This window comes from Delphinus delphis, chromosome 11, assembly GCF_949987515.2.
Source record: "Delphinus delphis chromosome 11, mDelDel1.2, whole genome shotgun sequence".
Lineage (NCBI taxonomy): Eukaryota > Metazoa > Chordata > Mammalia > Artiodactyla > Delphinidae > Delphinus > Delphinus delphis.
In genome coordinates this window covers 8,591,344-8,663,432 of record NC_082693.1, presented here as the reverse complement: position 1 = coordinate 8,663,432, position 72,089 = coordinate 8,591,344, and the positions used below count along the sequence as shown (strand labels likewise).

Here is a 72,089-nt window from a genome sequence, read left to right as displayed (position 1 = left end):
ATCCTGGTAATTTTGAGTCTTTATTTGGTTTTAGATACATAAATAGCCACCGATGCATTGGATATTATTACATAGTAATTACATATATTTGCACATTTATGTACTATACATACTACATGCATAATTGACTATGAACTATCTGATGGTTCTTATGGAGGTGAAACCCAGATTTAGACAAATAATTAAACCAAGTTCTTACCATAATTTTGTACAACTTAAGGTCGTTTTTAAAGTCTTAGCAAGCTTTCAGTTATATGCTTTGTTTCCTAATTTCCCTGATTTCATGCCTTCTGTCTCCTAAGAAGCATAATTTAATTTTTAAAAATATCTGTCTGTATACACTAATATCTATTCGTGAATTTTATGATACTTTCATATATAAAATAATTCACTTGAAGAGGATATTGGCACCGAGCTGGGTGGTCGTTGTTAGAATTTATTTGGATTTGTTTGAAGTTAGATTTCATGGTGGAAATCTTACCTTTCCCTCCTTCTTCTATTTGTGTGTGCATGCGTGTTTATATGTGAGCATGTTTGTGGGTATGTAAGTGGTAAGAGAGGTGAGAAATCTTTGACCAAAGAGATTAAGTGCAAAGATGGAAGTAATATTATAATTTGGCTGTAACACTTAAAGGATATTTGCTATTCACTACATGTGAATATTATGTTTACAGTGTTCCAACAGGCACTAGGGGTAGAATGATACGAATATATATTACATCTTATTTTAAGATCTATGTCTACTGAAAAGGTTAGAAAATTATAGCACATTTTGTCAACAACATCAGAGAGGTGTGTATAAGAATTTAGGTACTATAAGTCTGCTACGTGACATAAAGTAGAAAATATAACATGTCTTGGTTGAGAAAAACTTTGTTATATTAAGGAATTTGATTGTATCCTGTTCCCTTAAGATAGTGGAGAATTTTTACATCATATATATGAAGTTCTGTAATTTACTTGTTTAATATGATTTTTTCCTGGTTATAGATTCCTTCAAGGGTTGAAAACTAGAAAAATAAAAGGAATAGAAATGGCCTGTACTCTGTTTACAGGCATACCTCCTATAATTTCACTTTGCTTTATTGCACTTCGCAGATACTGTGGGGTTTTTTGTTTTTTTGTTTTTTTTACAAATTTAAGGTTTGTAACCAGCTTCAACATTCCCTTAAATCAAACCCTAGTCCAGAGTAAGGCCCTAACTCTCTCCAGTTCTACGAAGGCTGAGAGAGGGAGGAAGCTGCAGAAGAAAATTTGAAGCTAGTGGAGATTAATTTATGAGGCTTAAGGAAAGAAGCTGTCGCTATAACATACAAGTGCCAAGTGAAGCAACAAGTGCTGATGTAGACGCTGAGGCAAGTTATCCAGAAGATCTAGCTTAGGTAATTAATAAGGTGGCTACACTCAACAACAGACTTTCAATGTAGATGAAACAGCCTTATATTGGAAAAAGATGCCATCTAGGACTTTCATAGCTGGAGAGACGTCAGTGCCTGGCTTCAAAACTTCAAAGGACAGGCTGACTCTCTTGTTAGGGGCTAATGCAGCTGGTGACTTGAAGTTGAAGCCAGTGCTCATTTATCATTCTGAAAATTCTAGGGCCCTTCAGAATTATGCTAAATCTGCTCTGCCTGTGCTCTATAAATGGGACCAAAAAAGCCTGGATGACAGCACATCTGTTTACAACATGGTTTACTGAATATTTTAAGCCCACTGTTGAGACAACTGCTCAGAAAAAAAGGTTCCTTTCAAAATATTCCTGATCACTGACAATTCACCTGTCACCCAAGAGCGCTGAAGAAGATGCACAACGAGATTAACGTCGTTTTCATGCCTGAAAATGTAACACAACACAACATCCATTCTGCAGCCCAGGGTTCAAGGAGTAATTTTGACTTTCAAGTCTTATTGTTTAAGAAATATATTTCACGAGGCCTTGGCTGCCATAGACAGTGACTCCTCTGATGGAACTGAGCAAAGTAAATTAAAAACCTTCTGGAAAGGATTCACCATTCTAAATGGCATTAAGAACATTCATGACTAATGAGAAGAAATGAAAATATCAACATTAATAGGAGCTTGGAATAAAACGGTTTCCACCCTCGTGGATGATTTGGAGGTTCAAGACTTCAGTGGAGGAAGTAATGGCAGATGTGGTGGAAACAGCAAAAGAACTAGAATTAGAAATGGAGCCTGAAGATGTGACTGAATTGCTGCAATCTCCTGTTAAAACTTGAATGGATAAGGAGTTGCTTCTTATGGATGAGCAAAGAAAGTGGTTTCTTGAGATGAAATCTACTCCTGGTGAAGATGCGGTGAAGATTGTTGAGATGACAACAAAGGATTTAGAATATTATAAAAACTTAGTTTATAAACCAGCTGCAGGTTTTGAGAAGACTGACTCCAATTTTGAAAGAAGTTCTACTGTGGGTAAAGTGCTATCAAGTAGCATTGCATGCTGCAGAGAAATTGTTTGTAAAAGGAAGAATCAATTGATGTGGCAAACTTCACTGCTGTCTTATTTTAAGAAACTGCCACGGTGACCCCAGCCTTCAGCAACCACGACTCTGATCAGTCAGCAACTGTCAACATCGAGGCAAGACCCTCCAGCAGCTGAAAGATTATGACTCACTGGAAGCTCAGATGATGGTTAGCAATTTTTAGCAATAAAGTATTTTTTAATTAAGGTATATTCATTGTTGCTTTAGACATAATGCTATTGCACACTCAATAGACTACAGTATAGTGTCAACATAACTTTCATATGCACTGGAAAACCAAAAAATTCATGTGAATCACTTTATTTTGATATTTGCTTTATTGAGGTGGTCAGGACCTGCACTATCTCTGAGGTATGCCTCTACTTTCTCCCAGGTCCTTTAAGTGTAGTTAATTCTCTTTCTGTTCCCAGTAATTAACATGAGAAGAAAGTGAATGTTGGGTGTTGCTATTCCACTATGGAAAACTATGAGAAATTGATGAAAATGTGGAGGCATCCAAGAAAAGTATCACATCCTTGCTCTTTACTTGGTCCTGCCTTTAAAATAATGGCTAAATGTTTTGAAACTACCATTACTTAATCTGAGTGATTTTCACACTTCCTCTTCAACACTCTAGAGAGAACAGGATCATATTTTCTCTTGTATAAAAATCATAAGATTTTTATGGATACAGAGTAGGAACAGCTTTCATGAAAAAGTGAAACTGATATCTGAATGGGTTAAAAATTAACGTTGTAAAAATAAATCGCTATTTTAAAGATATTCTATTCTTAAATGATTAAGAGTTTACCCAACTATTACATTAACAGGCATCAACATTTGCTTTGAAAATCTTTCAAGCCAAAAGTGGTTTCTTGATTTAAGAAATGATTGCTGAATGCCTACTAATTGCCAAACACAAAAACAAAACAAAAATCTTTGCAAGGTAGTATTTTAATTCTATCACAGGAGTCTAACAATAAGACCACTCACGTGTAGAAGAGTTTGTCAGATGGAGCAATATAAAACAAAGAAGGAGGATTTGAAAAGCTGTACAAGTATGAAGTATGATAAAATTTTGATTCAGACAGTGAAGCAAAGCCACACAGTGAAAGAGACAACAGACTTGAAAAACAGTGAATAAGCAAGTCATGTAGCTTGGCATCCACAGTTGAGGTGCTAACATTCATCTGGCTCCTTTACTAAAATAGACCTCAGAATGTTACTAGGAAATGTATAATCCAAGCCTGGAAGTGCTTCCTTATTCTAAATCTAGCTGTCCCGGAAAGAATGGCCAAACTTCAGTCAAGAGTCCTGAATTATTTTGTTTTCCTTAGAGAATGTCAAGTTAATTTTTAGTTTGTTTCTAAAGCAGATGAATCCACTTTTAATCAGAAATATCCAACATCTGTACTCCAACTTTTTGACAGAAAATATAATCAACAACTTTCTGATGCTTTACTAGTAACAAAATGTCAGTTACAAAGAAAAAATAAAAAGAAATGATTGTGGAGGGGAATGTGGGCAACAATTAATATGTTTCTAAAATTTTGCCAATTTTTACTTTACATTAAGCTTAGCAGACAGACAAATATCCTTACAAGGCACAAAAATTAGTAGCCAGAGGATGGCAAGGTTTTACTTCGGAGTACTGCCTACAAGAGTAATAAAGGACTGATTAGGTCAGCCTAACCGAACCTGAAATACAAAAAAGGGAAAAGTTACTCACATGTTAACACCTACCTGCTTCCAGGGTTATATGCACATACTTCCAGCAGAGATCTGTCATGCCCCTCTGGAAATGTCAGACTATTTGTCCTTTGCCCTGATTGAAGAGCTCAGCAAGCACCTAGGATTCACTATTCTAGCACCAAAGAAAATTCCAGGAAATATAGGCGAGTGGCTGCGCATGAATAAGAAGTGGACCAGGGTCCCATAATTTCAGAGCTGGAATACAGTGCAAACATAGACAAGCATGAGCAAAAGTATGGTTAAGAATGGCCCTATTGGTGTGTATGAACACTAGATGCCGTCTTGGAAATACGAACGTGTTTCCAAATTAATGTCTATACAATTGTGTACAGCAGTCATCCATCTCGGTGAGCTGTGCTTGGGAAATTTGCAGTGAGATGCAAGCAGTGTCTTTAGTGGCTGCCACTATTAAATTTATCTACATGCTGGCAGTGACAACAATGCAGTTAGTTCAGGTTACAACGACCAGCATAAGTGGAGTTACAGTGGCTCCTTTCTTATTAAAGACATAGGAGTCTTCAGTCAGGCACCAAGTAAAGTTCTGAAATAACCTTTCAGTGTCCTCTTGCTCTGTTTCCTTCCTGGAGGCATAACATGGTTTGAAAGGGACTAATCTGTCTTCTCGTAGACATGGTATTTGTTGGTTCTTCTGTTTCAATAGTTGAGATTTTAAGCAAATTTACTGTGTTGGATTTCTATATTTCAGTAGATCCTCTACTCCATGATTCTGTAGTCCCAAGATATAATTTCCATGATTATCCTGTCATTGACCATCCTGTTCCACTGAATGCTGATCATTGTTCTCCCAAAATAAGATGCTTCCCACTTCCAAAGTGGATGCAAAAAATACTTGTTCCACTTCCAAAAGACTAGTTTCTGTCCCATGTTGGGCACTAATGGTCCAGTGATGAAATAAGACAAACACCACAAATGGCACATGATACAACTCAAAGGAACTCAGGGATCGTAGGATGCATGTGGCGCCCCAGACTCTGGTTATACAGTACAGAGACTTTGCTAGGCTCAACTGAAGCCACGGTAGCTAGTGCTACAGGAAAGGGATCCTAGTTTCATGTAGATTCATGGGAAAAATGCTAATGCGGAATCAGAAGACAAGACCTCCAAACACATTTAAATAACTAACCAGTATGTGATCCAAAAAAGGTCAATTTTCCAGGTTTTAGTTGCAGCAGTTCTAGAGTGAAAGGATTAGATTTAAGTCAGTGATTTTCATAATTTTATCTTTTAGAGCAGAACTTTTATATAAATAAAATTTTAAGTAGAGATGTAAACAAATGAACTGCACAGACTCCAGAAGTATTATTACTGAGCCTAGGGGTACTTTCCCGTTTAACTTCCTCCACGCTTGCCTTTGAAGATCTAAGGCTGATTTTTTAAAAAAATAGAAAGAGTTTATTTATATGATGAAACATCCATTCTAACATTCAAAATTTATGATTTTCAGTACTCACAATTTAGTAGATATGTTTGAGCTATCTTCTCATTTCCAGATTTTGTTTTTTTCCTGAACCAAACCAACCTCGTGAAAAAGTCCTTTTTGGTTGAATTAAATCCTACAGAGAATCAGAATTCATAACACTATGGATATCAGGTTTGGAGTATGTTTTACTATCTTTGCATCTCCTGCACCTAACATTGAAGGGCAACAGCAGATGTTCAACTTCAGTTTTCACACTTACTGACACATGACTAAGTTGATAACTGATTAATGTATGTGGCAGGTTGTTACAATATGAACTTCCCCCAAAGAATATCATCTTATTGTATTCATGCCCTTGTGTTGTCCCCTTCCACTTTGAATCTGAACTGACCTGTTACTTGCTTTAAACAATAGAATGTGGTAGATATGATGTTTCTCAAGTACCCTAACCAAGTTAAGAGGCCTTGAGGCTCTTTCTGTCTTGTGAAGAACTAAGCCACCATGTAAAGCAGTCTGCACTATCATGCTAGAGAGGTCACATGGTAAGAGGGGCCATGGAAGGTGAATGACCATGAAGGGAAAAAAGTCTTTGAGAATAAAGACCAAAGAGAGGCAAGCCTCAGGCTTGCAGCCATCCCAGCTGGTGGGCAGACATATGACTGGTGACATCATGGATACGTCTGTCCAAATAGCAACCCCATGGATGACCCAGCCAACATCATATGGAACAGACATGAGAGCTATCTTGGCTGAGCCCTGCCCAAACAACCCACAGAAACATGGAAATAATAAAATCATTATTGCAGTAAGCCATTAAATTCTGAGACTATATGAGATAAGCATGTATGTTAAAAGGCTCTGGTCGGGCTTCCCTGGTGGCGCAGTGGTTGAGAGTCCGCCTGCCGATGCAGGGGACGTGGGTTCGTGCCCCGGTCCGGGAAGATCCCACATGCCGCAGAGCGGCTGGGCCCGTGGGCCATGGCCGCTGAGGCTGCGCGTCCGGAGCCTGTGCTCCGCAACGGGAGAGGCCACAACAGTGAGAGGCCCGCGTACCGCAAAAAAAAAAAAAAAAGTAAAAAAAAGGCTCTGGTCAAAGCAAAAAGCACTTATCTACTTGAAGTCTTTGCACTGTCTTGCTCCACTGTTTTCTCTAAGTGTTGAATATTGTTTCATTGCTTCATATACATAATTTTTACTCATGTTATCTAAAGCATTTTGAGAAATCTAACAAATTTTATCTAGTCAGAAAAGTTTCGTTTTATGTCAACTTTAATTAAAATTTTAGTACATTCTTCAGTTCTGGTCAAATCAAAAATGAAAATATATTCAAAAAGTACCATTACTAACATATATTTAAACCTAATCAAATGTTAAATTTAAAGCAGGAGAAGTCATTATTTGGAATCACTAACAGATCTAATCCATTAATCACATATTTTCTTTAACTTCTCTTCTTACCTAACTGTCTTCTTGATTGTTAATCTCCATCTTTTTTAGTCCTGCCTTTATGATTTCCCTTATGCTGTGTGATATTTCATCCTAATATGACCACTGTTGCATGCATATTTTCTTTTTTTTGTTTGCAATTTTACTTCATTCTATTTTCCTTTATTTTATTTTGTACAGATATAAATATTAAAGATATTTTAAAAATACAATCTAATAAATTTACTCTGAATTCTAATAGTAACTTCACACTTGTTTTAAATTATATTAAAACATTAACAATACATTAACATTAACAATAATGAAAAAGCATATATTAAGATTGCAGTTATGTTTAAAATATTAGCAACTTTCCAACAGTAAAATTTGACATCTAATTTTTTGAAATGGGAAAAATGCAAGGTGCATTTCTATTATTTTAGATTATAATTTTTAGATTGTAATCCTCTCCCTCCATTGTTTTCAGATTTTACTGAAATTAAAAAGTAATTGAAAGGCACAGATAATCAATCAGGACGGCTTGCATGGTCAATATGTATATGTTTTTTATACAAGGAAAGAAATATCTTTTATGATAACATGTTAGTTCTGACTGGACCAACTATAGTTTCAGATAAATGATTTTCCTTCCCATTTGACCTGTTGTGTCAGTTATAATTAGTGACTCCAAGCTATTTCTGTTTTCATTTTTCTCCTTAAATACATTAAATGTGCATTAATATTTGATGTTACTGACATTTCCTCTAAATGGATTTTAACTTTATTAAAACAAATGTTTATTTATAAAACCATAATATTCCTTATAAAAGTATAGATAATGCTTAAAAATATTAAAAAACCGAAACAAACTAGAACCAAAGCCATTCTGATAATCTCCTGAAATAACACCTCAAATGGGGAATCATACTGTGTTTATTGTTGAGAATAGCTAGAGTTTGACAATATCCTATCAGTTTTCCATAACTTACAGAGTTGTAAAATAACTTGAAGACAGTGAAAGGCATATACGTATTTTTAAAATAAATACATTATGTTAACAAATGTGTTTATTTTTGTCACTTTAAGATGTCAGATGCATATGTATGACAGTAGAAAGTTGAGTGATGTGTGCTCGTGAGTTCCTCTGGTCTTATAAAATGCTTTGTATAATAGACATTTGCTAATTATCTACCTAGTAGTTTTCTCTGGGTAATAGAAATTAGTTACTCTGGCTAAAAGTTATAATTAATATGCATGGTTAAAACTCTACGAGAAACAGTGATGAGGAAATGTAACAGTGATGGGGAAAATTTTTAATTTTCCAAAGATGAAGAACAGGTTTTTCCTAAATCAGTGATGTTCAAATATATTAAGTCTCTGAACCTCAATACACTCGTAAATTATCTCCTGTGGTGGTTACTTAAAGGAGTATTTCTAATCACTTCTGATATCAAAAGTTCATTGCCAATTTCTGTCTAAGGCATCACTATTAATGGTGATAAAAATTCACAGATGCTGGAAATCACACACTTCTGTAGAAAAGATGTTTCCCATTAGTGCAGAAAAATACCAATATGGACTCTATTTGCTAAAAGAACTATTGGAATGAATGTTTCTGAGATTTTGTGTGCTTATTGTACCATGTAACGGGAAGGGAAAAATGCTCTATTATTTGCATAATATTTTTTGCAAACTTTCCCTGAGAAGTATGTGTTGAGCCTAATTTTCTCAGTAATTTGCATTCATGCATGTATGTATTTATGTAACAAACTCCAACAAATACTTACTATGAGCCATGCCTCCTCTAAGTATTTTATAAATAATAATGTTTAATAACTGTACTGATCTCAGACATACCCTTCCAGTCCCCCAGTGCCTCTTTCATCTAATTTCAAAACTGCAGCCTATACTGCATATACATCTTGGTCTCTCCCAGGTTTTTAATCATTTAAAAAAACCATTGAAGTTCATTATATGAATAAAACTGAGCATAAACAGTTATGGCAGTCCCAGGACCTAAAAAACAACAAACACACAAAATGACAAAGTATGTTCAAATTAAGAAATTGCTGTAACCTCCTCTGTGTGACAAATTGAATTTCTATTAATCTAGTTCCAAGAGTGCAGAAAAAGTGGATAAAGGAGGAAAATTCATGTGCATATTATTGAACTCTGACTCTAAAATAGTGTCTGTCTTGTCTTTATCTGTGTCAGGACTGCCAGAAAAAGTAGCATGAGAACAAAGGTTTTACCTGTCTTGTTTACTTCTGTATCTACAGCTCTTAGAACAACACCTTGTCTGATTTGTAAAATAATTACTTGTTTCATGAATGAATGTCTGAATATATAAATGGAATCAGGCAATAAGTAGATTTATAAAAAATTGAATGTCTCTTAACAACTAACTGAGGTGAGAATCAACACACCTGCCTCAGTAGCATGAAAATTGTGGCATCAGTGGGATAATCTAATGAGAATAAGGCACACGGAAAATCTAGAAAAATAGCAGCACAGAGCTAAATGAGATGACAGTACAAATATAGACTGTTTTGCATTGAAAACCAATTTCTAATTGATCCTCATCAGATGATTCTCCTCTGCCCTTTTTCAACCTGCTAAATACGAGACGTCAAAAGTCAGTGGCTTCCAGTGTCTGATTCTGTTTCTTGTTAGATTTGAAAACTTGAGTAGGTTACAGAACCCCTTTAATATTCATTTCCATCATCTGAAAAGGTAAAACGCAATTAAATAATTTATTAGAAATGACGTGTCGATTCTGAAATGGCCCTGCCCCCTTGGTCAGACCTCAGTCATCAGCTCAATGCGCTCTATGTGTATAGAGGTGTACTGTACAGTACAGAATATTTCCAACCGCAGATTTGCTGATTCTCAAAATAACACAACACCTACACTAGCCTCGATATGACCATACAATCTTTGGGATGAGGTGAGTGGATTTTGGGCAGAGGAGATAGCATGTCTGTTAAAAAAAACAAACAAAGACAAGAAGCTACTACCAAAAAAATAATGGGAATTGAAGCAGTTCACCTGGTCAAGGAACAGAAGATAAAGCTTAAGGAGGAGAAGGAACCAAAAGTGAGGTTTACAAGCGTGGATGTGGTGATCGTAATCACTTTAACTGCATGGTTATCATTCAGACAAACATGATCACAGGAAATGGCACTAAATTCAGAATCATAACCGCATCTACCCACTGTGAGAGGAGGAGGGAAGAGGAAAGAGGCAAACACAAAGAAAAATAACTAACACAAGGGTCATAAAGCATCGATGAGACTGTAAATACTAGAGTTGTAGTTTACATGATGTCTTTTTTTTAACCTGAAGTTTCTTCTGATAGAGTGCTTAGAGGTGGATATTTTGTAGATGGAAATAATGAGTAAGTGAGGACACAAAAGACAACCCCTAAGCTGCGATGGAGAAAGGTGTTAAAAAATACCATACAAACATTATTGGGGGTCCTGCTTATATACAGTCTTGCAAAAGGAACTGTTTCTTCCTAAGTTCCTCCCTGAACCAGTGCCATGACAGAACAGTGATTGGAACAGAAAGTCTTCAAGACAGCCAATTCACATGAGAGGAAGAGAAAGCAGGAATGTGGCAAAAATAGTTCCAGAAAAAAAGGGGAATCAGACAGCCATGATTTTAGTGAGTGTTTTAAAAGAAGCAAGCTATTCTTAGCAATCAGTAACAAGACTGTACTGTACTTAAATGTCAATTTTAGCAGGAACACGATCTAAAGTAAAAACAACTTATTTTACAAATAATAGAAGGTGTTTTTAAAAATAAGGCAATGCTCTTCTAATGCAGGTGAACATGAGAGATTGCTAGTACGGTTAAGCAGGTGACACCAATGGAGCCAAGAGAGAGAGGGAGAGGGAGAGTGAGAGAGAGAGGAGAGAGGAATCGAGAAATCAAGAAATCAAGCAGAATACATCAGAGATTGTTCTTTTATAAAGTGTTTTCTCGCCATTTCTTTAAAGAGTTAGAACAGAAAATTAAATGGTGTGTAAGACACAAATATAGTCCCTAATTTTGTATCCAAAATCCTTGGGAAAAATGTATTTTACGAGTCACAATTTTGTACTTTAAAATATAATATGTGCATATACATATGTAAATTAACAGTACCAATGGAATTTGGTGGTTCACCCTATAACCAAGCACATCAATATTTCCTCAGCAAAATGCATAAAACAAAAACCATAATTAGCTTCATTCAAGTTTTGGAACCAAACTTCCAAAAATATTTTGCTTTATAGATACTTTGGTTTTCAGCATTGTGGATAAGTGGATAACTGATTAGCGACGTGTATCTCCCATGTCAGTATAGGGATTAAATTATATTCAGTTCTTTCTTCAAAAACCTTTTTTCTAAACTCCCTTCCCTTCTTACTGAACCTTTCTACACATGGTTCCATATTGATAATTTATTGGACTGATCCTACCCACATGTTACAGTAAAGAAGCTGACATATAGATTAGACAAGATAGGTTCAATGAATCTCTTCACAAAATACTGTGTTAGCAAGTCATACTTGCAGTCGGGTATGAGAGGTATCTCTCCCAAAATACTGTGCTTCTGTGTCCTTGGGGGACCTGGTTTCTTCCACCCTGTGTCCGTCACTATCCTTTTCGTCCTCCTCGACCTTCCCCTGCTCTGCTCCTGTCTCAGGTGCTGATTCCTGCAAAATACATGTCACAGTTTCCAGGACCAACCAGTTTCCAGTCAGGTTCAGTCAATGGGAGCAACTGGCTTGACATTTGGAAAGTGAAAAGTGGGGAGAAGGCTGGTGTTTTTGCTTTTCTCTACTTGCTTCAGGCTGCATCTCCTGCCGTGGCTACACAAGCCATGTGGGTTTAACTTTTGCCAATCAGCAACAGCTGCCCCTTCCCAGCTCCCAGCACACACCATCCACTGTGGTCCCCGTTCTTCCAAGTGGTTTTGGGGAACCCACCTGCTCCCTCAGCTCCCCCAGCCCTAGGAATGGTCCCAGCTTTCTGTTTTTCTCATCTCTGGGCTGTCTCCTTTCTCCTGTTTGTCTTTTCAGCTCTACAACTGCTTTGTAAATATTTCTCTGTATTAAATTCCCTCCATTTAATGACCTGGCATGGGCTTTGTTTATCTGCCTGGACCCTCACCAGTGTTGCAAGGCATGCAACGTGTTCCCAGTGACACTTTCAGTACTCTGTCACCAGAGGCTATGATTCTAACATCTTTCTTCATAACACCCCTTTCACATCCATTTCCATGCTGCTTTGCTGCATTCTGTGCCCCTGGAATTAGGTGGTGGACATTGGGGGCACTCTGGACTTGGGGTTTGCTTTCTGCATTTGATTTGTTTTCGGTTTTATGTTTATCTTAGTTTAGTTTTCAGTGATTGTTTTCATTTGTGGGTTTGTTTATTGGTTTGGTTGCTCTCTTCCTTTTTTTTTTCTCTTTTTGTGAGTGTGTGTTTCTTTGTGTGATTTTGTCTGTTTAATTTTGCTTTTACCATCTGTTTTGGGGTTCTGTCTGATCCTTCTTTTTTTTTTCTTCCTTTTCTTGCAAGCCATGATGTAGGCAGGGTCTTGGTGCTCCAGACGGGTGGCAGGCCTGAGCCTCCGAGGTAGGAAAGCTGAGTCCAGGACGATGGACCACCAGAGAGCTCCTGGCCCCATGTAATATTAAATGGTGAGAGCTCTCCAGAGATCTCCAACTCAACACTAAGACCCAGCTCCACCTAATGGCCAGCAACCTCCAGTGCTAGACACCCCATGCCAGACAACTAGCAAGACAGGAACACAACCTCACCCATTATCAGAGAGGCTGCCTAAAGTCATACTAAGTTCACAGACACCCTAAAACACACCACCAGACGTGGCCTGCCCACAAGAGGGACAAGATCCAGCCCCACACACCAGAACACAGGCACTAGTCCCCTCCACCAAGAAGCCTACACAAGCCACTGAACCAACCTCACCCACTGGGGGCAAACACCAAAAACAACAGGAACTACAAACCTGCAGACTGCAAAAAGGAGACCCAAGACACAGTAAGTTATACAAAATGAGAAGACAGAGAAATACGCAGCAGATAAAGGAGCAAGGTAAAAACCCACCAGACCAAACAAATGAAGAGGAAATAGGCAGTCTACTGGAAAAAGAATTCAGAGTAATGATAGTAAACATGATCCAAAATCTTGGAAACAGAATGGAGAAAATACAAGAAATGTTTAACAAGGATCTAGAAGAACTATAGAGCGAACAAACAATGATGAACAGCACAGTAAATGAAATTAAAAATTCTTTAGAAGGAATCAATAGCAGAATAACTGAGGCAGAAGAATGGATAAGTGACCTGGAAGATAAAATAGTGGAAAAAACTACTGCAAAAAAAAATAAAGAGAAAAGAATGAAAAGAACTGAGGACAGTCTCAGAGACCTCTGAGAAAACATTAAATGCACCAGCATTCGAATTATAGGGGTCCCAGAAGAAGAAGAGAGAAAGAAACGGTCTGAGAAAATATTTGAAGAGATTATAGTCAAAAACTTCCCTAACATGGGAAAGGAAACAGTCAGTTAAGTCCAGGTAGCACAGAGAGTCCCATACAAGGAGAAACATGCCAAGACACATATTAATCAAACTATAAAAATTAAACACAAAAGAAAAAATATTAAAAGCAGCAAGGGAAAAGCAACAAATGACATACGAGGGAATCCCCATAAGGTTAACAGCTGATCTTTCAGCAGAAACTCTGCAAGCCAGAAGGGACTGGCAGGACATATTTAACGTGATGAAAGGGAAAAACCAAGAACCAAGATTACTCTACCCAGCAAGGATCTCATTCAGATTTGACAGAGAAATTAAAACCTTTACAGACAAGCAAAAGTTAAGAGAATTCAGCATCACCGAACCAGCTTTACAACAAATGCTGAAGGAACTTCTCTAGGCAGGAAACACCAGAGAAGAAAAGGACCTAAAAATACAAACACAAAACAATCAAGAAAATGGTAACAGGAACATACATATCGATAATTACCTTAAATGAAAATGGATTAAATGCTCAAAGCAAAAGACACAGACTGGCTGAATGGATATGAAAACTAGACCCTTATATATACTGTCTACAACAGATGCACTTCAGACCCAGGGACACATACAGACTGAAAGTGAGGGGATGGAAAAAATATTCCATGCAAATGGAAATCAAAAGAAAGCTGGAGTAGCAATACTCATACCAGACAGAATAGACTTTAAAATAAAGACTATTACAAGAGACATAGAAGGACACTATGTAATGATCAAAGGATCAATGCAAGAAGAAGATATAACAATTGTAAATATTTATGCACCCAACATAGCAGCACCTCAATACATAAGGCAAACGCTAACAGCCATAAAAGGGGAAATCGACAGTAACACAATCATAGTAGGGGACTTTAGCACCCCACTTTTACCAATGGACAGATCATCCAAAATGAAAATAAATAAGGAAACACAAGCTTTAAATGACACATTAGACCAGAAGGACTTAGTTGATATTTTTAGGACATTCTATCCAAATACGACAGAATACAGTTTCTTCTCAAGTGCACATGGAACATTCTCCAGGATAGATCATATCCTGGGTCACAAATGAAACCTTGGTAAATTTAAGAAAACTGAAATCATATCAAGTATCTTTTCCGACCACAAGGCTATGAGACTAGATATCAGTTACAGGAAAAAATCTGTAAAAAATACAAACACATGGAGGCTAAACAATATGCTACTACATAACCAAGAGATCACTGAAGAAATCAAAGAGGAAATCAAAATATACCTAGAAACAAATGACAATGAAAACACGACGACCCAAAACCTATGGGATGCAGCAAAAGCAGTTCTAAGAGGGAAGTTTATACCAATACAATCCTACCTCAAGAAACAAGAAACATCTCAAATAAACAACCTAACCTTACACCTAAAGCAATTAGAGAAAGAAGAACAAAAGAAATCCCAAAGTTAGCAGAAAGAAAGAAATCATAAAGACCAGATCAGAAATAAATGAAAAAGAAATGAAGGAAACAATAGCAAAGATCAATAAAGCAAAAAGCTGTTTCTTTGAGATGATAAACAAAATTGATAAACCATTAGCCAGACTCATCAAGAAAAGAAAGAAGACTTAAATCATCAGAATTAGAAAGGAAAAAGGAGAAGTAACAACTGACAGTACAGAAATACAAAGGATCATGAGAGATTACTACAAGCAACTATATGACAATAAAATGGGTCACCTGGAAGAAATGGACTAATTTTTAGAAAAGTAAAATGGGTCACCTGGAAGAAATGGACTAATTCTTAGAAAAGCACAACCTTCCGAGACTGAACCAGGAGGAAACAGAAAATATAAAGAGACTAATCACAAGCACTGAAATTGAAACTGTGATTAAAAATCTTCCAACAAACAAAAGCCCAAGACCAGATGCTTCACAGGCGAATTCTATCAAACATTTAGAGAAGAGCTAACACCTATCCTTCTCAAACTTCTAAAATATAGCAGAGGGAGAAACACTCCCAAACTCATTCTACGAGGCCACCATCACCCTGATACAAACACCAGACAAACATGTCACATAAAAAGAAAACTACAGGCCAATACCAATGATGAAAATAGATGCAGAAAACCTCAACAAAATACTAGCAGACAGAATCCAACAGCACGTTAAAAGGATCATACAACATGATCAAGTGGGGTTTATCCCAGGAATGCAAGGATTCTTCAATATCTTTCTTCAAAGCTTTCAACAAAATTCATTACCCATTTATGATAAAAACTCTCCAGAAAGTGGGCATAGAGGGAACCTACTTCAACATAATAAAGGCCATATATGACAAACCCACAGCCAACATCGTTCTCAATGGTGAAAAACTGAAACCTCTAAGATCAGGGACAGGACAAGGGTGCCCACTGTAACCACTATTATTCAACATAATTTTGGAAGTTTTAGCCAGAGTAATCAGAGAAGAAAAAGAAAGAAAAAGAATCCAAATCAGAAAAGAAGAAGTAAAACTGTCACTGTTTGCAGATTACATGATACTATACACAGAGAATCCCAAAGATGCTACCAGAAAACTACTAGAGCTAATCAGTGAATTTGGTAAAGTAGCAGGATACAAAGTTAATGCACAGAAATCTCTTGCATTCTTATTCACTAACAATGAAAAATCTGAAAGAGAAGTTAAGGAAGCACTCCCATTTATTATTGCAACAAAAAGAATAAAATACCTAGGAATAAACCTACCTATGGAGAAAAAAAGACCTCTATGCAGAAAACTATAAGACACTGATGAAAGAAATCAAAGAATATACAAACAGATGGGGAGATATACCACGTTCTTGGAGTCGAAGAATCAACATTATGAAAATGACTATACCACCCAAAGCAATCACAGATTGAATGCAATTCCTATCAAACTACCAATGGCATTTTTCACAGAACTAGAAAAAATTTTTTACAATTTTTATGGAAACACAATAGACCCTGAATAGCCAAAGCAATCTTGAGAAAGAAAAATGGAGCTGGAGGAATCAGGCTCCCTGACTTCTAACTATACTACAAAACTACAGTAATCAAGACAGTATGGTACTGGCACAAAAACAGAAATATAGATCAATGGTACAGGATAGAAAGCCCAGAGGTAAACCCATGCACATATGGTCACCTAATTTACAACAAAGGAGGCAAGAACATAGAATGGAGAAAAGACAGCCTCTTCAATAAGTGGAGCTGGGAAATCTGGACAGCTACATGTAAAAGAATGAAATTAGAATACTCCCTAACCCCATACACAAAAATAAACTCAAAATGGATTAAAGACCTAAATGTAAGGCCAGACACTATAAAACTCTTAGAGGAAAACATAGGCAGAATACTCTATGATATAAATCACAGCTATATCCTTTTTGACCCACCTCCTAGAGTAATGGAAATAAAAACAAAGATAAACAAATGGGACCTAATGAAACTTAAAGGCTTTGCACAGCAAAGGAAATGATAAATAAGACAAAAAGACAACCCTCAGAATGAGAGAAAATATTTGCATACAAAGCAACCTACAAAGGATTAATCTCTAAAATATACAACCAACACATGCAACTCAGTATCAAAAAAACAAACAGCCCAATCCAAAAATGGACAGAAGACCTAAATAGACATTTCTCCAAAGAAGATATACAGAGTGCCAGCAAACACATGAATGAATGCTCAACATCACTAATTATTAGAAAAATGCAAATCAAAACTACAATGAGGTATCAACACACACCAGTCAGAATGGCCATCATCAAAAAATCTACAAACCAAAAATGCTGGAGAGTGTGTGGAAAAATGGACCCTCTTGCACTGTTAGTGTGAATGTAAATTGATACAGCCACTATGGATAACAGTATGGAGGTTCCTTAAAAAACCAAAAATAGAACTACCATACAACCAGCAATCCCACTACTGTGCATATCCCCTGAGAAAACCATAATTCAAAAGGGACCTGCACCACAATGTTCATTGCAGCTCTATTTACAATAGCCAGGACATGAAAGCAACCTAAGTGTCCTTCAGCAGATGAATGGATAAAGGAGATGTGGCACATATACACAGTGGAATATTACTCAGCCATAAAAGGAAATGAAATTGAGTTATTTGTACTGAGGTGGATGGACCTAGAGTCTGTCATACAGAGTAAAGTAAGTCAGAAGGAGAAAAACAAATACCATATGCTAACACATATATATGGAATTTTCAAAAAGGTTCTGATGAACCTAGGGACAGGACAGGAATAATGACACAGACGTAGAGAATGCACTTGAGGACACGGAGGGGTGTTAGGGTAAGCTGGGATGAAGTGAGAGAGTAGCATTGACATGTATACACTACCAAATATAAAAGAGATAGCTAGTGGGAAGCAGCGTAGCACAAGGAGATCAGCTCGGTGCTTTGTGACCACCTAGAGGGGTGGGATAGGGAGGGTGGGAGAGAGACGCAAGAGGGAGGGGTATGGGGATGTATGTATACATATAGCTTATTCACTTTATTATACAGCAGAAACTAACACAACATTGTTAAGCAATTATTCTCCAATAAAGATGTAAAAAATAAAAAAATAAAAGTGACTATATTAATTAGGAAGTCAAATAATGACATCTGTTTATTTTTTTCTTTTTCCCTTCCGCCCTCCATTCCTTAACTCAATGAACATATTTTAGAGTTCTCAATGTGCCATACAAGTTTGAGAATCAGTAGTGGAAACCCAGAAAAATGTATCTCAGTCTCAAGGGGTCCATTAATTTGAGACAGAAGATCAGAAGCAAATCCATCTTTGGAACATTAAATATCTTAAAAATATTTATGAGGATAACGTTTATCCTTTCTATTAACTTTCTTCATTCCACTGAATTTCTTTTTGAATGTCATTAAGGCACTAATCTCTTAACTTTTATTTTCTCCTTATTCATCACCACTGACATGACTTAGTCACATAAACTTAGACCTTATAGTGAGTCTCATGTATGATTGCATTGTCACCTAGCTGCTCATTTTCCAGTGTGTATACCTAATTAACTTGCACTCAGCTGAATTAAATTCCATCTTCTCTCTTTCTGCGTTCAGGTTGCATATATCTGATGTAGGGATTCAAAGTGCCCGGTGCTAATTTGCATCAGGATCTCAAATCTCACTACGATTCTTAGTGGCCTTTAACAAATTTATTTTACTTATTCTTTGTATTTTTTAAAGTATAATTGATTTACAACGTTATATTAGTTTTAGATGTATAGCATAGTGATTCAGTGTTTTTACCGATTATACTCCTTTGAAAGTTATTATAAGATAATGACTATACAATACATCCTTATGCTATACAATGTATCCTTGTTGTTTATCTATTTTATACAGAGTAGTTTGTGTCTCTTAATCCCATACATCTAATTTGCCCTTCTTCCTTGCCTCTTCCCTTTGGTAACCACTAGTTTGTTTTTTATATCTGTGAGTCTGTTTCTGTATTGCATATATGTTCATTTGTATTATTTTTTAGATTACACATATAAGTAATATAATAAAGTATATTACTCTGACTTACTTCTCTAAGCATATTCTCTATGTCCATCCACATTGCTGTAAATGACAGAATTTCATTCTTTTATACAACTCAATATCAAAAAAAAAACCCAGTCAGAAAATAAGCAGAAGACCTAAATAGACACTTCTCCAAAAAAGACATACAGATGTCTAACAGGCCAATGAAAAGGTGCTCAACATCACTAATTATTAGAGAAATGAAAATTAAAACAACAGTGAGATACCACCTCACATCTGTCAGAATGGCCATCATCAACAAGTCTACAAATAACAAATGTTGGAGAGGATGTGGAAGAAAGAGAACCCTTGTACACTGTTGGTGGGAAAGTAAATTGGTGCAACCACTGTGGAAAACAATATGGAGGTTCCTCAGAAAACTAAAAATAGAGCTACTATATGATGCAGCAATTCCACTCCTGGGTATATATGTGGAAAAAAACAAAAACACTAATTTGGAAAGATACATGCACCCCAATGTTCATAGCAGCACTGTTTACAACAGCCAAGACATGGAAGCAACCTACGTGTCCATCAACAGATGAGTGGATAAAGAAGTGTATATATATATATCAAACTCTAGATCAAGAATTATAATTATGTCTAGTATGTGGGAAAATATTCATGCTCCTAACTGGTTTCTCAGTAGCTACAATTATTTTGGTTGTTTTTTATTTTTTTTGGCTGCATGGTGTGGCATGTGGAATTCCCTGATGAGGGATCGAACCTGTGCCCTCTGCATTGGGAGCGCAGAGTCATAACCACTGGACCACCAGGGAAGTCATTCAGTCTGCTACATTTAATGCAAACATGTTTTAAAAACTAATTGTTACATCAATGATAGCTCTGACATTTTTGGTAAAGCCATGATTGACATTACATTGAAGTTTTTAAAATATTATTATATCAAAATATATTATTTTCATTTAAAAAACCACTCTTCTCTGCTTTGTGTCACATGTATCTGATCTATTTATTGTCTGCTATTGATATGTGGGTTAACTAACTCACTAAAACTCTTGCTGGTTGTAAGGAAAATTGATATTTTAATATATAATGGCTTTTAGAAGTGAGTTGAGATAGTGAATTTGTAGAGAATCTTTATTTTTTCAAAGTATGTTTATTTTCTAAATCTGGCAACCCTCACTACATTCTTAGGATAAGGGTAAACTTAAACAAAATCAGCTTCCCCTAAATTACTAAAAGGAAAATTTCCTTCTTGAAATAGCACTCCTGAAGCCAGGCTTCTTGTGGATTTCCAGGCAGTATTAACACCACCTCTTTGGTTAGAAAGATCACCAAACCAAGATTTTATTTTTTGTGTTTTTTCCAGCTTATTTGATATAACTGATATATAATATTGTGTAAGCTTAAGGTGTACAACATAATCACTTGATATATGTATATATTGCAAATTGATTAACATAATAAACTTTAACATCAATTACCTTACATAGTTACCATTTTCCCCTGTGATTAGAACTTTTAAGATCTACTCTCTTAGTAACTTTCAAATATACAATACAGTACTGTTAACTATAGTTATTATACTGTACATTACCTCCCCATAATTTATCTTATAACTGGAAGTTTGTACCCTTTGACCTCCTTTATGTACTTCCCCCATTCACCTCACCCAGCCTCTGGCAACCACAAATCTTGTCTCTATTTCTGTGAGGTTTTTTTGTTTTGTTTTGTTTTAGACTCACATATAAGGGAGATCATACAGCGTTTGTCTTACTCTGTCTGATTTATTTAACTTAGCATAACACCCTCAAATTTCATCCTTTTTACCACAATTGACAGGATTTCCTTCTTTTTATGGCTGAATAGTATTTCATTGTGTGTGTGTGTATATATACGTATGTGATATCTGTATCACATTTTCTTTATCCATTTATTTGTCAGTGGACATTTAGGTTGTTTCATGTCTTGGCTGTTATAAATAGTGCTGCAAAGAACATGGAGGTGCAGATATCTCTTTAGGATAGTAATTTTGGTAGTTTAATTTTTGATTTTTAGGAACTCTACTGTTTTCCATAGTGTTTATGCCAACTTACATTTCCAACAGCAGTGCACAAGTGTTCCTTTTCTCCACATTCTTGCCATTTGTTATCTTTTGTCTTTTTGATTATAGCCATTTTAACAGGTGTGAGGTGATATCTCTGCGATTTTGATTTACATTTCCCGAATAATTAGTGGTATTGAGCAAATTTTCATGTACCTGTTGACCATTTGAATATATTCTTTGAGAAAATATCTATTCAGGTCCTTTGGCATTATTTAATTGAATTATTTGTGGGGTTTGGAGTGGTTTTTTGTTTGTTTTGTTTTGCTATTGAGTTGTATGAATTCCTTATCTATTTTAATAGCAACCCCTTGTTAGATGTGTTTTGTAAATATTTTCTCTCCATTCAGTAGATTGGCTTTTCATTTTGTTGATCATTTCTTTTGGTGTGCAGAAGCTTTTGGCTTGATGCAATCCCACTTTGCTTTTGTTGCTTGTGCTTTTGTTGTTATGTCCAAAAAACTTTGCCGAGACACATGTAAAGAAGACTTTTCCCTATGTTTACTTCCAGGAGTTTTGATTTAAGGTCTCATATTTAAGTTTTTAATTCATTTTGAGTTAATATTTGTGAGTAGTTAAGATAAAGGTCTACCTTCATCCTTTTGCATGTGAATATCCAATTTTCCAAGCACTGCTTATTGAAGAGACTGTCATTTCTCCATTGAGTGTTTTTGTCTCCCTTGTCAAATATTAATTGGCCACATATGCAAAGGTGTATCTCTGGGCTGTCCATTCTGTTCCATTGGTCTATGTGTCTGCTTTTATGCCAGTACCATGCTGTTTTGATTACTATAGCTTTCTGATATAGTTTCAAATCAGGAAGTATGGCTTTGGGTAGCATGGGCATTTTAACAATATTAATTCTTCCAATCCATGAACATGAGATATATTTCTATTTATTTGCATATTTTTCAGTTTCTTTCATCTTATAGTTTTCAGAATAGAGAGCTTTCACCTTGATTAAATTTATTTCTAAGTATTTTATTGTTTTTGATGCTATTGTAAATAGGATTGTTGTCTTTATTTTTCAGATCATTTGTTGTTAGTGTATAGAAATGCTACTGATTTTATGTTAATTTTGTATACTGCAACTTTACTAAATTCATTAATTAGATCTAACACGTTTTTGATTGAGTCTTTGGCATTTTCTTTATGTAAAATCATGTCATCTGCAAACAGAGAAAATTTTACTTCTGCTTTCCAATTCTGATGCCTTTTATATCTTTTTCTTGCCTGATTGCTTTAGCTAGGACTTTCAGTACTATGTCGAATAGGAGTAGTAAGAGTGAGCACCCTTGTTTTGTTCCTCAGGTGAGAAGAAAAGTTTTCAATGTTTCACCACTGAGTATGATGTGGGCTTGTCATATAAAGCCTTGATTATATTGAGGTATGTTCCTTCTATACATAAATTGTTAAAGAGTTTTTATCATGAATGGATGCTGAATTTTGTCAAATGCCTTTTCTGCATCTATTGAGATTATCATAAGATTGTTTTTTCATTCTCTTAATGGGATTTATCACATCTATTGTGGTCAGAATGTAGCCATTCCTTTTACCCTTCAAATGTGGTCCTTCTTGGTCTCTGTAGGGGAGCTTCACCCTCACTCTCACGTTCTAGGATTTTCACAACAGTGTCTTGTCTATGGATAGTTGCTAGATGTCTTCTTTGAGGGTGACTGGAATCAGAAATGACCTATGTTTCCATCTTGGTGACATCACTCCTCCAAGGTTTTATTTTAAATGTGTTCAAAATTACTAATGTTTCTTGGTCACCTAGCAAAAGAAAATGTAAATATTCTCTAGGGCAACTCTTTTGTTCCAGGTTTAATAAGCTCTTATAAATAAATTAGTGAGAAAGATGAAAATCTGAGTCAGAAACAAACAAACTAAAAAACTAAGCACACAAGTAAACAAGAAACCTTAGAAAGAACCAGCAGGAATAAAAATGACAGCAGAAGATATTCACAAAATTATTACTGCAATAATCAGATATACATAAATTAGCTACATTTACTGTGTTGAAAGTAATATAAGACAAATTGTGCAATGTGTTTAGAGAACAAGAAACTTTAAAAATGACCAAGCAGATTTGAAAAAGCACTAAATAGAATTACTAATAAAATAAAATAAAATAAATATTGGATAGGTTTACCATCTACTTTGACACAGATGAAGAGAAAGTTAATGAATTGGAAGATATTTCTGAAGCACTGTTTAAAATATAGCACACAGAGACAAAAAGATAGAAATTATGAAAAATAAATTAAACATAAAGCAACTTAAATAAACGTGTTTAGAAAGCAGCATTTCAGAAAGAGTGAAGAGGAAAAGTGTCTTCTGTAAAATTAACAGCAAAGGCTTTTTCAAAGCAGTGATAATGAGACAACAACCTACAGATTTATGAAGTCTAATTAACATTAACAGGATAAAAGAGAGAAAAATAGTTCACAAAAATCACATTATAATAAAAAACTGAAGAAGACCAAGAACAATGATACATTTCCAAAAGCAGCACTAGGAAAAAGGCTTTGAATGTGTTTTGTTTGTTGCCCCTTCTGTATATACATATTATTTATCCTTGCTACATTTTGAAGTTATATTAAAAAGTTATATTAAAATTATGATTACTGTTGAATTGAAACTTTCATTATTATCAAGAAACCCACCTTAAATACTACATTTTGCATTAAAGTGTATTTTGTCAGATATCAAGAGCTATAACTGCTTTAATTTGATTAGTGTTTGCATTGTATATATTTTTATCTTTTATTTTCAACCATTGTGCACCCTTATCTACTAGATATGACTTTTGTAAATAACGCAAAACATTAAAAATTTTTTAAAATCCTGTGATAATTTTTATCTTTTTACCAGAGCATTTACAGCACCCACATCTACTGTTGATACATTTTATTTTTTATCAATATCATAATTTTGTGCTTTCTGCTTGTCCTGTCTACTCTAGGCTTTTTCCCCCTCTCCTTTCTAGCTTCTTTGGGTTTATTAATTTTTCTCAGTTTATGTTTTCCTCTATAATTTTTGAAGATATACTTTCTTTCCATCTTTTTAGCATTTACTTGAATTTAAAGCACATGTGCTTAAATTATTAATGTCTGTAAATGATCATTGTCTTTACCCTCTTCCAAAACAATGCAAGACCCAAGAATACTTATGGTCTCCCAGTCAAATTATATTCTTTTGCTATGAAGTTTATTTCTATTGATCAAAGGTGAGGGCAGAGGCCCCTGTGGTCATTGTGGTATGTATATCTGAGAGCACACATTAGGCTGAGGATGAAATTTATGTGCACACTTTAATGCACATAAATTTCATCCTTTCAATGATAAAAAACATATGTTCATTAAAAACAGCAACACAAAAATGGAAAACTACATACGTAAAATAAAAATTTACCAAGTTAGTCACTTAAATATTATTATATTGCAATCTTAAATTACCAGGTTAAACACATATTATTATACTGTAAGCACACGGATAACAACAGATATTTTTCTACCAAGTATAGTATAAAATCATATTTTGCAATAATTTGAATATTATCCCACTTAATATATCACGGAACATTATTCACATCAATACTTGCAGAACTGTCTCATCTATACTTAATGACTGTGAAAGTTTTTTTGTAGACATACATTATAAATTATCTCATTATTTAATTTATTGATAGTTAAATTGTTCCTTTTACTTTTTTAAACAAAACAGCCATTGGTCACTTGAGAAACTAAGAAAAGTTATGAATAATTATTTCAACAGACGTATTGCAGGAACAGAGTTGTATGTCATTTTCATTTTCTCTAGTATACCTTCTAATAATGGGCATGAATATTTATAACCACAAAAAAAGATATTTCTAAAAATCAGTATTTGTTACATTTTATTTAAGTACAATACATCATTTATTTACATAACAGTGTTTTAGTCTTCATTGTTCATTCACTGTTTCTGAAAAATAACAAGGCAGAGAAGAAATCATTATGGAGAATGTAATTTTAAACTTTATCTTTGGAAATAAAAAAGCGCTTCATTATACATGGAAGAATAACAAATTTAATCTATAGGGGCTGAATTACATTGCCTTTTATTTTCTTAAATGTAAAAAATACTTTACATATTAAATTTAGAGTAAACATCCTGTCTGATGTTGCAGTATGAAGAGATCTGTTTCCTTGATCCTGTTTCATTCTAACCCTCTGCTCATCATCTGATCCATGCAGCCTAAGTTCAGCTATGGGACCAGAGACACCAGCACCATCCAGACCCTGTACTGATCAACCTTCGCCAGAGGAATTGCATGAAATAAATAGAGGTACTGCTGCTATTGCTAAGAAATCCCTTTATTTAATGAGAAAATAATATAAATAACAAAGTCCATAGCTAGGTACTTTTAGAGGAAGAGTTAAAAATCTTTTGCCTTTATTTGAATTTAAAATTTTCCGGTTTAAGGGGATTTAAATTTGAATCATTGTTTGTTAAGTGAACATTTACAATGGAGTTAGAGTTAATATTACTTGGAAAAATGTTATTGACTTTGTGGCTGTGAATTCTGCTTCATTTGCACTGAAGAAGTACATGCAATATGTTGCTAAGAAAATTTATCTACCTAGCAAGAATTAGATGATTTTTTTTCTCATGCTTCTTTCATTAAGATTAAATTCAACTATAAGAAGGAACAATTGTAGACATTTACATTACAGGTATTTAAATTAATTTTTAAATTTCTACTCTTGCTTCTGCAACCAGTTTTACTCCTGACGATATTTTCCATTCTATTCTTACAATTACTATTCTACACTACTACTATGACCACTTTTACAATAATAACACTTATTGCATGTTTATTGCTCCAAGTGCTATGCTGTTGACTTTATATAGATTAACCTAATCTCCACAATATATCTATAAATAAATACTATTGTTATTCCTATTTATAGATAAGAAACTAAGGATTAAAGAAGAAAAAAGCGTCACATTTCACAAAGCAACTACCTAACTGAGCCAATTTTAAAACTTTCTTATAAGCCTGAAATGGGGGCAATTTTTGTTTATGATTTCTAACATGCTTTTAATTGTATGTCTATATATCATAAAAGAATGTATATATATATACATGTGTATATATAAATTATAATTATTTACCACATGCATTTTTCTAATATATTTTCTAGACTCTTGTGATGAAAGTATAACATACTCAGAACTCAAAATTCATTGTTCTTCAAATATTCGGAAGAGAAAAATAACTAGGATTTTAAAAACAAAAGGTAAAAACACTTAGAACGCTAGATTCCCTTTTTTGCCTTAATATTTTAATGAACTAGTCATGAGAACAAATATTTGCGGACTAATCTCTGAATTGGATTTCTCTCTCATACAAAGTCTTTTAAACTGGTCATAGTGACCTAAAATGCTGTGTTAAGAGCAAATGAGAATGAACAATGAACTACTGATCATTTTGTTTGAACAATCAACAATGGCTTAAAATGATGTACCATAGCCATAGAATCAAGAATGTTTCATAGATACTTTTTGGGTTTGATATTTTAGCTTTGCAAAAGGTAAGTGCTCCTTTAATCCTGCAGTTTTTCTAAAAACAAAATGGAGCTTGTGAGGTATGTCATAATAACTAGACTTTTATCAAAACAGTCACAGAGTGTCTGTCAGGGCCAACAGCTAACATAGGAGTTTTATCCTCTTTTTTTTGTTGTTATTTTTTATTTATTTTTGGCTGCGTTGGGTCTTCGTTGCTGCGCCCGCGCTTTCTCTAGTTGCTGCGAGCGGGGGGCTACTCTTCGTTGCAGTGCTCTGGCTTCTCATTGCAGTGGCTTCTCTTGTTGCAGAGCACAGGCTCTAGGTGCGCGGGTTTCAGTAGTTGCAGCATGCGGGCTCATAGTTGTGGCTCGCGGGCTCTAGAGTGCAGGCTCAGTAATTGTGGTGCACGAGCTTAGTTGCTCCGTGGCATGTGGGATCTTCCCAGACCAGGGCTCAAACCCGTGTCCCCTGTGTTGGCAGGCGGATTCTTAACCACTGCGCCACCAGGGAAGCCCAGAAGTTTTATTCTTAACCTAGTTCTGCTACAAAGATGGAAGAAATATTTTTTAATTAAAGGAGGGTGATGAATTAAATCCCTAGTAGGATTTCTGAAGTGCTCTTTTTAATTATAAAATTTGTTTAACAGAGCAACTTGTTAGTTCAACAACATTCCTACATAAAAATATTCATATTTTCCCTGGCTATATCCAAATTTTCAAGTAATTTTTAGAGTTTTCCTAACAGACTGGGGAATATCAACAATGCAGTACTCCCATGGGTTTAGATTTCATTCCAATTTAACGGGTTGAATATTCCTAACCAAAATTCCTTCTAATCCCAACTCCTCAGTCTTGTTTCCGTTGATCATCATAGTGAATCACCTTTCTCTCTTTGGGCAGAGTCTCCATGGTGCCTTGCTGCAGTGATATTTGCCTTGCTTTATTTAATTGTTCTGGTACTAGCTGCATTTATGATAGCTAAGGGTAAGTATTTTTCAGTTTTTCATTAACTTGTTTAAAATTACTAGAATAGGATTTTTAAAGCATTTAAAATTAATTCTAAGGATTTCCTAAAGTTATTTTTCTCATTTGTTATTTTAATTATATAAAAGTTATTTTAGCAATTCAATTTTTGAATTATCAACAATAGCATAGGCCCAGGTGATCTTATCAAAGATGTCAGTGGGTAGCTAAGAGTTTTGATAAAAATGAAAAATAATAGCAGCATTCTATATGTTACCATATTGTTACTGACCTTAGATTTACCAGCTGTGAGATGTAATAATACTTGAAAATATTTATAGAATTTATTGGTTGGGCAGTTCAAAATTAAGGACATCAAGCAAAGGTCATTTGAAAGAAAGAATCTAATAGAAGAGATAAATGATGGTGGACAGAGATTCATCAAAAAATGAAAAAAATTATCAGGATATTGGACTAAGCCTATACACTGCTTGAATTCAGTTATGTCTTTTTTTTTTTTTTGGTACGCGGGCCTCTCCCTGCTGCGGCCTCTCCCATTGCGGAGCACAGGCTCCGGACGCGCAGGCTCAGCGGCCATGGCTCACGGGCCCAGCCGCTCCGCGGTATGTGGGATCTTCCCGGACCGGGGCACGAACCTGTGTCCCCTGCATCGGCAGGCGGGCTCCCAACCACTGCGCCACCAGGGAAGCCCCAGTTATGTCTTAATGTTATAAAATATATGTAGCTTTTTATAAAAAAAAAAAAAGACTCATAACCAGTACTATCAGCAAACCAGAAACGTGAAAATTCCTTCAAATATCAAAAGTAAGGTAATTTATGTTTACAAAGCAGAAAAAACAACAGTTCCAAACATATGAAGGATAAATTTATTCAAAAGGCATAAGTAGATCTAAATCAATGAGAATGTAGCATAATGTATAATTTTTAGTGATAAGCATAAAAACCTTGTTTAAATGTATGATTTCTTACAAAGACATATATGATGATAAAGAGACTCAAGACAATGTAGGGAAATTGAATAAATATGACTGTATTCTATAGATAAATAAATGAATATCTATTTGGATGCACAACGATGGTAATTTTTAAGAATGAATTTGAAAATATCTTAATAACAAAAATTGACTCCTAGACAAACTATTTAGTAGCTGGCAAAAGATGGAAGATTCCCATCCAGATTCATAAGGTAAGCATAGCATTATTCAAATTATTTTCACACACAGGAAAATATTTTGGAACAGCATCCGTTACAAACATAGAAGCAAAAATCCTACATAAAAAAGTGAACATAATACACTACTGTACTGAAATAATACTACATGATGACCAAATTTTGGTTAAAGTCAGGGATGGATCTGTACATTTACCAAGAGATTTGTCAATATAGAAGAGAAGGGAAATAACTACAAGTAGAAGGAAACATTGAACTTGATTAAGGGTATTTATAAGAACTTTCACCAAATATTATGTTTCATAGTAAAAAAATTAGAATCATTTTCAACAGAATCATGAAGACAAAGACGACTGATATAATTGCTATCATTCCTTTGGCTGTCCAGGGCAAAGAAATCAGTAACGCAGGAAAACCTTTTTAGACACAAATATTTTAAATTAATTACTGAAATTGTATGTCAATGATGTGCTTTGTTACCCAGATATACCAAGAAAATCTACTGAAAAAAAGCAATCATAATAAGAACACTTCAATAATGAAGCTCAATACAAAGTTAACAGACTTTCATTTTATACAATCTAGAGCTAACGTCCAATATCCAGATCCACATTTTGAGCCTCTCACTTGACATTTCTTCTTTGATATCTTGAAAAACACCTCGCCCACAATATTTTTAAATAGACTGTCTTCCCAGCCCTGATCCTTACCAGCATCAAGAAAAAAAAGCAGATACTTTAATACTGTTGTCTCTCTTGGCCCCTGATGTCCAGTGAGATGAACCTAGGAATCCTCTGTGCTATCTAACTGCCACTGATTATTCCACTGATTATTTCACTGATTATTTAGTGAATTAGTACACTTCTCTACAGTTGCATTACTACCCATCTAATCTAGGACAATTCTTTCTCTCTGTCCCTCTCTCTCTCTCTCTCTCTCAGTCTATACTATAAGCCTCCTAGTGATCTAACTACAATCCACTCTTGACCTCTTCCATTCAATTTCCAGAGTAACCTCTTCAAAATATAAATTTTATAAACTCACCATACTTAGCTTTTTAATACTTTAAATTCAATATAAATTTTAAAATCCTTAACATGGTTTATAAGGTCATTCCTTACTTGGTCCATGGCTCTCTACACCAGCTAGCATCACATACTTTTTCGCTCACTAGGCTCCAGTCACAGTTGTCTTTTAGTCCACTGAATGACTCATGGTTAGACTTACCATGTAGCATCATAAAAGCAAGGATAATTTTAAGGATGAGAGTAGATGATGTCAATAATTACTCTGGGACAACAAGCATAAATCAGGACTTCTCTGGGTAGATTGATTATGATTTATAACTTTATCCGTAATCCTTCTTGCTACAAAGCATATACATAGACTATTTTTTTACCTAAAGCATCCTTTCTTCTACTTTTCTTCTAGGTAACTAAATCCTAGAGTAATCATTTAACACTATTCTCTTATAATTAGGCCAAATTTCTCTATTACAGTATCTTATGTACGACTCCTTTGTGGCATCTTTCACAGTCTCACCTGTGTAGTTATTTGTGTGGTTATGTATTTAATGTCTGCCTCTCCCACTAGCATGTTAGCTTAGAAAGAACCTATGTATGTATTTGCTCTACATTTTAACCTTTGCTTTTGAAAACTATGCTGTCACATTAGAGGTACTTAGTGAACTTTTTTATTAAATAAATTAATACACCTAGTAATGTACATGGCTTATATGAAAGAGATTGTAATACTTTATTAAAAGATATAAAGAAGGACATTTAATGAATTGAGTATATATTAAATGTACCTTGATGGGAAGACTAATCCTGTGTAGATGATTATACTATTCTAGACTCATCTAAGATTTATGTGATTCCAATACATGTGTATTTTCATAAGTACATTAATTACAATTTAGACATAGAAGTAAAAAATTATAAGATTAACAAAATACGTATTGAAATATATTAAAAAAGAGACGTAGCAATCTAGCCTTTCCAGGTACGAAAATAGTCTACAAAGCTACAGGTAATTTAACATTATAGTACTGGTATAAAATAAATATATCAAAATAAGAGAAAACGGCCTGATCATAAAACCATATGAATGTCTGTATCCATGGTGTATTTATATTTAGTTGTTTTGTTTTGTTTTGTTTTTTAATCTATGTCCTGGCTTGAGTGATCTTCAATCCTTACTATATATTTGCCTTTCCTGTTGGGATTTTCCCTTTAATATGGACTCTTACTTTTTTTTTTCATTTAGGGAAGACCCTTTAACATTTCTTTTAGGGTAGGTTTAGTATTGCTGAATTCTTTTAGTTTCTGCTTGTCTAAGACATTCTTTATATCTCTTTCTCTTCTAAATGATAATCTGGCTGGATATAGTAGCCTAGGTTGCAGGGTTTTCCCTTTCAGAACTTTGAATATGTCATGCCATTCCCTTCTGGCCTGCAAAGTTTCTGCAGAGAAATCAGCTGATAGTCTCATGGAGGTTCTCTTGTGACTGACTCTTTTTTGTCTCTTGCTGCCTTTAGAATCCTGTCTTTATCTTTAAATTTCACCATTTTAATTGTGACATGTCTTGGTGTAGGTCTGTTTGGTTTCATCTGGTTTGGGACTGTCTGTTCTTCCTGTACCTGGATCTCTGTTTCCTTCCTTACGTTTGGGAAATTTTCAGCCATACTTTCTTCAAATACATTTTTGATTTCCTTTTCTCTCTCTTCTCTTTCTGGAACCCTTATTACGTGTAGTTGGCACACTTTCTATTATCCCACAGATCTTGCATGTTGCTTTATTCTTTTTAATTTGTCTTTCTGTCTGCTCTTCTAATTGGGTGATTTCCATTATTCTAAATTCCAAATCACTTATGCATTCTTCTATGTCATTTAGTCTGCTATTCATTGCTTCTAGAGTGCTTTTTATCTCAGAAATTGAATTATCTAGTTTTGACTGGGACTTCTTTATAGTTTCGAGTTTCTTGTTAAAATGGTCTATGATCAGTTCTCTTCCCTAATTCAGTTAGAATTTTTATTACTAACGTTTTGAGTTCATTGTCTGGTAGACTGATTATCTCTATTTCATTATTTAATTTTCAGGGGTTTGCTCTTCCTCTTTCAATTGAGAGTATTTCCTTTGCCTTTCCACTTTACGTAACTTTCTCTGTCTTTATGAGTTCAGGTGAAACAGTTACCCAGTGTGTTCTTGAAGGGTTGTTCTTATGTGGGAGCACCCCTATGTAGACGGTATGTGTATGACGCCTTTGGTGGGAAGACTGGATTGATGTGGTTGCCAGTCACATCTTCCTCAGGGTGTGCTGGCCACTATCACCTTGGCAGGGGGTGTGGTGGTGGTGATGGAGGAGCTAAAGCCTGCTCAGGGTGCGAGATGGGACTTCCTCTCTGCTCAGTGGCCATAGTTGCCCTGTTGGGGCAGGGTCTCTTTCCAAGTTGCTAGAGCAGACGTTGTGAGGGTCAGGCTTGAGCTGGCTCTGTTTCCTTTGTGTGTTTTTCCTTCTCCCTACCCTGGAGACTTTGCCCCAAATGAGGGGAATGCTGAAGTAAGTGCGGCTTGTGCAATGACGGAAGTCTGATGTGCTGCCTGTGTAGGCATCTGTGGCCCGTCTCACACACAGCCCAAAGTTATAGCTTTTCCCCTGTTGTGGTCATCCCAGATCTAGTGCTAGGTTGTGACATGGAGTAGGTGGGGACAGAGTGTTTTCTTGGCTGGGACTGGGGAGTGTGGCATAGTGGGTTGTGGGAATTCAAGCAGCCATGCTGCTGCCAGATGTCTGGGCTGCTTCTGGGGTGCTGTTTGCCCACTGTTGCCCCACCTGGACCACACCCTGGGCCTTGGGTTGCCCCCGTGTCCCTACATCAAGCCTTTCCCAGGTTCTGGATGCCCTAGATCCGGTGTCAAGCTGTGGCATGGAGTGAATGGGGCCAGGGCATTCATTTGGCTTGGGTTTGGGCGCACAGTGAGGTAGCAGCTGCTGGGGAAGACCTCTGTCCGCCTGTCTGGTGGCAAGCAGCATCCAGGCACTCCACACGAGTGTAGTCTAGGCTCCTCCAGCCCCTCTGTCTGCCCCAGAGCTTCTCCAAACAGCCAAGGGGGCTTGTCTCTTCCATGTAGGAGCCCAGGACTGGGACGCTCAGGCTGTGGGTCAACCCTCTCACATCCCAGGGTGAGTGTCCACCCGTGAAATCCCCCTTTTCTTCTTAGTCCCCTCCCAGGGATACAGGTTCTGATCCAGGTTTTTTTTTTCGGTCTTACCCAATTGTGTATCATTCTTACAGTCTTGGTTGTATAGGAGTACTTCTGCCAGTTTCCAGTTAGTTTTCCATGAGAATTATTCCACATGTAGATGTATTATTGATGTGTTTGTTGGGAGAGGTGAGGTCCATGATCTCTTACTCTGCCATCTTTTTTTTTTTTTTTGCGGTACACGGGCCTCTCACTGTTGTGGCCTCTCCCGTTGCGGAGCACAGGCTCCGGACGCGCAGGCTCAGCAGCCATGGCTCACGGGCCCAGCCGCTCCGCGGCATGTGGGATCCTCCCGGACCGGGGCACGAACCCGTGTCCCCTGCATCGGCAGGCAGACTCTCAACCACTGTGCCACCAGGGAAGCCATCTGCCATCTTGATCCTCCCTTCTAGTACATTTATTCTTATGAGTCCAGCAATGCATTTGGGACTCAAGCTGGAATAATATGGTCCAGAGAACTTAAAGTCTTGGTCATATGAGTCTGCACTTGACCGATTGAAACTTTATGTCCAGCAACAAGTTATATGATTTTGTAGTTGGACTGGGATCAGATCTTTAAAAAATAGGGATGCAGAAAGATTTTCTTTACAATTTATGTGAAGTCTCCAAAATATCTTAGAAGTAACCATAGACCATTCAGACTAAATAAAATAAATTTGAGCTAGGAACATTCCATTCACTCTATTTCAAATTCAAGTTGTGTCACCTGGAGTGCCAGAGTCTCCAAAACAAAACAAAATATATCATGATGTGGGTTAAAGGTTTCATATTTGAAAATAGTCAGAAATACAGCTGTTAAGAAAATGGCACAATTTTATAATTTTTTTATTTTAATGAGCTTGAATTTAATATATAAATAATTGATAGTCTCACGATATTGAAAGGGTAATATCAGTAAAGCTGTGCAATGGGGGTATTAATTCTAGAGGCGTTTTGAGAAAAGTAGTGGAAAGTGAGAACTAGTGAAGAGAGTTTGTAGAATATTATAAAAGTTCCATATAAAAATAATGAAAATCTGAATAGGGAAAAGGTTATGGAACTGTGAAGAAGGAAATAGATATATGAGGCATTGTAGCGATAGAATAAATAGTACTTTGTGACTGAGTGGATATGTGTTATGTGAAAGGCATTTGCTTCAAAGATAGGTTTGGTCATTATGTCCTGACTGTCTGGGTATATTAACTGCTTAGAATAGCATCAATCAGATGTGCAAACTTTCAATGATTAAAGCACCAGTAATTACCTCATAAATATCTGTCATAAGTAAAAAGTTTTATACTTTAATGTCAGTTATTTACAAGTGGTAATTTCCAATTTATTCTGCAGTTAATAGTAAAAAATGAATGGATAAATTGTACTTACATTTAAAAATTTTTTCTATCTTATTTGCATTCTTGAGTGTTTAAAAGTGATGTCTTAAAATGTATTTTCTTTTGTAAATTTTATAAATTTCAGTTTATTGTCTAGAAGAACTTCTGAATACATGGGAAACCAACCATCAAAATGAGACTTCACCTTGCAAAATAATATAAAACAGAGGTATGAATTAGATTGCAATGAGAACCTTGATTTCAGTGTAAGAGGTTTAAATTTAGATGTATATATACAATTAATAAATATAAGATCAGAGTTAGTAACTGTGGTGCGCTTATCAGAAAAATTCTTATATATCATGGACTTCTCTTGAAGTTAAGAAGGATAATTGAAAACAATAATACAAAAATTATAATACACAGAGCTAACATGGGTGACAAAGTTATCCTCACGGATGTACCTTTTGTTGTCAAGGTCCTTCTCTGAAGAAAACTGTTACTTTGTTTCTGCTGAAAATAAAGTCTTGGCAGCAAGGAAATTGTTCTGAAGCACTGAGCTCCAGTCTTATCAAGACAAATAACAAGGAAGAATTGGAAATGTATGGCATTCCTTCCTACATTTTCTTATACAGAAGATAATTACAGAGACATTTTAACATCCTGTGTTCATTCAAGCCTGCTAAACTCAACATATTATAATAATTGGAGATCTCTGAACCAAACCCAAAATATCAAAATATGGGCTTAAATGGTTAAGTGATTTGTAAATGCAAATGTATTTGCATATAGAAGTAAATGCTAATATATTAAAATCTCAGACCTTGGCAAAGAAATGGGAGGAAACCACACAGAACATGCAAACTGAAGAGCATTTAGTCACAATTAGCACTTAAAAAATACCTAACATTTATTGATTGCTTCCAATATTCCCGATACTACTTCAGTGTATCATATATTAGATCATGTACTGCCCCAATAATTCCTACAGTACTAGTATTGTGATTGTCTTATTAATAAAGAAACTGAGCCCCAGAAAGAATGAGAAATTGTTCCAAAATTGTATGGCTAGTAAGAATTAGAAACGTGATTTAAGTCAAATAGTTTTACCCTAGAGATCATGTATATAACTATTATGCTATGCTGATCTCGGAATAACAAATCATATCAAATCAAGTTGTAAGAATATTGCTTCCTTAGAAATAGTCAGGGCTGGGCTTCCCTGGTGGCGCAGTGGTTGAGAGTCTGCCTGCCGATGCAGGGCACACGGGTTCGTGCCTTGGCCCGGGAAGATCCCACATGCCGCGGAGCGGCTGGGCCCGTGAGCCATGGCCACTGAGCCTGCGCGTCCGGAGGCTGTGCTCCGCAACGGGAGAGGCCACAGCGGTGAGAGGCCCGTGTACCGCAAAAAAAAAAAAAAAAAAAGAAATAGTCAGGGCTACAGATTTACATCCCCCCACGCCCCGGGTATATCTTTCAGAGAGGAACAAATGAGAAAAATAACTTTCAAGAATGAAATATTATAATAGCTCTTCACAGAGAGTATTTTATACTAATTATTCTCTGGAATATGGAAAAAAGAGATTAATAGAAGTGATGTTTTTCACCTGAGTAGACTCCAGCAAGCTTAAAGAACATAGGTCTCCTTTCATTTTAGTTCTCTTCTACTATGTGATTGTATATTTTTTCTTTTTTTTTTATTGCATTCAAGTTCTGTTATTACATTTAATAAAGACTTCAATCCATATCAGTGATGATAAATTGATGGCATATATCCTGACAATTTCCATATGGTGCTCTTGGAAGACATACCTCATAATTACAACATTCTTCCTTGCTAAGGCTGGCCTCCACTCTGAATAATTTTCAGCAAGAATATCTGAAAGTCTTTCCCAGCTGCTCCCATCTCATCTACATACCATGCTCCAAATTAAACTTGTATATACAGATCATTGGTGAACTCTTTCAGGAAAAGCAAATAAAAATGTATATGCAAAGTAGTGTATTTGCTAAGACAATGTCTCCTAATGATCTATTACCTCAAAATTTGCTTTTGTAAATCACAGTTTACCCATAACTCATAGTGAAATAGATAATATCTGTGAATGTTCCAAAGCTGATAGAAGACATCAAACTACATATTGACAAAGTATTAGGAACACCAGTAGGGTGAACAAAATGAAAACAAAGTTATATGTATCATGTTTAATTGCTGAAAACCAAAGATAAATGAAAGCTGAAAGACAGGCAGTAAAATACAGAATTTACTTTTTTTTTATTTTATTTTTTTTATTTTATTTTATTTTATTTTTTATTTTTTTATTTTTTTTGCAGTACGCGGGCCTCTCACTGTTGTGGCCTCTCCCATTGCGGAGCACAGGCTCTGGACACGCAGGCCCAGCGGCCATGGCTCACGGGCCCAGCCGCTCCGCGGCATGTGTAATCTTCCCAGACCAGGGCACGAACCCGTGTCCCCTGCATCGGCAGGCGGACTCTCAACCACTGCGCCACCAGGGAAGCCCCAGAATTTACTTTTAAAGAAGAAATTACTGGGACTTCCCTGGCGGTCCAGTGGTTAAGACTCTGAGTTCCCAGTGCAGGGGGCGTGGTTTCAATCCGTGGTCAGGGAGCTAAGTTCCTACATGCCGCATGGCGTGGCCAAAAAGAAGAAAAAAAATAAAATAATAAAGAAGTAATTGACAGCTAATCTATAAAAAGAAAAAGAAAACATACAAGCCATATAATTACTGAAAGACAATTGTCATACTAAAACTCTATCCCCAGAGGAAAGAGAATTATATGAGAATCATATGAGGATATAATTATATTCCATAGGTGAAATAAAGATAATTTAAGATAGGTAGAGAAAAAAATCGTTAACTTAGGTCTGCACAAAGGATATACTATAATGTTCTTTGGATGTAAGAAACTAATCCCAAATGGAACCGCTAAGATTCAGGATAAAGTGCAATGAAATAGGTAAATGCGGGTGTAAATCTAAATGAATAGTGATTATATAAAACCATAATATTAGTGTCTGTGGTTTAAAATTGCATAAGCTTCAAGCACTGTAAGTGTTGCAATTAAATTAAAAGGGGCATAAGTGGAGTTAAAAGGATCTAAGGCTATTGAAATATACAAGAAGAGGTAAAGCAACTATTTATCTTGGACATTACAAAGTCAAGAATGCATGTTGAAATTTTCAGAATAATCATTAAAATAATAAAATATTAAGTAACTATGAAGATAATGAAGGAGTTATCTCAATTAATAGAATGATAATAATTTAATGGGATAATTCTTTTTTAAAAAGATGTTTTTAATGTGGACCATTTTTAAAGTCTTCTTTTTTAAAATTAATTAATTTTATTTTTAGCTGTGTTCAGTCTTCATTGCTGCACGTGGGCTTTCTCTAGTTGTGGTGAGCGGGGGCTACTCTTCCTTGCGGTATGCGGGCTTCTCATTGCGGTGGCTTCTCTTTGTTTCAGAGCATGGGCTCTAGGCCCACGGGCTTCAGTAGTTGTAGCACGTAGGCTCAGTAATTGTGATGCATGGGCTCAGCTGCTCCGCGGCATGTGGGATCTTCCTGGACCAGGGCATGAACCTGTGTCCCCTGCATTGACAAGTGGATTTCTAACCACTGCACCACCAGGGAAGTCCCCATTTTTAAAGTCTTCATTGAATTTGTTACAATATTGCTTCTGTTTCATGTTTTGGGTTTTTGGCCGCGAGGCATGTGGGATCTTACCTCCGCGACCAGGGATCGGCCCGCACCCCCTGCATTGGAAGGTGAAGTCTTAACCACTGAACTGCCAGGGAAGTCCCTTAATAAGAAAATTCTTAATTAATAGATAATACTCCATGAAATCACTGAAGTAGAAGGATTCATATCAGAATCATTCTTAGACAAAGACAATCATTCTGAGGGCTGCAGGAGTTCAAGCAAGAACTTCAGCATTATCTCCTGGATCCTTTCTGGGTATTGAGGGGCCCAAAAAGTATTGAGGGTGGACATTGGAGTATGAGAATGAATAACTCTAATCTCAAAAATGGAGGGGCTTCCTTGGTGGCGCAATGGTTGAGAGTCCGCCTGCCGATGTAGGGGACACGGGTTCGTGCCCCGGTCCGGGAAGATCCCACATGCCGTGGAGCGGCTGGGCCCGTGAGCCATGGCTGCTGAGCCTGCGCGTCCGGAGCCTGTGCTCCGCAACGGGAGAGGCCACAACAGTGAGAGGCCCGCATACCACCAAAAAAAAAAAAAAAAAAAAGAAATGGAAGCAGGCTCAAAAGCCTTCAAGTCACCGTATTCTCCTTTTCCTATCAACTACTTTCACTTGCAGGCAATTTTATTTACCTCTGTCAATTGGTCCTTTTCTTAAAACTCCTTAGGTTCCCTTGACTTCTTCACAGTTCTTACAGATTCATTTATCTCAGGTATATATATATATAGTTTCATAACCCATAATGTATTTTTCTCAACCATTTTCTCTAGAAAAATAGCCATGTGGTTTTGTATGAGAAAGCCACACTAAGGAGCCTCATCTTCATGTAATCTTGCTTCGCATCTCTTTCAGTCTCAAGTAAAGCCCTAAAATAAATTTACAACATCTTTTTTGCTCTATTTCCTCTCTTTAATATATGTTTCTATAAGAACTAGTTTATTATCCTCCTGTGGAACTGATGGTAGCTGATTCTTCAAACCATTTGAAAGCTGAAGCTTCAAACATATTCATTATCTTAATTTCTATTTTCAATAAATTTTCTGTACCAGGATTTTATAGTCCCCAGATATAATTCCCATGATCACCTTATTACTGACTCTTCTATTTAGGCTAATGCCCGATCATTGTTCCTTCAAAAGAAGGTGTATCTCACCCCAAATTTACTGGACAGAATATGCTCTGCTTCCAAAAGGGAAAGAGTAGCTATGTTCCATGTTGGTGATAGTAACAAATACGGCAGACACTGCAGGTGAAAGCTGAAGGACACTACAGATCCATGTGCACCCGGAGCAGGAGATAGGAGGGGGAGGCACACAACAGATCATCTAAGGCTCTGAGGAGAAGCGAGGCGTGATTCTCTGGGAAGTAAAGACATTCAACAACAACCATATATATGAGGGAATGAAAAATCTACACAGAGACCCAGGCAAGATGCAAGTTCAAAAAGGCCTGAGAAGACCTTAAGGCTTCATCTCAGGCTAATCCCAAGACTCAAAGTTCAAAACTAATAAATATAGAATTGCCCTGACACAGAGCCAATTTGCAAAGACTGGGAAAGGCAGCTGTTTTACCAAATGCCCAATTTTCAACAACAACTAATCACAAGTCATACAAAGAAACAGGAACATAGAGCTCACTCGAAAGACAAAATGAATCTGCAGAAACTGTCCATGAAGAAGCACAGATATCAGTCTATGTAAACAAACCTTTAAAGCAACTGTTCTAAATATGCTCACGGAGCTAAAGAAAAACACAGACAAAAAAAATTAAAGGAAAACAGGAAAATTATATATGAACAAAATGAGAATTTCAAAAATATAAATAGAAAATATCATAAAAGAACCAAACAGGGCTTCCCTGGTGGCGCAGTGGTTGAGAGTCCGCCTGCCGATGCAGGGGACATGGGATTGTGCCCCGGTCTGGGAGGATCCCACATGCCGTGGAGCGGCTGGGCCCGTGAGCCATGGCCACTGAGCCTGTGCATCCGGAGCCTGTGCTCCGCAACGGGAGAGGCCACAACAGTGAGAGGCCCGCGTACCGCAAACAAACAAACAAAAAAACAGACATGCTCATTGCAGCACTATTTACAATAGCCAGGACATGGAAGCAACCTAAATGTCCATCGATAGATGAATGGATAAAGAAGATGTGGCACATATATACAATGGAATATTACTCAGCCATAAAAAGAAACAAGATTGAACTATTTGTAGTGAGGTGGATGGACCTAGAGTCTGTCCTACAGAGTGAAGTAAGTCAGAAAGAGAAAAACAAATACCGTATGCTAAAACATATGTATGAAATCTAAAAAAAAAAAAAAGAAAAGAAAAAAAAGGGTTCTGAAGAACCTAGAGGCAGGACAGGAATAAAGATGCAAACATAGAGAATGGACCTGAGGACGTGGGGAGGGGGAAGGGTAAGCTGGGATGAAGTGAGAGAGTGGCATGGACTTATATACACTATCAAATGTAAAATAGATAGCTAGTGGGAAGCAGATGCATAGCACAAGGAGATCAGCTCGGTGCTTTGTGACCATGTAGAGGGGTGGGATAGGGAGGGTGGGAGGGAGACGCAAGAGGGAGAGGATATGGGGATATATGTGTACATATAGCTGATTCACTTTGTAATACAGCAGAAACTAACACACCATTGTAAAGCAATTATACTCCAATAAAGATGTTTTAAAAAATCAGTATTTTGCCACGTGTAATGACTTAATGGTTGTAGTTAATGATCATCAACTGCTGCTAATATTACAAAAATGAAACCCTAAATAATAACTTTCTCTGAATGTAAGTACACAACCCTTATAAAATAGTAGGGTGCTTTTTTTCTCCAAAATAAATCCAATCCAAATCTTATCAAGTATCTATTTCACTATCAATATACAAGAAATAGGAAAAACAAAAGAACATGTCGAACAACAATATAGCATGACATCAGCAAAGCCAGGGCTATAGAAAACCCTAAAGGACAAACAATCCAGTTTTCTCAGCAATATAAACAACAATAACAACAACAAAGGTAAAGATGAATCAACGAGTTTCAGAAGCGAATCGCTATTTAATCTTCTTTAAAAATATAAACTAACTGATGATATTAAGAAATTATTGCTGGAAAATGTTTGAAAAGATTCATTTGCCTTACATACGAGCATGCGCACAGCCCTGAAACAGGAAACTGCTTGGTGTAGCTCCCGAAACAGATATAGGACCAGTGTGGTTCAAGATTAATTAGTGAGAGGGCAATTGACATGCGATGGATGAAGTGATGGATGAGGTTGGAGAGATAAGCAGAGGACTACTGTATATATATAATCTCTTTAGATTTGAACACTATAAACAAATTTAGGTGTGTATTTTGTGGCTGCAGAGGTTTTTAAAAATATTTTATTTTGTCTTCTTTTTTCTTTTTTAAGGCAATACCAAAATGTAGTTCCATTCTTTTTATCCTTATTTGAAAGCTTGGTCTCCTAAACAAACTAGGAGTAGAGCACGTTTGGAAAAAGATGCTCAAAAGTGATCGTTTCCCTTTCCTTTTCATGCCTCATCCGCCTTTACCACCTCCGCTTGAGGAAGCTCTTCATTAATTGGTAACATTGAGGCAATGAGACCAAAGTCAGTTCTGAGAGACATTTAAAGGAATTGATAACTAAGGGACTTCCCTGGCGGTCCAGTGGTTAAGACTCTGTGCTTCTAATGCACGGGGTGCAGGTTTAATCCCTGATGGGGGAACTAAGATCCCACATGCTGCACGGTGTGGCCAAAAAATTAAAAAGAAAATAAAAAAAGGAATTGATAATGAATACCTGCTTTTCGGATTGTGATGATGGTCTATCAACAAAACTTCACTTTTTATAGAGGCAAATACTCTCAGAGATATAAAAACTGAGATAAAGCATAAGCGTTTTGCTTTTTCCCCCCTTATAAATCTTTACTTGGTCTTCCCTCTACAAAATGAATGAGAGAACAAATCTATGTTATAGATGTTGCATTTCTTACAAATTGAAGATTTGTAGCAACCCTGCATTGAGCAGGCCTATCGCACCATTTTTCAACAATATTTGCTCACTTCGTGTCTCTGTGTCACACTTTGGTAATTCTCACAGTATTTCAAACTTTCTCATTATTATTATATTTGTGATGGTGATCCGTGAATAGTGATCTTTGATGTTACTATTGCAAGGATTACAAGTCGCTGAAGGCTCAGGTGAGGCGTAGCATTTTTTTACCAATAAATTAAAGTATTTACATTGTTTTAGACAAAATACTATTCCACACTTAATAGATTACAGTACAGTGCAAACAACTTTTATATGTACTGGGAAACCAAAAAAAATGGTGACACTTTATTGCAATATTCACTTTATTGCTGTGGTTTGGAACGAACCTGGGATATCTCTGGGGTATGCCTGTAATTGCATTCCTGGATATGCATCACTGTTAATTTTTTGAACAGAGGCATATCCGTGTGTCTGAGATAAGAGTGTTAGTATTTATTTAGATTTTGAAGGAGACACTAGAAAGTCAGAATAACAATTTAAAATGTGTAATGCATCTCCCTACTTTGGGAGGTATTAAAAAGTTGACAATCAATGAACAAGATGATCTCATATCTCCATATAGTCCTAAGAGTCTGTGGTCTTTGTTTACAGAACGGTGATACACTCTTTTATTAGTGATAAATGGGAAAATGATCATTGCAGCCAGTGGCAATTCAAGCTAATTAAATGGATCTGGCCCGCCACCTTGTGGCCAGAAGTGCAATAACATAATTTTTTCCGGGCTTGGGGGCTGTCTTGCAAGTTGGCTCATCAGCCTTTCACCCAGATCAAAACAGCATCAGAGTCATTGCGGATGGAAGACCGTTGGCTTGTTTTCTTAAAAATGTGCGAGAAGCTTCTTTCTAAAGCTTCCACTCATCTGTAGCAGAAATCTAGTTCATTTAATGGAATTGTCTTAGATTCTGCTGCACTGTAAGGATTAATGGAGAAGGAAATACAGATCTGGCAAGAATTACTCTAGGGCTGTCACTTACTAGGAAAATGAAGCAAATTCAGAAGGAAAGCTACTATTTCCAGAACTGGTACCAATGAGTTTGTTAGACAAAAAGCATCCAATTGAATTGTTCAGAACCCTGGCTGCAGAGATCCCTTGAGGGGTTTGTAAAAAGTAAAGATGCCCAGACCCTCCCCTATGTCCCGATACTGAAGAGGGGCCCCTGGTTGGTATCAGCTGTTTTTAAAAACGCACTACTGATGCCAATGCAACCGGTATTGGAAACACCATGTACCTTAAACCCACTCGGTGGGATGGTTGGTAATTTTAATTCAATGTGGTTATAAAAACCCAGGTTGGGCTTCCCTGGTGGCGCAGTGGTTGAGAGTCCGCCTGCCGATGCAGGGGACACGGGTTCGTGCCCCGGTCTGGGAAGATCCCACATGCCGCGGAGCCTGCGCGTCCGGAGCCTGTGCTCCGCAACGGGAGAGGCCACAACAGTGAGAGGCCCGCGTACCGCAAAACAAACAAACAAACAAACAAAAAACCCAGGTTATTTTGTTCAAGAATAAACAAACAAACCCCCCTACATAACAGCAGTCATATGCAAATGATAACACACCAACGTTATCCAAATTTTTAAAATAATTAAAAGAAACCCAAAATTTTTCTTGACTAGGCCCCAATAAATCTGTTCTATATCTATATCTATATATCCATCCCTAATGGTAGTCTTCTAGTTTTCATTCCTTTTTAAGCCTAGATACATTTTATTGTGGACCTTATTGTGAATTTCTCTCATCGTTTGGCAAGAATAAACTCTACCTAGTGGTTCTAAAGATTCCATCTGTATACGGAAAACCTTGCTTAAAATGTAGTTTCCCGTGTTTACCTCTCAGAAATTCACATGACTAAGTTTGAAGGAGTGATTAGAAACCTCCCATATTTAGCCACCAATCCAGACGAATCAGATGCTTGTAATTTCATGCATCTCACAGAAATATTGCTTAGTCATACCATGCAACTTGCTGATTCACTGAGGGTGTGGGGTGTGTTTTAGATAAGGAATGTTCAAATATTCTCTACTACAGTGATTTTCAAAGCGTAATCCTTGAACCAGTAGCATCAGTTATCACCTGGAGACACCTTAGAAATTCACATTCCAGCCCCACTCTACACCTCTGGAATCAGAAACTCTAGGAGTGGGGCTCCCAAAACTATTTTAACCAGCCCTCTAGGTGATTCTGATGCAGTCTTAAATTTGAGAATCACTGATCTCCTCCTACCACCCCATCCTCCTTGATGGCTTTTTGATGTAACTTCTCCTTGTTCTGAGAATTTTTTCCTCCCCCTCCTAACACGTTTTCAGGAAGGAACCATGCCCCATGCCTATGTATCAATATAAGGGAAAGTGCATGGGATTTGAAATTACAAGACTTGGATCCCAGCTCTCTCAATTACTGGGAGTAAAACCATGCATAAATGCTTTCACCCTCTGAGCATATTTCCTCACTAAAAACTGGAAAGGGAACATTTATCCAGGATAAAGAGTCACAGCTGTGCTTGAAACTTTAGCTCATTTAATCAACACCCACTGCTACAGTTGGCATTACCACTAATTCATAGATGAGGAAACAGAGAAGGGTGGCCATGATTGTCTAACCCTGATCCATTGGACACAAACCTTGTTTTTTTTGTTTTTTTTTTTTTGCAGTACACGGGCCTGTCACTGCTGTGGCCTCTCCCATTGCGGAGCACAGGCTCCGAACGCGCAGGCTCAGCGGCCATGGCTCACCGGCCCAGCGGCTCCGCGGCATGTGGGATCCTCCCGAACCGGGGCACGAACCCGTGTCCCCTGCATCGGCAGGCGGACTCTTAACCACTGCGCCACCAGGGAAGCCCTGGACACAAACCTTTTGACAGTGTTTTCTCATCTGCAAAACGTGGATAATGACTCCAAGAGTTTGTTGTAAGGATTAAATAAGACAATGGAGTTGGGAAGGATTTGGAAAAGGTAAACATATGTTTTATGTATTATCTTGGCAGTTTGGTGGGTTGCGTGGAATCAGCATGCCCAAATCTTCAGCTAAGGGAAACCAACAGCTAAAAAATGTAAAGGAGAAACCAGAGGTTCCTTCCAGGTGGCTCCGTGATTTGATAACTTAAGAGTTCTCCTCGTCTCAGGCTTCCTAGGTAATCTGGGGTGGAGCCAGGTGCAGCTCTGCTGGTCAAAGGGTGAGAGCAGAGGCCTTGCCCATCAAGGAACACAGAGAGACATCTTTTCCTTTTCTTTCTTTCTTTTTTTTTTTTAGTTTTTATTGGAGTATAGTTGATTTACGATGTTGTGTTACTTTCATGTGTACAGCAAAGTGAATCAGTTATACGTAGACATATATCCACTCTTTAGAGAGATAACCTTTTCTGTTTTTTGCCCTGAAGGATGGGCTTAAGCCATCAATACTTACAAAGACCAGTTTTCAATTTTCAGAAGAGCCTTGCTAATGAGAACCCTGTAACTATTTTCAGGAGCTTAAAAAAAAAAAAGCCATCTCTGCCTGCTGCCCTCTCAGCTGAATATCCTGCCACAGTCTGAAGCAGACGGCTTGGGCCACCAGCCCTGCCTGCAGGAACCACGTCAGCTCTGCCCGTCAGGACTGCAGCAGGAGGGACCACTTCCCAGCAAGAAATGCCTGCAGGTATGTCTCACTAGAAAAAGCCAAGCGTCTTCTTCAGTGTTCTCGGAGGAACCACAGCTCAACACAGACCCTTGCCTACAGGGAATGCTACATTTTTTTTTTCTTTTTTCTCCTACTGAATGTTCCCTGATATACTTCTCTTGCCAAATAAGTGGATTTCTAATTGTATGTTTCAAGTAGAAGACAAATGAGTAAAACCTGAAGATAGAACCGTGGTTAGTAGTTTGACTGTTTGTGTTTGTTTGAGGAACAACTTAGGAAGAATAAGCGAGAATGAGGTAGGTACTTATATCTTGTAAAAACATATCTCTCTATAATTCTATTGGTTCTGTTTCTCTGGAGAACCTTAACTAATATAGTGAGACAAGTATTCCAGATAAATCTTTGGAAAGTCTTGAGGTTATAAAAATCTTGGTGAGTTTGCGGATCTGAGAGCGCCACTAAAGCTACCGCATAAACAGCAAAGGGCAGAGTGAACCTAGCCAAAGCTGGTTACAGAAGCAAGTAGCAAACAGTGAGGAAGTAACTTACCAATGTATGTTCTCTTCTAGTTGACTTTGAAGGTTTAATTTTGCTCCCAAGGATGCCTCTTCTAGCTAGATAATTTTGTATTTAATATGCATGATATGGAAAATGCCCCATCTGCTTTAGTCTTTCTTGCTGTATTGTACTGTATGGTAGGTTTTGTTTTGTTTTGTTTTGTTTTGCGGTACGCGGGCCTTTTACTGCCGTGGCCTCTCCCGTTGCGGAGCACAGGCTCCAGACGCGCAGGCTCAGCAGCCATGGTCACGGGCCTAGCTGCTCCGCGGCATGTGGGATCTTCCCGGACCGGGGCACGAACCCGCGTCCCCTGCATCGGCAGGCGGACCTTCAACCACTGCGCCACGAGGGAAGCCCCAAAGTAATAAAGTTTTGAGCCAGGAGGATGGCCACCTAAGACACAGACTAGATTTCCCCAGCTCCATTTGCAGTAGAAGTGGCCAGGTTACTCAGTTCTGGCCAGTAGAAATCAGTGGCGCTGTCCTTAGCACCTTCAGGGAGCGTTCCTTCAGAGAGAGCGGGGCTGTGTGCTGTCCTCTTCCGGCTCTCTTCCTCCATCGGATTACAGGGAACAGATGGTGCCTCTGACTTTCAGGCTGAAGATTACACCCAATTGATACGGAACAGAGAGGGCAAGAGTAGCCTCAGGAGGCAGAGCCATCATGCCAGACCTGGACATTTTTACACAAGAGCAGAGTAAGTGTCCTGTGTAAGCCACTGTTATTTTAGTTTCATGATAGTTGTCCTTGTATAATCCGTGCACTGGGGCTACTTCTGGAGAGAGTTCAGTAAACAGGCAGGACAAGAAAGGGGATTCCAGATAGAGAGTGACATAAGGAGAGGACCTGGAGTGTAAAAGTATTTGGTATATTTGTAATCAGCGAGCACAAGCAAATCAGGACAGGGCACCATCACAGAGAGAAACTGAAACACTATAGCTTCAGCCTTTAATCTGATCCAAGCTGCACGTGGAATCCCTGAAAGGCCCCAACCTGCTGTGACCGTGGGGAAGACCCGCACGTGAGGTTTGTGATCAGTCGGTCCTGGGTTTGAATCTCGTTCAGAGTTAGCTATTTGATCTTGGAAAAGTTCCCTTCCTTTCTCCTATTTAGCAAATTGAATTAAAACATTCACCTCAGAGTTTATTTTCCAAGATTAAGTGAGAAAACATTGAGCATCTTGCACAGTGATTTATACTTAATAACTGGGCCGATAAAGGTTTGTTCTCTCCCACCCTTTCTCCTTGAATTTGCCTCCTGGCTCACTTGTGGGTACTTAAGAAGTGTGGGTCCTCAAGGGATCTGTCATTTAGGGGTCATAAAATTGACAAAGAAGGCAAACAAAAAAAGACACCTAATTTGCCATTCCAGGACCAGCCTGCTGGGACCACAGGCAGGAGAAAGTGCTTCTGGGCGCTGCAGTCACATGGAGTACAGGACACCCCAGCCGAGGGCATCCTCTCCAGAACGCAGTGTTTCATACAGTTCCTTGGGCTTGGGTGGTATAAAAACTAATGGGCCGGGGGCTTCCCTGGTGGCGGCCCAGTGGTTGAGAGTCCGCCTGCCGATGCAGGGGGAAATGGGTTCGTGCCCCGGTCGGGGAAGATCTCACATGCCGCGGAGCGGCTGGGCCCGTGATCCATGGCCGCTGAGCCTGCGTGTCCGGAGCCTGTGCTCCGCAACGGGAGAGGCCACAGCAGTGAGAGGCCCGCGTACTGCAAAAAAAACAAAACAAAACAACAACAAAAAACTAATGGGCAGGAGTTATATTTGTTAATGTGTGTACAGCAAGATGAATATTTGGACATTTTATAGTTGTTTAGCAAAAAATAAGCTTAAAAAAAAGATTCATGTTGCTTCTAACCTGATAAGGCTGAAAAATGTTCCAGCTACTCTGTCCCACATCTAGGTGTTTTTTTTTTACCTGCTGCTGTGGAAAAGGGGAACGGCAAGACCATCTTTGATAATAAACAGCAGCTACTGCCAGCCAGAAATCAATCCTCCAGGAGAGTTTATTAACCAAGAGGAAAAGCGCCCTCTTGGCTGTATTTCCCGTCAGTCTGAAAACGGCTTTTGGAGACACCCTGCTCAACACATGCCGCTTCATTTTCCCTGACTCACGGGCCACGTGATGCGTTTGCCAATGAACGTCCTGTGGTATTGCCAGAGGCTAAAAACACGAAAACCTAGATTATTCCTGCCAGCTAGCCTAAGTCACTGGCATTTTAGTTTTAAATAAGACTTACTAATAGGCAATAATGCTATTTAATGATTTGCAAAGGATTTAGTATTCACAACCTATGATGTAATTATATCTGACAGGAAGGAAATTCAGAATTTCCTGTAATACAAAAAATAAATTGGCCCATGTCACCGAGCTGGATAAGTGGCAGAGCTGGGGTTCAAGCCCTATGCCCTGCCTCCAAATCTTCTTTCTAGAAAGCTCCAAGGTGTTCCCAAAGTTCCTTGAATGGCCCTTTTGTAACTTGTGCTTTTATGGATAATTGAGTTCTTAATTACCTTAGTCCCTGAGCTGAAACCTTCAATCCTACCAGAAGCTACTATGCTTTCACTATTTTTTGAGCATCCACTCTAGGCCAGGCACTGTTCTGACCAGTTTGTGTAAACCACTGAACAAAATAAAGCTTCTGCCTTTGTGGAGCTTACAGTCTAGTGAGAGCAGGCCATGAACTCGAGGAAACGTCAGAAGGTGATAAGTGCTCAGCTAAAAGTAGATCAAGGAGGGAACGAGTGGGAGGGGCGAGTGGGTGGAGTTTGCTGCGAGTGGGTGGAGTCTGTTGAAATATTAGAAGAGGTGCTCTGGGTAGCCTGAGACGGCAGCTAAGCCAAGACTCGAAGGTGGTAGGGAGCCAGTCAGCCAATGTTAGCACCTAAAACGTGGCTTATTTTTCCTTTTCTTTGAATATCAAGCAATCACCAAGCTTTGATTGAGTGATGTTGAGGCAACGCTGAGCCCTCTGAGATGTGTAAAAACAGATGTCTTACTCCCCAAACCCAAGCGCTCAGGATCACTTCATGCAAGTTTTAGGTGCTCAATAACCTCTGAACAGAAGTCACGAGGCTCTTAAATCAATCCACTGCTATGTTGAAAGTAGAACTGTCAAAACTGATTGGTCCGCACTGTGGAATACGCACCAGGAGTGACTAGGGTCGTCCGTTACTCACTGCTGAAATATGTATGCAGGGCACAGTGCATGTGGGGACGTCATCTGACTCCTTCTAGGGGTGATCCCTTCCTGTTCCTTCAAACTTTGAAAATAACCTGGTCATCTGTATTTACAAAGTACTAAAGTGCCCTTAACAGTAAGAATGAAAGTAAAATATATATATATATAGATAGATATATATAGATATGGTCCTATAACACAACAGGGGAAACAGGCTGACATCTTCACAACATCTTACAGCTTTGGGGATGAGGACTCAAATGTTTTTTGTTTAGGCCGTTTGAAGCATGAGAAAAACAAGCTCTGTAGCCCTGAATCGTCCACGGGAGGGTACGCCACAGGCTGGAGCTGACCAAACTGCAGGCCCCACGCTGTAACATCCAGGTAAACAAAGGGGCAGGTGAAGAGTAGGGGGGCTAGGAAGGAACTAGTTACTCGGGCGGCAGTAAAGTGACCAACTGGACTCAGAGCCATTCCAGGACAAAGTGGACCAGTTTCTGAAAATAACTGGTGGTTTCGTGCAGCAAAAACAAAACGAGGATGAATGCTTGGAACTTGGTCAAATTTGTCAGAGTAAAAAATATATCCCGAAGAAAACACAGCTAGAAACAGTTGATTCCAAGTTTTGTATCGAGTAAAAGAGAAGTGGATGGAATCAGTTTATCAACTAGTTTATTTTTCAGAAATGACTTGTTATCGCAGTTGACTTGGGGCTGTATCCACGGGCAAGTGTACACGGGCCGTCCCAGCCCACATACAGAATCTCAAAATCACACCACACCCATCACACTGGGTGGTTACCGACATGCGATGTATTGATAGAACTGCGTGCTTAATACACGCAACGGGGTCACAGCAACTTGCAATAACTGACAATAGTGTGTCCAAAGGGTGAACGCACCAGGGCAGAGCCTGGGCACCAGCCAGCTCCGGAGAGTGCTGTTCACACCACCACGGCAGGGCACCCCCTGGAGCTGTGCAAGGCAGTGCCCCCGTCTGCCTAATCACCGCTATTCACGATTTAACCATTTGTTTTGCTCTTCTGCAATCTTAACTTCTGATTTCACAATATGGTCCGTGAACTTTTTTTTTTAAAGGGACACAGTGCTTTAAAGGAAGAAAACAACTCTGCATTGGGGAAGAAAATAGAATGAAGCAGAGCAATCTACCATTCAGGAATGGCCTTCGTCGGTCTCTACGCACACTGCGCTGGGGCAGGCTGCACTGGGATGGATGGTGGGACTAAGCTTCCCTTTTTACACTCAGTATAAAGAGCGTGACCATACAACATTGTGTCCACTGGGGGACTTGTGACAGTGCAATAGGGAACCATTAATAAACAAGTCAGGACAGGAAGCACCAATCTAGACTGTCCTTGGCAAACCCAGATGTATACTTATCCTACAGCTGTATCTGAGAGCTTGCTACCAAAATATATAGTAAAAGTTAAGGACTCACTCAACTCTGCCGTTGACGTCATACTGGCCTCCAAGGGAAGAATGGACTTATGTGACACACCATTCAAGACTGGTCCCCAGGAACATGCATCAGGGTGTCAGTCAATCTTACGTGAGACCCAGTTAACGAAAGGACATTTCCTAACCTGCTTTTAGTTCAAGATGACTCACAATGGACTGAGGGTGCTAAGAAGCTTTAAAGCTTGGCCAGCAGGGAACAGGGAAATGATGCTGAGATACTGATGTGCAGGAAAGAGCATCATATCCAACTGAGAACAATGAAATATCCAGCCTGCCTTTGTCTCCGAACTTAGCTGTTTAAACTTTATGCAGGTACCTAGGTCAGAGGGCTGGTCTAATATGGTATGTAATGTCCCATCCAAGGATAAACTTTTTCTACCAGGAAAATCTAGAGATAAGTAGGACCAAAATAAGCAAAGGCCTGCTGGGGGAGGCACGGCCTCTAAATTCAAGGCCTTCTCTGGTTTAGCAACGGCCTACAGTCTCCCGCGCCACTGCTTCCAATGCGTATGGAGGACGGGGGAGCTGCCATGTGTTTTTCTTTTAAACATTTATCCAATCTCATTCCTAGGTAGTGTGGGCAAGTCTTTAGTGTCAAGTTCATTATCTTAATTCCAGTAATAGCTTCCATTTGGCTTTATCAGAAACACCCCAATACCTGCCAGTAGTGACAGGTGTCCATTTCCAATGCCTTGACGTCAACGTGAAAATTCCTTAGAACTTTCTGTACTTCCTGCATGTGGTCTTTGCTGGGCTTGGGCTTCTCCTACCCTTCCTCTCAGTCCTAACTTAACTCTCACAGCACACTGGGCATGACTTGGGCTTGGTGGTGGGTGGGATCCTGCCATGGATCCCTTATGACCATCTGCTTCTTTTCTGCTGACTCTTATATTTCCATAAAACTCTACAGAGGTAGACAGCACGTGGGGATATAGCCCTGCAAGAGATTAAAGATTAGAAATGGATAGAAGTTCTTTCAGAAAGGAATTTGTACTAATCTGTTTTTCATTGTCTCTGGACTGGCACCCCACCGCCTACCTACGCATCGCTTCCTGAATGAAGACTCTCCTAAGCTCGGACAGCATCAAGCTTGTTCTGACCCCAGGAGCCTTAAGGAGGCGCCATTTGTCGCCTTGGGAGATGGTGGCCTCTTGTTGACCAAGACGTGAAAAGAACAGGTTGGGTTAGGACTTACAGCAAAACCAGGTACCAGAGCAACGCCTCTGCAACCTCAGCGTGCAGCAGTCACGAGGAGCCGGTTAAAAATGCAGCTGCCTACGCTGAGGGGCTGAGTCAGCCGAATCTGCGCAAGGCCTAGACATCTGCATCTTAACAAGCACCCCCCCCCCCCATCCGCCCCCAATCTTCTAACGCAGGCAGTCTTCCACCTTCAGCTCTGAGGAACACGTAAAGCGGTGACAAGGCATTCATCTGCGGAGGAGAAAATCACCCACGTTGCACCGACACCCTGGGCACGCTGCCCCGCCTCCATTCACCTTTGGACGGTGACTCCTGGGCAGTGACGGGCAGGGTACACGTCTGGCCGCGCGTGGGCACCCAGCCGACAGCCACCCCAACTCTAAGTTTTCTGCTTGGAGTCCACACGCCGTCTATTCTAAGACGTACTAAATAGAAGCGACATTTCTGAACTCACGGCAGGTTTTTACGCAATTCTTTTATTTCCTCGGCCTGACAGCAGAAACTTCATGATACAAGAGCCTGCAGCTGACAGAACTGACACACGGATTTCCACCACGGGAAGGACCCTTTTCATTAGCGGAGATGAACTGAAGTGTCCCATCTGAGTGCAATTCCCGCTTCCCACTCCCACCCACATCATAACCCCTAAAGTGAAAACGATCAGAATCAGATAGAATCCCCAGGAACTACTAAAAGTCACCCTCTCAAATGTTTCTATCTAGCAGCTGTGGTAAGTGAAAACCCAAGGAGGGAAGCAGCTGGCCCTCACTGGGCATTTCCGTGCGTGTGAGAGTGAAGGGCAGCAGCCCGGGAGCAAGAATTCTGCATGAGCGGGGGCTGTGGACAATCCATCTTACCTCACACCCGCCCCTTCCATATGTAACTCATCTTTGTCCCCATCCATGGAGTGAAGTTTGGGAAATGCCAGATGAGGGGTTTTAGCCTATCACTGGAAATGGCGGAGGCTCATTCAAGGCCAAGGTAGGTGTGGGGAAAAGGGGCACCAAAGAGCAAAGCAGGTTAGACAGAGATGCTCAATACTTTGTCAGTTCCAGTTTAATGCTATCAAGACTCTCTTGGCAATCCTGACATCCCTCACGCCTGGCCTCTATTTTCCAGCAGAAGGAGAGCTCCATCTAAGTGTCTGGGTCTGACGTCTACTGCCACCACTGGGGTGGGTACTGTGATGCTTGTGAGATGACAATGGGATGCGGGAGGAGATGTGGAGGTAGGAGAGGTCAGGGGTCACAATGCTTCAATTACAATGGGTCTCTTTTGGTCCCCAGGAATGGTCCACTACCAGTGATCCTAGAACATTCCCATCCCCTTTCCCTACATGTCTTGTGCAAATGTCAAACATAGAATCTCTGCCCAAAGAGAAGGAGAGCGGAAAGTTACGGGTGGTCCACGATCTCTGGCCCCAACTTGCCCACCCCCCGATTCTTCTATGGAAATCCCACGAAAGTTAATTCGCAGCAGTGTTGTGAGACTAGAGCATCCTCATTTTCCTATGAAGCCAAAAATCAGCTCTGTCCTGACATGCTTTCTCCCTGGGCCGAGAAAGCAGCAAAAAATATCAATTGAGCATGTGAAAATATGGTGATGGTGTGTGCAGTGTAGTGTTTCCAGATGTCTTCACCTTTTGTCTCCTCCACGGGGGGAGCCCTCCCCCCCTCTCTCCCCAAGCCCCACACACGCCCCTCCCCCTGCCCCGAGTCCGGGTGCTCCCATCGGCCGGCTTCCGCCACTCACTTCCCGTAGACACTCTCGTCACTGTAGGCCACGTACAGAAAATAGTCTTCCTCGTGGTTGTCCTAGGGGAAGAGGTAAGACGACGGTTTAGAAAACATCATCACATTCATCATCCCTAGGATTCAGAGCCTCACACAACTCTGTAAGGCAGGCAGAGGAGGTACCATCAGTCCCCATTGAAAAGAGCATCGAAGCAGCAGCAGAAGTGGCTGGGATTCAACTCTGAACTCTGAGTTCACAAAAACCTTCGTGGAGAACACCATACACACCAGGGATACAAACATGACCCCTAAAAGGCTCACGCTGGCAAGGGGAACATAGATCCAATGTAACTATAGATACTGGAATAAAAACTAATAGAGAATGTATGCTGTGGAATAAAAATGAGAGGTTATTAGGAAAGTTTGCACAAGTCACTAATGGGACACAAAAAGAAGGCAGTATTGTGTGAAACCCTTTAAGGAATAATAATGCAGTAACAATCTTAGGTGATATAGCACGATAAAGTCCTTTATTATAGTTTTCTCATCAGATTCTGACAGTTTACCAATTAAACCAAATAAAAACACTCAAGTTATTCCCTCCAACTGAGTTTATCTGTGAAGACAAATGAATCCATTTACAGACTGCCGTAATTTTAAATTTCATTTTATCTGGAATTTTTGCAGTCAGAAACCACTTCCTGCTGTTTCAATAAAGACGATCCAATGTTAAAACACTATAGCAAGGCAAAACTAAAAAGAGAATTCAAAGGGACTGAATCTAGTGGGCTGCTCACTCCGTAAGGGACAAGTGGCATCTGATCTCCCAGAGCCTGACACGGCCTCGTGAAAGGAACCTGATAAACAACACCTCCTGCCCCACTTCCCAGGTATGTTGGTAACACACCTGGGATGTTGATAACACACCTGGGACAAAAGCTAGAGAAGGCCAGACTGCACAGTATTGTCACCAGGACCATTACCTCATACAGCTGGCCCATGGTCGCGCTAGTGGGAGGGATGGTGTTGTTGACAAAGAAGAATAAGGCGTCTTCGGGTCTCAGGTGGATCCTCTTCCGGATTAAGAAGTAGAACTGGCCAACTAGATGAAGGAAGGTTTTAGAAAAGGAAGGAAAGAAGGAAGAAAATGAGAGGTTAGCAGAACGGTAAGATCCAGAAAAAAAATCCTACTGCACCTGTTTCCAAAAGTACCAGACTTACAATCACCTGAGCAGAGCCCAATACCGTCCTACAGCGTTAGAAATAAAAAGTGACACTCAAGGAAGCCTGCATATTTCTTGACATGCCATCGAGGAGTTTAATTCCTCAATCCTTCCCCACTTTACTCAATTTCAGACCTAATGTTAGCATATCCACTCAAGGCCTGAGGACACCTTTGAGGGAATACAACGTGTCTCCAGACTGAAACACTCCCATCATTGTCTAAATCGGACTTGAAACACACTTCCAGGGAATTCCCCGGCAGTCCAGTGGTTAGGACTCTGGCCCTTTCACTGCCAGGGCCCGGGTTTGATCCCTGGTCGGGGAAATAAGATCCTGCAAGCCACGTGGTGCAGCCAAAAAGAAGAAGAAAAAAAGAAAGAAAGAAACACACTTCCCACTCCCACCTAAGACAAACTTGTGACGGGAAGCGGTCTAATAGACTGCAGTAATCTCAGCACAATTAGTCACCCCAATGTTGGGGCAATGAGTGGGGTTCGATGCGTTACCCTTCACTGAGCACACTGAAAGATTTCTAGAAGGCTGATATGCAAATCGAATAACTCTGGAGCAAACACATCTACAAAATCTTTCCAAGTGTCTCCTGGATGCACTGGTTACTCCATTAAGAATCAACGTGAAGAATGAATGTATCCTATCCAAACAGTATCTACAAGATGTATTAACAAAAAACTGTAGCTTGAGACAAGGTATTCAGCTGAGAATCTCTAAAATGTGATTCTCCCAATAAACTAGTCTGGTTTTCCTTTGGGAGTAAATTGGTATCACAATAACAAAGCTGAATTTTAAGCGGTTTAAATAATGGACGTCGGATCTTTTCTTTCATGCTTTTGTACTTTGCTGCATCTAAATCAAACAAAGCACTATCATGGGAAATGCTTAAGGAAATTGGTGATGGGAAAGAACTATGACATCACCGTTTCTGAATCACCTAACTCTCAGGAGAATCCCACTCACTCTCTTCAATTCTACTTCCTCTCAATCCCACAGTCGCACGCACACAGGAAGGACTGGGAATGCTTTCCCATGGGAGGAAGTTGTCAGGGGAGGGAAGGAGCATTACCAGTGAGGTCAGAGGGCACTAGGTACTTCCTCTTGTCCAGATCAGGCACCCTGGCCTTGGGAGCCTTCTCCACGATCACCTGGGAAGAGAAGTAGAAAGTGGGGATAAAAACTGCAGAATCCAACCTAGTATTTTCCCCTCTACATCCTACAGTTGCCCTATCTGAAGTGAGTTTGTCTAGGGCCGATACAGCTTTTCCATTTCTTATTCCCCCTTCCCCCTTACAAAATGTATGGGGAAGTGGACTTTCGTAATAAGGTTATGGTTTTATTACTGCAATAACAAAAGGATGAGGAGGGCATGTTATGAAAAGTAAAGATTTTAAAACCTTGATTTTAATTACGAATTACCTGTAAGGTATACTATAGGATATATACTTTCTGGTATTTAGTTAAAGCACCAAGAAGATTGTCTGAATTTTCTCAGATGGTCCTGAGTACCTATTAGTTTTATTCTTTCATATAAATGCTATTTATTAAAGGTACAGATAATGTGGTTCAAATTTTATACTTTATCAAAATTTTTGAGAACTGAAAAAAATATATTCAAGACACTATTAACTGAAAAAAAAGTAAGTATTAAAACAGTTCTTATATTCTTTAATATGATGTCAGTACAATAACTAACCCATTAGTCAATACTGATTATCTGTTAGGATTTTAAGAGATTTTTCAATGTCTGCATTAAATATTTCTATAATATTTCAAGTTTTAGAAGGATCATATATGGCTGTAACGAAAAGAAAAGAAGATATGTAAAATTTAAAGACTCTTTATACATGAAGATTTATAAAATAGAAAATATCTTATAAATAAATTTTTAATATTAATTTAAATATACTTAAATGTAAATATTATATAAATATATTTACTATTTATATATTATATGATATAATATTTAATTTCATTTAAAAATATTTAAAATCTATTGTAAAACCATCAGCTTTAGAGTTTTAGTTTAGAAAATATAATCACTCTAGGCAGAAGATATGGGAAGTACAGAAAATTTAAAGAAATAGAACTATACACTGGACAAGTATCCCTAGTAGCTTGTGACCTTCAACAGGTCACTTAACCTCTCTGAGCTTCAGCATTCCAACAAGTAAATGGAAGACGATAACTTTCAAACACATCTTTTACAGAGGCATGGAACTGATACAATGAACTTGAATAATCCATAACATTTTAAGTGAAAAGGCTTTGTAAATTACAAAGATCTAAACATAAGGATTGATTTGGAGAAATCTGAAGCTTTTAAATTTAAGGGGAGAGAATACCAAGTGAAAAACCTACTTATTTTTGCACAGAAAAAGAATCCTGCACCTGGAAGACCAGAAGGACGTGATCACACTTAACAATAAAAATAAATCCAGTTGCAAAATAAATGAGTCACAGGTACAAAATGTCTAGTGTGAGGAATATAATAATAACTAAGTAATATGGTGACATACCATAACTAGACTTATCACGGTGATCATTTTGAAATGTATAGAAAAAAATCACTACGTTGTGTAACAGGAATTAACACAGTGTTGTAGGTCAATTACACTTTGAGAGTAAATCCTAAGAGTTCTCATCACAAAAAACAAGATTTTTTTTCTCCTTCTTTAATTTTTTATCTGTGTATGAGATTATGGATATTCACTCAGCTTACTGTGATCATCACTCCATGAGGTATGTAAGTCAAATCATTGTGCTGTACACGTTAGACTTATACAGTGCCCTATGTCAATTATATCTCCATAAAACCGGAAGAAAAAATAAATAAATAAAAATCAAAACTGCAGCAGTGATATGTGAGTCAGAAATTAAAAGAAAAAGTAGGAAGAGCACAGGAGGAGACCAGTGATGGCGCAACAATGAGGATGGACAGGAGGCCGCAGGCACATAAAATCAAAGGGAAGGAGGCTGCCTTGTGTCACGCAGGAGCTCTGAGATGACGTGGCAGCTCCAGCCTGGATTAATAAGACACGGAAACCATGTGAAGGGAGCAGAAAAAGAGAGCGACAAAGCCAAGTGCAACTGTGACATCGGGAAGAGAGGGTTGGATGTGGAGGAAAAGGAGGGGAGAAGGAATCATTAAGGCCTTCGCTTACCAGAAAATATTCAAGTTCCCAGGAACCCTTCAGTTACAGTGGGCCCTGGGCCTAGATGCTTTGCCTGTTTGGGTCTCAGTTTTCCTCCTCTGTGAAATGTGACTAATACTCCATAGGGCTGCTCTTGAATTTCAAAAAACAGGCAATCTCTTCCTAACAGTTTCCTGCTATGTTGCAGGTTTTCAATACACTGTAGCTAGAAAGGTAACTTCAAAATCTCATGAAACTCTGTCTCAAGGCCCAAGCACGCCTATTCTTTTGGGTGGCAGCTACAGATGTGCTCAGGCTACACTCAAGTCACGTAAGCAGTCAGGGTACGTGACTGCTTTAATGACACCAATGGTCTAGGGGGAAAGGGCTTTAGAAATCATTTAGTCTAACCCTCTTCTCCATAAACACAACACTTGAGCACAGCAAGATTCAGGGTTCTGCCCAGAACTTGCACCAAATCTCAGGATTCAGAGGGTAGAGATCCTTTTGCATCACAACTAGAAAGAAGGCCACAGGCTGAGCACCTAAGGAGCAGCTAGAGGCTGACCACTGGTTAAAACCTAACTGGAGGGATCATGAGATCTAAGTGAGAGTCATAATGGCTTACAAACTATCACAGAAGTAAAACATTTAACACCAAACAATGAGCAGAACAAAAATAGGGGGGGATTAGCTGAAATATTCTGGGTGAATGCATGTAAATGACTGAAATGGAAAAGACTGTTTTGAGGAAATGTATGAGAATTTTAACTAGATTTAGGAACAGTACAATTCTGAGTTTGTGACTTATACGGAGCTTCCTGGAACAGAGCCTCATACTTAGCGTTCTGAATAAACGGTAGTCATTTTGCCGACTGGGATGCCGTTCTGGCATCCTACTACCATCTGTGAACTCTCGAAGGCAGCAACAGTTGACTTCTCTATTTCCAATACCTAACACTGCGAGGCACACACGGCACACTTAAATAATTCTGTTGAACAGAACTGCATTAGAGATTGAGAAACAATATGACATGGAGGGCCCAACAGCCAGGGTCAGAATCCCAGCTCTGCCACACAGCAGCCAGGGGAAACCTTTCAGGAAGTTACTTCGGTTCTCTGTGCCTCAGATCCTGCCTCTGTAGAATGGGATTATAACGGTGTGAGGACTAAGTGAATGAATATAGACAGGGAACTGAGAATACTCCCAGGTACATGGTAAGTTATCAATCAAAGTTAGTTGTCACTTTCAAATATTACTATAAGAGAGTAGGAAGGGGTATCACCAAGATTTGGGGGAAACTTTTAAAGCAGTCATGCAAGGTCCACAGACCAAGCAAGCAATCTGTCACGAATCCGTCAGTGGGTAATAGGGCTAGCTCTCCTTTTTAGCTGAAAACCCTTTTGTATGTAATTCCTGGGTAATGGAACAGCCCTGATATCTCCTCTACCCTTATAGGAAAAGGACTGCAAGGGGTTTATACGGCCCAGGTCGCTTTTGGCAGCTGTAAGAACATCAAAGTTAGATGAGGTTTGGAAAGGAATTCAAGAGTACCTCTCACCATCAGATAATGCCAATTCCTTTACCTGCAAATTATCTGTAATATTTATCCGAATGCCCCTGCCCGAAAATAAAGGGTCTTCGGGTCCTTAGGGTCTCTAGTCCCCCATCGCCAAAGCTCACTGACTGTTCCCTCCACCACACTTTAAAGCCTTCTGCCTTCCCATCCGGCTGCGTAGCCCACAGTAGAGAAAAACCAGGCGGGAGGCGGGGGAGGGGGAGAGGGGGAAAGCGCCCGGATGCAGCAAGATACCTTACTATTTCTTCCCTCTTCACTGCCTGCACTAGTTTTACATTACATACGCCAGAGTCCAAAAACCCGAGAGAAAAAAGGTCTCAGTCCTTCCTTATTGTGTCCAGGTACAATGTGTTCAGAATAAATACCGGAGGAAGGCTGGCTACAGCCCCACACGCCCCGGAGCCAAGAATGATGAGGCAACTGCGCGGAGAACGTGACCTTGTTTTCTGGGCCAGGCCTGTCTTGGGGCGCCCCCCATCCCCCCACGCCCGCTCCCTAACGCTCAGAGACAAAAATAAAGGATCCACTGGCTTCCGAACATTTCCCTCCCAAACCCAAGGCTATAAGGGCCAAAGTCAACTTGATTAACGGAGACCCACCTAAGGAGAAAACTGATGGGAGCAAATCCACCGCATCTGTTATTCCCAGAACAATTTCCATGCAGTCTTAAGGGCAGCAAATGGGTAGTCCCAACCTAATCATTCTCGCGCAAAAAGGCCCACATTTGGAGTACATCCCAGCTCACACATCCTCTGAATACTGCTGAGTCACTCAAACGTAGGCTCCGCTCTAAAACTGCGGTCAGCTCTAAAGATGGGGACGGGCCCTGGGGATACGGGTTTTAAAGGGTCCGCGGTGCAAACGTTCCTTCCACTGGCTCTCTCCGTAGTGAAGGGCGTCCAGGTTAAGTACTTTTAGGGACCACCTTTCTGTGCCTCTGGCAGCCATCACGACTCCGCCGCCCCCCACTCATTCCCTCCTCCCCCTCCCCCTCCACACTCACAGGGACCCGGTCCGGATATTTCTTCCGGATCTTTTCTCCTTCCTTTTTCCGATACTCAAAGGGATGGTCCTCCTTATACTGGAACTTCATGATGGACCGCAGGGTTTCTAAGATCCCCGGACGGGGCCTGCCTCCCTCGCGGACGAAGGCGTCTCTCCCCTCTTGATTCCCTCGGAACAAATTGCAATGTGTCTCAGACCCGCTTCAGAAAGGCCAGTCCCCGTCGCACTGCGGCTCCACAGAGCTTTCAGATGGGGTCTCGGGGGCCCTCGGTCCAGAGGCACGGGAGGCCCAGGTAAAGAATTCCCGGAGGCTTTTCCCGAGACTCGGGAGCACAAAAACAACACGCCGGCGCGTTGGTCCTGTGACGTCACGAAGCCCCGCCCCAGGCCCGCCCCCCGCAACCCGTGGTCCGCGGGATGGGGGTGGGCGGGAGCTCTGTCCCTTTCGGTGTTTTCACCTTCCATCTAAACTTTCCCTGCATAGAGTTCACTGGGACCACGAGCAATTTTCACCTCTTATTTTATGGTGACTGTGACATTAAAGGTGTTTTTCAAACAAAAAAAATGTTCTAATAATGTCTTCTTCCCTCTCCTTCGCAGTTTCTTGGTTGGGCCCCAAAACAAATACAGATGGCGAAAATCCAGCTTTTTTCAGCCTGTTGGGATCTGGAGTCTGGGAACAGATGGGATGGGGGTCCTGGCATTCCTTTGGCCCGTGCAGAGGTGCCCCGTGCTTGCCTTTCGCCCTTCGCTCGTTGGATTGCACTCGCCCGGCGCCTTCGGTGCTAGGCTGGCTGCCTCCGACCGTGACCCCTCCTTCACCACGTTGGCGTCATGTTGTTTAGGTCCTGGCTGCAGGCTGCTCCTAGAGCAGCAGCACAAACAGCATGACTAAGGGGTTTGAAGAGACGTATAAGGTGAAGGGCAAGAGGTGTAATCAAGGTCCAGAGAAGTGATGTCAGTCCCGACTACTAAGGGCTTCACACACATTCAGATATAGAAATGATTTACTTTCTCTTCTCTTAACCCAGAAGTAGGATCTGTCTTCGGAAAAGAAAATATCAAAGAGATTCAGGTGATTAACTCAGTAGTCCTCAAACATTTTTTTTTCCCCCTAAGGCAAAAATTCCCCGGAGAAGAGTACTCCTCTCCTCACCTGGATACAAAGTGCCACCGGAAGGGCTGGTGACGGACTGGAGGGTGGACTTGGTGCCAGTGTCGCCTCCCTCCGGCCCTCCCCTTTCCCTGCTAAGAATCCGAGGACAAAAGGCCTTTCCAACCACTACTAACGACAGTGATTCCTGGGACCTGTAGGGGAGGAGCAGCAGAAATTGTAAGATAAAAAAGAGTGAAGAAAAGATGAAGAACGAGGGGCTGCTTAAACAAGGCCCGGAAGTTCTGAAAAATGTATCAGACAACAGCGGCCCCAGTCACCTGTCTACTTTCAGCAAGGTCTCCTTATCTCTGATTTGAAAAACAAACCCACAAAAGAAAAGAAACTAAATTTCATTATTGAAACAAGGAAAATGAATTGCATAGCCTTTGATGCTCATTATTTTTCTCTATGGCATTTTTCAATCCTTCTCATGTATGAAAATCCAGGAATTCTTTTATCACATTGTATGTTTATAATGTTTAGTCCTTATTCTCAAACTGAACATTTTAGCGCATTTGAGCTTTGACCCAAACGTAGCTAAATCTCTCAAAGGAGTACTTTAAAACCAATTGAGAAAAGTAATTACGATGGAGATTAATATTTTTTAAGAGGGTTGTTTTCCCATCAAATCTACTGGAAACAATCATAGCTAGTTTAAAGCTGATTTTAACTTTTATTTTAAAAATACCTAATCACAGTGGCAATTTATATATGAAAACTAATTTGGAGATGAAATATCAGTTACTCTTTCTGCCTTAAGGCTTCTCTAAATGCTAATACTTTATCTTAGACTACACAATCCTTCAACTCCCACAGCTTGCTCTCTACCTTTATTTGTAGCAGAACACTTAAAATATTATATAGGAGGTAATTTTATAAATTAAAACATTCATTCAGATAAAAATATTTCCATATCCCCCTTTTAACCAAAGGCGATATTGAAAATTTCACATTTCAGGAACTTTCATTCATTGCTGATGAGAGTGAAAAATGTTACAGTCACTTTGGAAGATGGTTGGTCGTTTCGTAGAAAACTAAACATACGCTTACAATAAAATATAGCAATCAAACCTCTTAGTGTAGGGAGAGCAGAATTTGCCACTCTAAAAATATCTCTGGTATATTAATTATTTTAAGCTGGTTGTTTTCTAAGAAACAGCACACATGGGGAAAACTGAAAACCAAGGAGTTACCCTTTTGTAAGTGACATTTGTGTTTGTAAGGAAAATCTCCTTTATAAGGGTGTCTCCCTTGTTGCACCTGGAAGAGGACTGTGGCCAAATCTCTAGAAACTCTTATCAACAGAGAAGTCAAGGACTTAAATCTGCAAAATAATACCCTTGTTTACTGTGTTTTTCCTGGTAACTTCCCATAACCGACTCTCCCCACCTTCAAACATCCATCCTCTTTTGTCCTTAGCTGAGGAAGGTATTTGAGGTAAGGGCTTCGGACATTTTGGTGAGTTAGTTACTCTGTTCTCCTGGGTCTCTCCTGTGTATATGTGTTATTAAACTTTCATTTGGTTTTCTCCTGTTAATGTGTCTCATGTCGATTTAATTCTTAGACCAGCCAGAAGAACCAAGAAGGGCAGAGGGAAATTTCTTCCTCCCCGACATTAGCATTTACCCAAAGAAGTAGAAAACTTCTGTCTACATAAAAACCTGCACACAGGTGTTTATAGCAGCTTTATTCATAATTGCCAAAACTTGGAAGCAATCAAGATGTCCAGAACCTCCTTGAAAAACTAAATCTAGAACTACCATATGATCCAGCAATCCCACTCTTGGGCATATATCTGGAAAAAAACATAATTTGAAAAGATAACATGTACCCCAATGTTCACTGCAACACTTTTTACAAGAGCTAAGACATGGAAGCAACCTAAATGTCCTAAATGTGGTACATATACACAATGGAATATTACACAGCCATAAAAAAGAATGAAATAATGTCATTTGCAGCAATGGATGGACCTAGAGATTGTCATACTGAGTGAAGTAAGTCAGACAGAGAAAGACAAATATCATATGATATCACTTATTGGAATCTAAAAAAAATGGTATGAATGAGAGTCACAGATGTAGAAGACAAACTTATGGTTACCAGGGAGTATGGGGGTGGGGGGATAAATTGGGAGATTGGGATTGACATATACCCACTACTTTATATAAAATAGATAACTAATAAGGACTTACTGTATAGCACAGGGAACTTTACTCAGTACTCTGTAATGACCTATATGGGAAAAGAATTTTAAAAAGAGTGGATATATGTACATGTATAACTGATTCACTTTGCTGTATACCTGAAACTAACACATTATAAATCAACTATTCTGCAATATAAATTATTTTTTTTAAGAAAAAAAGAAAAGAAAAAGATGTCCTGACCCAAGTAGGAATTACCCTTGGTTGGAAGGGTAATTCCAACCCAGATGGAAGGAATGTTAAAGAATTTGTGGACATGTTTTAAAATCACCATTATTACTCAAATCCATTCTTAGTCTTTAATTTTTATCTTTATCGTTTCTAGGAGATAGAGAAAGAAAAAGCTCACTGATACCAGGATAACTATAATAAAACCATATTTCATTGTATCATTTCTCTTCTTAATATCTTTCAGTGGTCAGAGATTCTCCGTAGTCTTTGGAAAAAGTTCAAATTCCTTAGTAGAGAAGTGGAGTACTTAGGATCCGGCTGACGTTTTTCTCACGACCCTCATCTATGGCCATCTCCTATTTTGCTCTCTCTGTTCACTTAAATTACCTCTTTCTCTAATATTGCCCTCGTTTCTGGCCATTGGATATTCTCAAAGCCTCTTCCTGTGAAAACATTTTCTCCTATTTTTTATTTCTGTCTGATTCCTATAAATCATTCAGGATTTAGTACAGCATCGCTTTCTCCAGGAAACCTTTTTGATTTCACTTGCCTGGATCCTTTCGTATCCCTTCCACCGGCTTCCAAAGCACTGTGTGCTTGTCATTGTCACAACGCATTTTGTAATGATGTACATTAGATAATATTATGCCTATTACTTCTCATTGGGTTTTTTTTGGGGGGGTGGGGCGGGGGATATGCATGGTTTTAGAGGGAATTTCTCGTCCCACTGATACCACATAATTCTTCTAGTAGAATCCACCAATCATAGACCCTCACTGCCTTGACCATTTATAAGGCCAAGTAACTTTACACAAGACTCATCAGAATCTATCCTTAGAACTTCTCATTTGTGACGCTAAGAGAAGTGAGCCTCTACTTTGGAGATGAACTTTGATGATGTAAGATCACAGGTTTACAGGAGCCATTGTTTTAGACTCCTGCAGTCCAAATGTACCAGTTCAACATAAAAGAATATCTGGGAGGGGTAAATTTCCCCCTCTACCCTTCATGAGTTCTTACGGCTGGACTAATAAAAAATTGACACAAGGTTGAAGAACAGGAGAAAAAGAAACAAATTTTAGTTAGTGCACACAAAAATCTCAGAAATGAGATCCGAGAAATGGGCAAAGCCGTCATCTTTTATACTTTTTAGACAAGGAAACAGCACATTTGTGAGAAACTGACAGGGCAAAGAAACAGGTTTGGGGTACTCAATTAACGAAGAATCTAAACAGAGTTTGGGCTTGCAGTGGTAAATTAAAGAAGTAACAAGCTTTGCTTACACAAGTTTCTTGTCCCTGAATTTCCCATATCTGGCAATAAAAGCGTCCTTCTACCTTAGATGCAGGGAGGGCACCTTTCACATGGGAGATTTATTTCCTGCTTTCAGGTTGACAGAGAGGAGGGTCAGTGTCCCTCTTCAGGTAGACAGAGAGGAGGGTCAGTGTCCCTCTTGCATCAGCTGCTTCTGAAGTAACTTTAATTCAAAATAATCAATATGCCATCGAGGCATATTTTGGGACGGCCTGTTCTGGGTTCCAACAAGAGATAGAGAAGATGATATTCGGAGAGGCAAGATATATAGGTAGGGATAGAGACACATAAAGAGTTAGAGGCAATTCTAATGGCATTTAAGTCCTTAGTTTCAGGTAGTCTCTCGCAGTTGCTTCTGTGCCACTTAATGGCATGTTATGTGTATTTATATTCTCAGTACTTTGACATTCTTTTTTTTTTTTTTTTGCGGTACGCGGGCCTCTCCCTGCTGTGGCCTCTCCCGTTGCGGAGCACAGGCTCCGGACGCGCAGGCTCAGCGGCCATGGCTCACGGGCCCAGCCGCTCCACGGCATGTGGGATCTTCCCGGACCGGGGCACGAACCCGTGTCCCCTGCATCGGCAGGCGGACTCTCAACCACTGCGCCACCAGGGAAGCCCTCTCAGTACTTTGGATACAAAGTAAAGACTCAAAAAACGTGCAGTATGTGATAGTGAAAAGAGTAAAGGGTAGACTTATGATTTAAGATGGTAGATTGAAAAGGATATATTTATCTTTGCTGTCTCTTGAAATTCCACTAAAACAGGGGTCCCCATACCTCGGGCCACGGACCAGTACCGGTCCACGGCCTGTTAGGAACCAGGACCACACAGCAAGAGGTGAGCGGCGGAGGACGGGTGAAGCTCCATGTGCCGCTCCCCACTGCTCGAATTACCGCCTGAACCATCCCCCCTCACCCCCCATCCATGGAAAAATTGTCTTCCACAAAACCAGTCTCTGGAGCCAGAAAGGTTGCGGACCGCTGCTGTAAGCAACTGTGTCATGGGTTGAAATACATCCCCCCCAAAAATGTTAAAGTCCTAACCCCGGTATCTGTGAATGTGACTTTGGAAATAGGGTCTTTGCAGATGATCAAGTTAAGATGAGGCCATTAGGGTAGATGTTAATCCAATAGGACTGGTGTCCTCCTAAAAAGGAGGAAATTGGGACACGGAGACAGACACGCATAAAGGAAAGAGGATGCGAAGACATTGGAAGAATGCAATCTGCCAGTCAAAGAATGCTGGAGGTTACCAGAAGCTAGGAGAGAGCCAGGAAACAGTCTCCCTCACCACGTTCAAAAGGAACCAACCCTGCTCATACCTCGATTTCAGACTTCAAGGTTCCAGAACTGAGAGAATAAATTTCTGTTGTTTAAACCATCCAATTTGTAGTCCTTATGGCAGCCTGTGATACTGTGATTTATAAAAAGAAATATATATTTGGTCTTCACCCCGTCCCTGGCACAGAGCTCTGAAAACTCTTGGAATTTCCTAAGTGTCGAGAGCAATAAACGTGTCTTTTGTTACATTAATGAGTGACTTCTGGAATGCCCCTAGGTAACCTAAGGATAGGGGCTGGTCACCAGAGGAACCAACCATGTGATTGGAGAGTTGGAACATTCAGTCCCACCCCACCCCCACCTCCAGGGGGGAGAAAAGGGCTGGAAATTGAGTTCAATCACCAATAGTCAATGACATAATCCAGCTTGCCAGAGTGATGGGGCCTCCATAAATATCCAAAAAGACAGGGTTCTGAGACCTTCAGGTGGATGAATTCATGGAGGTGGCAGATGAGTGGCTCACTGGAGAGGAGCACAGAAGCTCATGCCCCTTCCCACATACCCTGCCCTGTGCACCACATCCATAAGTAAACTGTTTTGTCTACTTATGGAAGAGTCCTGTGAGTCGCTGGAGAAAATCAATCAAACGAGAAGAGGAGGTCGTTGGAACCTCTGAACTATAGTCTATCAGTCAGAATCCCACGTGACAACCTGGACTTGTGATTGGCGTCTGAAATGATGTGTGTGTGTTGGTGCGGGAAGGTAGTCCTGTAAAACTGAGTCCTTAACTGTGGGATCTGGGGAGATAGTGTCAGAATTCAGTTGAATTGTAGGACATCTAGCTGGTGTACGAGAATTGCTTGGTGTGGGGAAGAAACCCACACGTGGGAACTGGCATCAGAATCCTTCAGCTCTGCACATGCAGATGGCCAAAAAGCACATGAAAAGATGCTCAACATCACTAATTATTAGAGAAATGCAAATCAAAACTACAGTGAAGTATCACCTTATACCAGTCAGAATGGCCATCATCAAAAAGTCTACAAACAATAAATGCTGGAGAGGGTGTGGAGAAAGGGGAACCCTCCTACACTGTTGGTGGGAATGTAAGTTAGTACGGCTTCTATGGAGAACAGTATGGAGGTTCCTTAAAAAACTAAAAGTAGAACTACCGTATGACACAGCAATCCCACTCCTGGGTATATACCCGGAGAAAAACATAATTCAAAAAGACACATGCACCCCAATGTTCATTGCAGCACTACTTACAATAGCCAGGACATGGAAGCAACCTAAATGCCCATTGACAGAGGAATGGATAAAGAAAATGTGGTACATATATACACAATGGAATATTACTCAGCAATAAAAAAGAACAAAATAATGCCATTTGCAGCAACATGGATGGACCTAGAGATTGTCACACTGCGTGAAGTAAGTCAGACACAGAAAGACAAATATCATGATATCGCTTATATGTGGAATCTAAAAAAAAAAAAGGGTACAAATGAACTTATTTACAAAACAGAAGTAGAGTCATGGATGTAGAAAACAAACTTATGGTTACCAGGGGATGGGGGGAGGGATAAATTGGGAGATTGGGATTGACACATACACACTACTGTATACAAAATAGATAAATGATAATAACCTGCTGTATAGCACAGGGAACTCTACTCAACACTCTGTAATGGCCTACATGAGAAAAGAATCTTAAAAACAAAAAATTAAGAGTGGATCTATGTATATGTATAACTGATTCACTTTGCTGTACACCTGAAACAAACACATCACTGTAAATCAACTATACTCCAACAAAAATTAAAAAAAAAATCCTTCAGCTCTAGAGAACAAGTACAGACTGTAAAGGAGAAAAAGGGAATCAAAAACTCACAAAGTCAAAAAGAAGAAAATAGAAAACAATATTGGTGTCTAAAAAGAAGACTGACAAATAATAAATGACAGAGGAGATCTGAAAAAGGCCGTCCAAACCTGGTGCCAGGGAAAAGCTAAAGTAGTCCATTATTCTTGACAGAACTTAAAAAGGCTCAGCCATCTTTACCCCCAGATTATCTCCCCAGCCCTGCAGAGACTGGAGATTTATTTTTGCATGATTAACAAGGTCTATGGACTGGGAAAGCTAGGGGGGAAAGTGGGCTTAGTAGAAGATGGCTACTGAAAACAAGAAGGTTAGGTGAGAACTTACATACTGACCCTTGAATCCTCAACCTTCTTCCTCCTTCTGTTCCCAGAATTCTAGCAGCCCAGCTGGGTTTTTGCACACATACAGAAATTTCAAATGAGCTTTATAGTGCCTTGTTCTTCAATATGATCAGACGGCAAGGACTCAAGGGTTTCCAAAAAAGATCTAATATGAAGTAAACAATTAGTGAAAAATAACTTGGAGAAAATAAGAAAGACTATTCGGGGAGATAAAAATACCAAAAGAATTATCATTAATATCTTCAGAGAAACAAAAGAAGATATGGCATCCATGAAACAAAAATAGCTACAACCCAGGGGTATTCATATAAAAAAATCTTAAAAATTAAAAGTAAGAGAAGGAAAACATTCAACAGAAGTATTAGAAGAAAGTTAATGAAATTTCCTAGAAAGTAAAGCCATAAAACAGAAAGACGGAAAAGGAGGCCAGGGGAGTTAGAAGTCCAACGTTCAAATACTAGGAATCTCGAGAGGGAGATTTCAGAAAATGAGGGAGGGAGGTCAGATTTTATTTAAAGCTAGTTATGCCTACACAATCCTGAGGGGATTTATTTTCTTCCTAGAATTTTATGCAAAGCTAAGCTATTACTTAAGTATGAGGAGAGCACGAGACATTTCATAGACATTGAAGTTCTTCAAAAATTCACTTCTTATGTACCTTTTTCCAGGAGCAGCCCCCAAATGAGGAAGTAAACCAAGAAAGGAAAAGACATGGGACATAGAAGACAGGATTTAACACGAGAGAGATGAAGATAATCTTCAAGATAGTAAAAGTAATTGATAGTTATTAATGTATACATGCTTTATATGGAGTATGAATATATGTATTAACCTCCATCATCCTCACACAATAATGTAATGTATGTGCACTCATTTGAAGATCATTTTACAGCTGAAGAAATGGAAGTGGAAAACAGTTAAGTCACTACACAAAGATTGGACCAAAAGGAAGGGAAAGCACCAGATTTTTAACCCAGAAAGACTGGTTTCAGGAACTTAATCCTTAATAGTCCTTTTTCCTGCTTCCCATTATACTCATCTAATCAAAATGATGACATAACTATATTTAGAAAATAGGGGGGCACAAGAAATATTCAGATGTGTCGTGGTCGCGACGGTAGGGATGGTGGTGAAAAAGGGCCATATTTTCATCTTCCATAATGGCAAGTCAATAGATAACGGTCCAAACTGAAAATAAAAATCGAGAATAGACACATATGACAAGGACCTACTATATAGCACAGAGAACTGTATTCAAGATCTTGTGATAACATATAATGGAAAAGAACGTGAAAAAAAGATATATATATATATATATATATATATATATATACACACATATATATACACACACATATATATATAACTGAATCACTTTGCCTTATACCTGAAACTAACACAACATTGTACATCAATTATACTTCAAAAAAAAAAAGGAAAGGAATAGAAACGTATGCATAGTATTTGAAGAAATGTAGATTTTAAAAAGTCAGCTAAAAAGTAGGGATTACATGTGCATGTATGCGTGTGGTGGGAAGGCACTCCTTTTCTTCCCAAGCCTTGTAGAGCTATTTGACTTTGTAATCTGTATGAAGGTATGCATTTGATTAAAAGGAATAAAAATTAAATGAAAAAAATCAGAGCAAAAGGCTTTTCAGTTTGGTGTTTGAAGAATGAGGAAGTTGAGTGTGAAGCCAGCTCAGGCACTCAGCTCTCCACCAGTTACATCACTTGTCTGCAACTCAGCCTCCAAAGCTGACTAAGGGAGCACACAGTTTGGAGAATGAGATAGGGCACTGAAGGCATTCAAATGGTTATGATTACCTACCAATTGTTTGACTCCTGGTGAACTTTTGTCCCCTTTGAATTGGATGTACATTTATCTACTTTGATATTTCCTGAGTTTGGATTTACACTCTTTTTGGGGAGAGGGAGAAGAGGGTACTCAATCCTACCACCCATAGTAATTAGAATTAACATGGGAAGAAAGAGCAGGTGTTAAGTCTAGTGCAAGAGGATTGTACAAGATAGATCCTATGTAGGCAAGTTTGATATACAAAATGGGACCCAAGAAAGTCCAGACACTAAGAACACTGATATCATTTGTGAAACAAGGACAGTAATTACCAAAGGGCCACATCAACACTTGGATGAGTCCTACCAGGAAGCTGAAACACAGTGAAGAGGCTTTACATTTGGTCTGCCTTATTCTATAACTTTGCCTATAACTAAGCTCTTATGGAAGAAATTGAAGTGTTGTCTGTGGGGTAGCTGAAGAGCCATAATGGTGTCCCTGTCCTCTACATCTCACTTCTCTCATTCATCCTCTAGTGACCACTGAAGCGTCTTACAAGTTACATGATCTCTTTTCCCTCTTCAGAAACGTTCAATAGCTTTCATACAAGGCAGGATAAAGACCGAACTGCTTAAGCTCGTATGGTAAGCAGCTCCTCTGCCTCCTTTCTTTTGTCCATCCCTGTTTACTTTAGACCTTATTCATAAAGATGAGGTCATTAGGCAACATTTAACTTAGCTCCTGAGTTCTGCTTTACTAAACATACACAACACCTTCCCTAACCTGTTGATTCCTTTCCCGGATTAGAAGGAATAAAATGAAGAATTAAGTAGTTAAAGAATGACTGACCTTCTACCCCTAGCTTTCCCCTAGTAA

The 72,089-nt window shown here is 39.0% G+C and overlaps 1 protein-coding gene across 1 annotated transcript; it reads right to left on the bottom strand.

Moving 5' to 3' along the window:
• Positions 1–53,417: 53,417 nt before the first annotated feature.
• GABARAPL1 (GABA type A receptor associated protein like 1) lies at positions 53,418–61,426 on the bottom strand. The gene is made up of 4 exons (XM_060024293.1): positions 61,066–61,426; positions 56,418–56,496; positions 55,096–55,214; positions 53,418–54,193 (listed from the first exon to the last, which is right to left on the bottom strand). The coding sequence occupies exons 1-4, from the start codon at positions 61,153–61,155 to the stop codon at positions 54,128–54,130; spliced, it is 354 nt and encodes a 117-aa protein (XP_059880276.1). The 5' UTR covers positions 61,156–61,426; the 3' UTR covers positions 53,418–54,127.
• Positions 61,427–72,089: the final 10,663 nt, after the last annotated feature.

Bases quoted from the DNA above. Each gene is read 5' to 3' on its own strand.
- GABARAPL1 (XM_060024293.1), bottom strand. From the start codon at position 61,155: ATGAAGTTCCAGTATAAGGAGGACCATCCCTTTGAGTATCGGAAAAAG. The intron at 55,215-56,417 runs GTAATGCTCCTT...TCCTTCATCTAG, and splicing joins AGTGCCCTCTGACCTCACTG to TTGGCCAGTTCTACTTCTTA. The intron at 54,194-55,095 runs GTAATGGTCCTG...CTCTTCCCCTAG, and splicing joins CCATGGGCCAGCTGTATGAG to GACAACCACGAGGAAGACTA.